This window comes from Eretmochelys imbricata, chromosome 11 (assembly GCF_965152235.1).
Source record: "Eretmochelys imbricata isolate rEreImb1 chromosome 11, rEreImb1.hap1, whole genome shotgun sequence".
In the NCBI taxonomy this organism is placed as follows: domain Eukaryota; kingdom Metazoa; phylum Chordata; order Testudines; family Cheloniidae; genus Eretmochelys; species Eretmochelys imbricata.
This window is the reverse complement of record NC_135582.1, coordinates 43,520,372-43,592,460: the sequence shown is the minus strand read 5'-3', so window position 1 is coordinate 43,592,460 and position 72,089 is coordinate 43,520,372. Positions and strand designations below refer to the sequence as shown.

Sequence of the window (72,089 nt, the reverse complement as noted above, 5' to 3'; positions counted from 1 at the left end):
AAAAAGAAAGGACAGATCTTATAAACATTGTGGAGGAAAGAGTGGCAAGGTTTGGACAGTCTGGAAGTGCAGGGTGAGAGACTGAGGAAACAGAGATAAATCATTTTGTTAAGGGCTTGAGTGTCAGGAATAATGGTGTTGCTGTCAACAGTGATGGGGAGCAAGGGGGAATGACCAGAGATGGTTTAAAAGGAAAGATTGGTGCTCTTTCTTGGCAGGAGAGGTTGAAGTTGGCAGCGAGACATCCATGAGGAGATGTCAGACAGCTTGAGAAGCAGGATTAGATAGAGGGGGACTGGTCAGAATGCTGATCATGTGTCATTGGTGTAAGAAGGGGTAGTTGAATTGTACAATTAGATGAAGTCGCATAGAGAGAGGATGTGAAGTCAGCAGAGGAAGGGCCATAGAAACAGGCAGCTCTGGAGACCAGGCCATGTCAGAATTTGGTTGGATTACCTGGATTCGGGACAGTTATTTTCCAGTACCTGTTGGAAGCTGAGTAATGAGGAGATTATACCACTGCCTCCCCCCATATTGTCTGCAGCAAGGCAAGCTCATCCACTTTGCCCACCTTCCTCACAACCAGTTCTGATGACAGCCCATTTAGGTAGATGGATGCTCCTTTCACTTGCAATGGCATTGGCTGTTTCTTCTCCTTGACCAGTTCATTGTAAATCCTCTCGTTTCTGCTTCTCCACTCCCATCTCTCCAAAATAGCATGTAACTGCACTCATGATTTCAAGTCAACCTCCATACATAGTAGATTGGAAGATACACTAATCTTAATGCTGGCTAGAAGTAGTTAGCAGTTATTGTGCGTGAACAGTAGGCACTTTTCCAGCATTAATAGCTTGTCTATTACAATGTGCTAAATTTGCAGCAATAGATAAGAGTACTTGACATTCTATATACAAAGAGCCTGCAACATGACATGTTATAAGCCAATGAATTTGAGTTATTGGAAGCCAGGGAGAGCCTCTAAAAACACTGTAAGTTCTATTTTTCCTCTTCCCAACCTATAACGGACAAAGAATTCAACCTGAATTTAGCCCTCAGACACCCCTCTCCTTGGGTCAGACCCTGTTGAATCAAAATTTCAGCTTGGTGTCAGTTTTTACATTTGATTGATAAATCCCTTGACAATAGAGTTTACAGGGAAAGTGCTGACTGACCAACCCCTCAAATTGGCCTCGTTCAGGCAGGTCCAGTTACTGAGACAGGTTGTGTTATGCCACCATGGCATGTGGGTTTAGAATTACTGGAGTAGATACAGATACTATTCTAACATCAGAACCAAATGGCTGGTCTACACTTCAGATTTACTGGTATAATTGTCTGTCAGTGGTGCCTTTTTTTTTTTTTTTTTTTTTTTTTTTTTAAGATAAACCAACTTAGTTATATTGGTAAAAGCCCTAATGTGGTTGCAGTTATACCATTATAAAGGTGCCTTATACCAGTATAACTTATTCTGTTCCCGAACCTTGTAAGCATTTTTATATTAGTATAACTGTATCCATGACCATGACAGGCAAGCCTGGCATTCTGCTATGAAGGAAGCAGAACATCCTTGTGCCACCTTGGACGACAGAGGAAACGTAGACACCAACTTGCCCTGGCACGTCTCCTGAACCCTACATGTGGAAATTGATTTCCAGACAAAGTCATACTGAAATACGAGTTGACAGTCTGTCAAAAACAAAAACTGTATCCTCATTAGGGGGGGGTTGCTGCTTTAACCATACATGTATATTTCAAGTGTCAAACTTTCTGCTACAGGCAAACCCAAATAGTTAAGTAAACATTTCTTTCAAGGTATGCCAATTATTGCATGATCACCCCCAAAACTTTTACTTTTAAAAAACATAAGGTGCTGTTGGGGTGCAAGTCCAATATTATGCACTTATTATGAGACTCAAAGATTACATGTTTACAAAATGGGAAGAGACAGAAGAGTGAGTAGCAAAGCATGATCTACATAGCGAAGTAAGACTAAGCACGCTAGTATTCTTCACTTCCAACTCCTGCATTTATTGTAAGACCAGATAATGAGCAGCACTTTTTTTTTTTTTTTTTTTTTGGTAACAATTCATTAATCAGAGAAATGATCCTTGCTAGTGTTTAGATGTTTTACTTAATTTGGTACTTCTGGCCCACTGCCCCACAAGTGCCAAAATTATTATTTCTCACCCAGCAGGTGATAAATAACAACTTCAGTCATGATTAATACCATGAATTTCTCAACCTGACTAATGCAAAAAACTTGAAACCTGCAGAACAAGTGGGTGATAATTGTTGCGAGAGCCATTGGAGCTCTGCTCTGCTCCTAAAGAAAGCAAGCCACAGGAAATGAAGTGTTTGCTAGCAGCCCAGCTGATCCTAAGAGGCTTCATTAAGCACAGCTCAGCAGCATTCTCCATGTTTAGATTTGTGATACTTTTTTCCCCCACAACACCAAGCTTTAATTATCTTTGAGAAACAGAAGACTGCCACGGTAATTTTTTTCTGAAAAAGCCAGAGAACATAGCAGATAAATATCTCATTAACACAGTTCAATATTGTAGTATGTACCGGTTGCTAGATGTACAATATCTTCGCAACATGATAACTGAGAACTCCACTCTCAGGAGGAGGTTTTTAAATAATGCAGTGTTTCTGACAAAGCTGGCCATAACATCGCTTATAGAACACAGCCCCACAGAAAGCCAAACAAAGTGGAACTATTTTCAGAGGGTGAAAAACAAACCACTGGCCTGGTATTGGTGACCAGCTGAAATAAAGCTGCATTGCTAAAAGAGCTGTGGGTGAAATCCTGCCTCCATTGAACTCAAAGGGAGTTCTGCGATGGACTCCAACGGAGCCAGGACGTCATCCTGTATCCTCTTGGCTATTTAGTTTGGCACAGAATGGAATAACCCTTGCTGCCAGGGACAGTGTTGCATTCAGTCTGCTTAGTCTACCTCCTTAAAATTCACCTCCTTGTTACTTTTTTTTTCTTGCTTGTTAAGACAGTATTGGAATCCAGTTTCATTTAATGGTCCATAAAACAACTCTACAGCTGAAGTAACAATATGCTTGGGGTAACATAAGAAATTGAGGCTTAGTCAAAAAAAGGCTTCTCTTCCCCTTGCACAAACAACTCCCAAACCATTTTGATTTATTGCTAAGATTGTAGACTTGGGTTCTTATAGCTTTCAGGGTGATAATCCCATTTTTATTGATTCTATGCAATAATGTAATTATTAGCTGCAGAGTGAAACAGTCCTTCATTGTAGAGAATTCTTTAATAAAACCTTTACCTACAGAATACTCTGGATGTCTGATTACAGTAGTGCCCAGTAGCATTACCATTTTATACATGGAGTCACAACAAAAATTGTATTGTGTGGGTTGCATTTCTTTTCTCTCTGGCTTCCAGATCAAATGTTAGTTTGTAGGAAAAATGAAGCTTTGCCCAAATACCAGTGTTTGTCTTTGACCCACCATAAATTCAGGCACACTAAAGGGTACTCCAAATCAGTGTAACTTTGTTTCATGCTAGGTACTTCTCCTTGTTTTGGGGCCTCAATTCTGGCCTGTTCCCTTTTGTGATTAAAGTGAATGATGTAGTGCTGGCCGCTCTGAAAGAGGCCTTAATAGTGTCTGGAACCAGTCAGGTTGGTAAGCCACCAGGACCAACCAGGGGGTGTTGGTAAGCCACCAGGACCAATGAGGGGGTGCACCAAAGATAGCTCAACTTGCTCTAAGGGTATGTCTACACAGCAAAAAGCTGTGCAAAGGCTAGTTTACGTGAGCTAGCTTGAATCCAGCTAGCACAGGTAACCACAGCACAGCCTCAGAGCCAAGTATGTACGCTGGGTCCGTGCTGGGATTGTATTACCCAGGCTAAAGTCTGCGCTGCATTGTCTTTCATTACTATTGCTACCCACACTGGCTGGATTCCGGCTAGCTCGGGTAGCCTGTGCACAGCTTTTGCAGTGTAGACATACCCTTCATATCATCATGGCTCCATGACTTGGACAGTTAGTGAGACCAGTCCAACCATAATCCTATCAGCACTTATCGGGAAGCAGGACTTCTATTTTCACTAAAGCTTTTTGATTCATTTGAGTCACATCAAGGTGGGGAAAGAATTCACTATTTTTAAAACGTTTAGTACAGACTTACCATCGAAGAATCAAACTGTTAATTCTCAGGAGAAAAAGGCATTAAGAGTAAAACAATGTAAGCAAATATTCTATACACAATTTAAAATCAAGAATGTACACTCAGTTGTACAACACACATCTTTTTACATATTTGAGTCTCATTTTCACCTTACCACTCAGTTTCTAGTGGAATTAATCTTTGGAATGTTCAAAGATACCAAGTCATGGCATGAAAGCTACTGGCATTACTGTGTTAGAAGTCTTATTCAATTTCACATTTCTCTAAATTAAGTATATTTGTGATCGTTCCAAGCCTTTGTGTTTTGTGTACACAAGGTAACCTTTGGGAGTTTATTTCATAAATATTAAGGCCAGAAGGGACCATTGAGATCATCTAATCTGATTTCCTGCATAAAACTTCCCTGAATTAATCCCCACTTCAAATCCAATAGCTGAACTATAGCATTTCTTTTCTTTCTTTTCTTTTCTTTTTTTTTTAAGAAAGACAGCCAATCTTTATTTAAAAAGAGTCCAGAGATGGAGAATCTGCCATAAGCTCTGGTAAACTGTTCCAATGGTTCAATTACCCTATTAAAAATTTGCACTTTATTTCTAGTCTGAATGTGTTTAATTTCAACTTTCAGGCATTGGATCTTGTTATGCCTTTATCTGATAGAGTGAAATACCTTCTATTTTCAAATTTCTGAAATTTACAGACTAATCAAATCACTCCTATGTCTCTTTGTTAAACTAAACAGATTGAGCTCTTTTGGGCCTGATCTACACTACAAAGTTAAGTCGACATATATTCATGGAGGATAGGTCCATCAATGGCTATTAGCCAGGATGGGCAGGGATGGTGTCCCTAGCCTCTGTTTGCCAGAAGCTGGGAATGAGTGACAGGGGATGAATCACTTGACGATTACCTGTTCTGTTCATTCCCTCTGGAGCACCTGGCATTGGCCACTGCTGAAAGACAGGATACTGAGCTAGCTGGACCTTTGGTTTGACTTAGTAGGGCCATTCTTATGTTCTTATGACATATGCTGCCTTAGGTCGAGTTAATAATTTGTGTGTCTACACTACCAAGTCGCTTCCGCTGACCTAAAGAGCTTGTAAAGTCAACTTCTGTACTCCGCCTCCGCAAGAGGCGGAGCGCTTCAGTCGACATCCATGCATTGACATGGGGATAGTGTAGACACTGCACTACGTAATTCGAATGAATTGGCCTCCAGGTGGTGTCCCACAGTGCTCTGGAGAGCACTTTCAAATCCATTGCACTTCAGCCAGGTACACAGAACACAGCCGCCCACCTGTTAAAGTCCTGGGAACTTTGGAATTTTCATTTCCTGTTTGATCGGCATGGAGAGCTCATCAGCACAGCTGACCATGGATGCTCAAGGCCGCAAATGCACTCCAGCATGGAGCGCACAGGAGGTGGTGGATCTTATTGCTGTGTGGGGAGAAGAGTCTGTGCAGGCAGAGCTCCGAACCAGCAGGAAAAACGCTAACATCTATGCCAAAATCGCACAGGGGAGAAGGGCTACATTAGGGCTACCCACAGTGCTGAGTGAAAATAAAGGAGCTTTGGCAAGCATACCACAAGACAAGGGAGGTAAACAGTTGCTCTGGTTCTGAGCCACAGACATGCTGCTTCTATGAGGAGCTGCATGCGATTCTAGGTAGCATGCAGGACATGCAAGATGAGATGGTGCAGATTATGAGGGAGCAATCAGACATGCTGAGGCATCTGGTTGAGGCTCAAGAAAGGCAGCTGGATGCTAGAGTTCTGCTTCAGCCTATGCTTAACCTGCTGCCATCGTCCCCAAGTTCCACATCCTCCTCTCCCAGACATCCTAGGATGCGAGGGGGTGCGGGAAGGCCAGTATCTCTTGCACTCAACTCCAGTGGAGGGTACAAAGACCAGAAGGCGCCCATGCCCACACTTTGATTGTTATTGAAGTGCAATCGTAAGCAAGCTGTCCTTGTTTGTCCCCTCCCCCCCGCCAGTGTTATCAGCCCCTTAGCCCTAGGTTATCTCACTTTTCTTTGCTGTCTCTCAGTGTTTGTGAGATTAATACAAATAAATGGATTGAGGAGAAAAGGCTCTTTATTCATTCAGTACACTGTGATTGGGGGGGTGTAGTTTACAGGGGAATACATACAATGAAGGGGACAGCTTGGTAAGGAACAACACACAAGTGTCACATTACTGTGGCAGGTTTCAGAGTAGCAGCCGTGTTACTCTGTATCTGCAAAAAGAAAAGGAGGACTTGTGGCACCTTAGATACTAACAAATTTATTTGAGCATAAGCTTTCGTGAGCTACAGCTCACTTCATCAGATGCATTCAATGGAAAAATACAGTGAGCTGTAGCTCATGAAAGCTTATGCTCAAATAAATTTGTTAGTCTCTAAGGTGCCACAAGTACTCCTTTTCTTTTTACATTACTGTGGGTCATTGATAAAACTAGTTTTCAAAGCCTCACGGAGATGCAGTGCACCTCGATGTGCTCTTCTTATTGCCCTGGTGTCTGGCTGCTCAAAATTGGCTGCCAGGTGATCTGCCTCAACCCCCCCACCCCGTCAGAAACTTTTCTCCCTTGTTTCACAGATATTATGGAGCACACAGCCACAACAATGGGGATATTGCTTTCACTGAGGTCTAACCTAGTAAGCAAACTATGTCAGCAGTCTTTTAAACGTACAAAGGCACTGTCAAGGTTCCTCCCTCACTCTGAACTCTAGGGTACAGATGTGGGGACCTGCATGAAAACCTCCTAAGCTTACTTTCACCAGCTTAGGTTAAAACTTCCTAAGGTACAAATTAATTTTATCCTTTGACCCTGGATTTCCACTGCTACCACCAAACTTTAACTGGGTTTACTGGGAAACATAGTTTCGACACGTCTTTCCCCCCAAAATCCTCCCAACCCTTGCACCCCACTTCCTGGGGAAGGTTTGGTAAAAATCCTCACCAATTTGCATAGGTGACCACAGACTCAAAAACCCTCGGATCTGAGAACAAAGAAAAAGCATTCAGTTTTCTTACAAGAAGACTTTTAATAGAAGTAAAGGAATCACCTCTGTAAAATCAGGATGGTAGATACCTTACAGGGTAATTAGATTCAAAACATAGAGAATCCCTCTAGGCAAAACCTTAAGTTACAAAAAAGGTACACAGGCAGGAATAGTCATTCTATTCAGCACAGTTCTTTTCCCAGCCATTTAAAGAAATCATAATCTAACACATACCTAGCTAGATTACTTACTAAAAGTTCTAAGAAAGAAAAGGAGTACTTGTGGCACCTTAGAGACTAACGAATTTATTTGAGCATGAGCTTTCGTGAGCTACAGCTCACTTCATCAGATGCATACCGTGGAAACTGCAGCAGACTCTATATATACACAGAGAATATGAAACAATACCTCCTCCCACCCCACTGTCCTGCTGGTAATAGCTTATCTAAAAGCCATTTCCAGCACAAATCCAGGTTTTCTCACCCTCCACCCCCCCACACAAATTCACTCTCCTGCTGGTGATAGCCCATCCAAAGTGACAACTCTTTACACAATGTGCATGATAATGAAGTTAGGCCATTTCCTGCACAAATCCAGGTTCTCTCACTCCCTCACCCCCCTCCAAAAACCCACCCCCATACACACACAAACTCACTCTCCTGCTGGTAATAGCTCATCCAAACTGGCCACTCTCCAAGTTTAAATCCAAGTTAAACCAGAACATCGGGGGGGGGGTAGGAAAAAACAAGAGGAAATAGGCTACCTTGCATAATGACTTAGCCACTCCCAGTCTCTATTTAAGCCTAAATTAATAGTATCCAATTTGCAAATGAATTCCAATTCAGCAGTTTCTCGCTGGAGTCTGGATTTGAAGTTTTTTTGTTTTAAGATAGCGACCTTCATGTCTGTGATTGCGTGACCAGAGAGATTGAAGTGTTCTCCGACTGGTTTATGAATGTTATAATTCTTGACATCTGATTTGTGTCCATTTATTCTTTTACGTAGAGACTGTCCAGTTTGACCAATGTACATGGCAGAGGGGCATTGCTGGCACATGATGGCATAAATCACATTGGTGGATGTGCAGGTGAACGAGCCTCTGATAGTGTGGCTGATGTTATTAGGCCCTGTGATGGTGTCCCCTGAATAGATATGTGGGCACAATTGGCAACGGGCTTTGTTGCAAGGATAAGTTCCTGGGTTAGTGGTTCTGTTGTGTGGTATGTGGTTGTTGGTGAGTATTTGCTTCAGGTTGCGGGGCTGTCTGTAGGCAAGGACTGGCCTGTCTCCCAAGATTTGTGAGAGTGTTGGGTCATCCTTTAGGATAGGTTGTAGATCCTTAATAATGCGTTGGAGGGGTTTTAGTTGGGGGCTGAAGGTGACGGCTAGTGGCGTTCTGTTATTTTCTTTGTTAGGCCTGTCCTGTAGTAGGTAACTTCTGGGAACTCTTCTGGCTCTATCAATCTGTTTCTTTACTTCCGCAGGTGGGTATTGTAGTTGTAAGAAAGCTTGACAGAGATCTTGTAGGTGTAGATATTCTATCTACTACCCAAGATCCATAAACCTGGAACTCCTGGGCGCCCCATCATCTCAGGCATTGGCACCCTGACAGCAGGATTGTCTGGCTATGTAGACTCCCTCCTCAGGCCCTACGCTACCAGCACTCCCAGCTACCTTCGAGACACCACTGACTTCCTGAGGAAACTTCAATCCATCGGTGATCTTCCTGATAACACCATCCTGGCCACTATGGATGTAGAAGCCCTCTACACCAACATTCCACACAAAGATGGACTACAAGCCGTCAGGAACACTATCCCCGATAATGTCACGGCTAACCTGGTGGCTGAACTTTGTGACTTTGTCCTTACCCATAACTATTTCACATTTGGGGACAATGTATACCTTCAGATCAGCGGCACTGCTATGGGTACCCGCATGGCCCCACAGTATGCCAACATTTTTATGGCTGATTTAGAACAACGCTTCCTCAGCTCTCGTCCCCTAAAGCCCCTACTCTACTTGCGCTATATTGATGACATCTTCATCATCTGGACCCATGGAAAAGAAGCCCTTGAGGAATTCCACCATGATTTCAACAATTTCCATCCCACCACCAACCTCAGCCTGGTCCAGTCCACACAAGAGATACACTTCCTGGACACTACAGTGCTAATAAACAATGGTCACATAAACACCACCCTATACCGGAAACCTACTGACCGCTATTCCTACCTGCATGCCTCCAGCTTTCACCCTGACCACACCACACGATCCATCGTCTACAGCCAAGCTCTGCGATACAACCGCATTTGCTCCAACCCCTCAGACAGAGACAAACACCTACAAGATCTCTGTCAAGCTTTCTTACAACTACAATACCCACCTGCGGAAGTAAAGAAACAGATTGATAGAGCCAGAAGAGTTCCCAGAAGTTACCTACTACAGGACAGGCCTAACAAAGAAAATAACAGAACGCCACTAGCCGTCACCTTCAGCCCCCAACTAAAACCCCTCCAACGCATTATTAAGGATCTACAACCTATCCTAAAGGATGACCCAACACTCTCACAAATCTTGGGAGACAGGCCAGTCCTTGCCTACAGACAGCCCCGCAACCTGAAGCAAATACTCACCAACAACCACATACCACACAACAGAACCACTAACCCAGGAACTTATCCTTGCAACAAAGCCCGTTGCCAATTGTGCCCACATATCTATTCAGGGGACACCATCACAGGGCCTAATAACATCAGCCACACTATCAGAGGCTCGTTCACCTGCACATCCACCAATGTGATTTATGCCATCATGTGCCAGCAATGCCCCTCTGCCATGTACATTGGTCAAACTGGACAGTCTCTACGTAAAAGAATAAATGGACACAAATCAGATGTCAAGAATTATAACATTCATAAACCAGTCGGAGAACACTTCAATCTCTCTGGTCACGCAATCACAGACATGAAGGTCGCTATCTTAAAACAAAAAAACTTCAAATCCAGACTCCAGCGAGAAACTGCTGAATTGGAATTCATTTGCAAATTGGATACTATTAATTTAGGCTTAAATAGAGACTGGGAGTGGCTAAGTCATTATGCAAGGTAGCCTATTTCCTCTTGTTTTTTCCTACCCCCCCCCCGATGTTCTGGTTTAACTTGGATTTAAACTTGGAGAGTGGCCAGTTTGGATGAGCTATTACCAGCAGGAGAGTGAGTTTGTGTGTGTATGGGGGTGGGTTTTTGGAGGGGGGTGAGGGAGTGAGAGAACCTGGATTTGTGCAGGAAATGGCCTAACTTCATTATCATGCACATTGTGTAAAGAGTTGTCACTTTGGATGGGCTATCACCAGCAGGAGAGTGAATTTGTGTGGGGGGGTGGAGGGTGAGAAAACCTGGATTTGTGCTGGAAATGGCTTTTAGATAAGCTATTACCAGCAGGACAGTGGGGTGGGAGGAGGTATTGTTTCATATTCTCTGTGTATATATAGAGTCTGCTGCAGTTTCCACGGTATGCATCTGATGAAGTGAGCTGTAGCTCACGAAAGCTCATGCTCAAATAAATTCGTTAGTCTCTAAGGTGCCACAAGTACTCCTTTTCTTTCTGCGAATACAGACTAACACGGCTGTTACTCTAAAAGTTCTAAGACTCCATTCCTGTTCTATCCACAGCAAAAGCAGCATACAGACAGACACAGACCCTTTGGTTCTCTCCCTCCTCCCAGCTTTTGAAAAGTATCTTGTCTCCTCATTGGTCATTTTGGTCAGGTGCCAGCGAGGTTACCTTTAGCTTCTTAACCCTTTACAGGTGAGAGGATTTTTCCTCTGGCCAGGAGGGATTTTAAAGGGGTTTACCCTTTCCTTTATATTTATGATAGGCACATTCCACCACCATTCTGCACTTGCTTAGCTTATTGTTGAACTGGTCCTTACTGCTGTCCAGGCTGCCTGTGTACGGCTTCATGAGCCATGGGAGCAAGGGGTAGGCTGGGTTTCCCAGGGTCACAACTGGCATTTCAACATCACCAACAGTTATTTTGAAGCCTGGAAAGAAAGTCCCTGCTTGCAGCTTTCTGAACAGACTGGAGTTCCTAAAGATAGGCGCATCATGCACCTTTCCTGACCATGCCACGTTGATGTCAGTGAAACGACCCCCATGATCCACTAACACTTGCAACACTATTGAGAAGTACGCCTTTCGGTTTATGTACTGGGTGGCAAAGTGGTCTGGTGCCAAGATAGGGATATGCATTCCATCTATCACCCAATCGCAGTTAGGGAACCCCATTGTGGCAAAGCCATGCACTATGTCCTGCACGTTTCCCAGCCACTACCCTTCTTAGCAGAAGTCTATTGAGTGCCCTGGCTACTTGGATCACGGCAGATCTCACAGTAGATTTACCAACTCTGAACTGATTCCCTACTGATTCCTTCCACAGAGCTATTGCCAATTACTTCTCCACTGTCACAGCAGCTCTCATTTTAGTATTGCTGCACTAAGGGGCTGGGGAAAGCTCTTTGCACAGTTCCATGAAAGTGGCCTTGAGTATTCAGAAGTTCTGCAGCCACTGCTTATTATCCCATATCTGCATAACTATGCGACCCCAGTCAGTGCTTGTTTCCTGGGCCCAGAAGTGGCACTCCATCGAGTTAAGGTGATGCGTGACTGTCACTAGCATCTGTGAATTGCTCTGCTCCATGGCTTCCAGCAGGGCTCCTTGTGTGGCATCACATTGTTCTGCGTGGTGACTCCTGCTTCAGCTGAGCGAATACTGCAGGATAAGGCGTGAGGTGTTTGTAATGCTCACAACAGTGTACAGCTGAGCAGGGTCCATGCTTGCTATGCTATGGCGTCTGTGCGGGTAACCCTTAGGAAAAAAGGCATGAAAAAGGCTTGGTTTGTTTGCCATTGATTTCAGGGAGGGAGGGAGGGGTGTAAGTGCATCGTTGGAGGCTAATGCCATGTTCCTATAACCACCTGCACAAATGTTTTGGTCCCATGAGGCATTGCAAGCCCAACTCAACATTCTACTCGACTCCATGCACTGTGGGAGAGCGACCCACAGTGCAGCGCTCGATGAGTCAATGCAAGCCCTGCTAGTGAGGATGCACTCCACCGACACAATGAGCATAGCGGGGACATGCAAAATCGACTTGTTTAAATCAGAGGCTCATGTCGACTTAAATAAAATTGACCTAATTTTGTAGTGTAGACATACTCTGAGTATCTCACTATTAAGGCATATTTTCTATCCTTTAATCATTCTTGTGGCTCTTCTCTGAACCCTCTCCAATTGTTAACACACTTCTTGAAGTGTCGACAGTAGGGATAGGTGTACACTTGGTGCTGGAAATGTGGTTTCCAGCTCGAGGAGATGTCCACCTTAGCTCATTATTTTTAGTGCACTAGCTCCATCAGAGCTAGTGTGAGTACATTTCCTCAAGCTGGGAGTCACCTCCCCAGCTCCAAGTGTAGCTATACCATAGAACTGGATGCAATATTCCAGCAGTAATCACACCAACACCAAATAGAGGCAACAACTTTCCTATCCTTACATGATATTTCCCCCATTTAGAGAGACAAGGTGGGTGAAGTAATATATTTTATTGGACTAACTTCTGTTGGTGAGAGAGACAAGCTTTCCAACTACACAGCTTTCAAGCTTCCTCAGGTCTGGGGACACAGACCCACCTTGTCTCTCTAATATCCTGGGACCAAAATGGCTACAAAAGCACTGCATAGAATATATTCCTGTTTATCCATCTAAGGATCACATTAGCCCTTTTGGCCAGAGCATCGCACTAGACACTCATGTATTGCTGATTATTCATCAGGATCCCCAAGATCTTTTTCAGAGTCACTGCTTCCCAGGATAGAGCCTCCATCCTGTAATTATGACCTACATTCCTTTGTTCCTAGGTGTATGGCTTTACATTTGGCCGTACTGAAATGCATAATGCTTGTTTGAACCCAGTTTACCAAACAACTTGGGTTGGGCTCTCTGTCTCAGCAACCTGTCCTCTTCACTATTTATCACTCTCCCAATCACTGTGTCATATCAGTGTATCAGTGATAAAAAAATATGCTTTTCTTCCAAGTCACTCATAATATAATAAGCAAAGGACCAAAAAGACCCCCTGCAGGACTCCACATCAGCTCAGTGACAATTCCTCATTTAGAATTACAGTTTGAGTCCCAGCAGCTAGCCAGTCTTTAATCCATTTAATGTAGGCCATCTTGATTTTGTATTAAATCAAACTGTTGTGCTACACCAAATTAAATGCCTTACATCAACACTATTAAGCTTTACTGGTATCTTTTTTAATAAAATACAAATCTGGTTGATAATCTCATTAAAGAGTGACAAATCTGTTACATTAGTGAGCACACAGAATTTCACAGGGTTAATGTAAAAAATATGACGTATTAAAAACTAATCGTGCAGTCAGATTTTACATTGCAGTTTGGTTAAGTTTAATAATTGTAATATATCAACATAATGGACCCCAAAGCACTTAAAATACTTTATAAATATGTGCCATATAGTAATCACTCCATCTACCACTGAAATGCAGCTACCTCTGAGGTCAACACAGCAACTGTCCCAGTGCTCAAGAACACCACACAACACTTTAGGCTAGGAAGCAGAGAATACTTTTTTTCCAATTGAAACTACATTGGGAATTTTGAAAACTCAATTACTCAAACAATAGAAAGGGTAGAGGAGATGGTGATTAAGGGTACAGAAACTATTTAATTTAGCTGCAAAGTCTTATAGTCTTGCATCTCATCTTACTTTAATACTGAGTTTTCAATCTAATTCACTATTCTCTGCATCCTTAAGTGCACTCTGAGTGGCTCAAATAGATTTACAAAAGCTTTATTTGTTTATAATAGATCCGTATCTTTTGCCAACCATTTTCATAGGGTTTGAATTTATATTCTGGAACAGACATTCACAGAGAGTTAATGCATATGGCTATCTCAGACTTTAAGGGGGAAAAAAGGTTGATTTGATGTTACCGAACAAGATTTGCAATCATTTCTGTTTCAAATTAGTAATGAGCGGATCGTACAAAACCAAGTTTGTATAGTAACCGTCATACAAAAGGTTATCAGAGTGCTGTACAAAAAAGAAATTCAAGGCTGGCTGGCATCAATCCAGAAAGAGCTATTCTAAAAAGCCATCCATTCACATATTAGAAAAGACTAAATCACATTGCTAGGATTAATTCCCTTCAGAAGAAAGAGTTCCACATCCAAAGTGCTGCATTACTAATGCTCTTCCTCTCTCCTGAAACATGTTATTGCTAAGATATAAGAGGTTACTGAGCTCACCACTGTGTTTTCAAAGCACTCTAAATTTTTGCTACAAATCTGGTGTTTCACTAGCAACCACTGCAGAGTCTTAAGAGTAAGTGGTCTATGTGCTCAGGGTTTTGTACCTGTGAGTATTCCTGCAGCTGGGTTCCATACAAGCTACTGTTCAGACACAAAGGACAGAAGGGACCATCATGATCATCTAGTCCAGTGGTTCTCAACCTTTCCAGATGACTGTACCCCTTTCAGGAGTCTGATTTGTCTTCCATACCCCAAGTTTCACCTCAATTGAAGGACTACTGGCTTACAAAAATCAGACATAAAAATACAAAAGTGTCACAGCACACTATTACTGAACAATTGCTTACTTTCTCATTTTTACCATGTAATTAAAAAATAAATTGATTGGAGCCTGTTTTTCCACTTGCTGAGCCTTGTCTGAAGCTGGAATCCTGGATAGCAAGGCTGGAGCCCGAGCCCCACAGCCCGAGGCTGGAGCATGTAACTTAGCTTCGCGGAGCCCCTGTGGCATGAGGCCCCAAGCAACTGCCCAGCTTGCCATCCCTTAACACCAGCCCTGCACTTGCAACCCCCTAAACCCATCACGCAACCCCTCTGGGAGTCGCAACCCCCAGGTTCAGAAACACTGATTTAGATGAGTTGAGTACCCCTCGAAAACTTCTGTGTACGCCTGGTTGAGAACCACTGATCTAGTCTGACCTGCATATTGCAGGCCACAGAACTTGCTCACCCAGCCCTGTAATAGACCCATAACCTCTGGCTGAGTTACTGGAGTCCTCAAATTATGATTTAAAAGTCTTCAAGTTACAGAGAATCCACCATTTACACTAGTTTCAAGCTGAAAGTGACCCATGCTGCAGAGAAAGGCAAAAAATCCCTGGAGTCTCTGCCAATATGACCCAGGGAAAAATTCCTTCCTGACCCCAAATATGGTGATCACTGCTTGAATATGATACTCAAGATTTTACACAGGATCTAGTCAAATCTGAAATTTCTTTCATCAGAGACAAATTAGTTTTTATCTCAAGAAAAGGAAAAGAGTATTGCAGTTAGGTGTTAATCAATACTTCATTCTCCTCTGACTTAAAAAACCCTCACATCCATGATTTTTGGTTTTTGCATTCATGTGACCTATGAAAAGCAGGTACTCAAAACGGGTATCTGAATCTTCAGTGTAAAAGTTATAATTAATATTTTGATAATAGAACATCTCACCACATAGTACTTAAAGAGTTTAGTTTTTTATTTTTTTTTAAATGGTAATGGGCCAACATGCAGACTTGGGAAATTTCTAAAAGACCAGAAGCAGGAATGGAGCTACATCTTCCAGTTTTAATAAGCCTGAACTGCTATGTTACAAACAAATGCTAGACCTGCATAACACTCACGTTTGTGTACTCCTCTGGAAGAAACCCGGTGTTCTAGTACAGGATTGAAGAATTCAGTAACCACATTTCAACTGTGCAAGTAATAATGGCAACTTGTAACATTAATAATAGTAAGATTTCAGTTAATAATTAGGTTAATAGTTATCCTGCTGATGAAGCTGTGAAATGTGACAGGCTTTCCAGCAATTGGTCTTTGCTACCTTTATGAGACCCCAGGGAACATAAGTCAAAACCTCATGATTAATGTGTAAATAATCAAAACCATAATTATTTTGATGTTGACTACGGCAAACCAATGTAGCCAGAGGAGTGTAATTTCATAATGCAGTGGACCTCACCTTCTACATCACTGAAACACAACAGTTCCAACAATCAGGCTATTGAGCTAGTGCCTCACTGTGCCTAGGTTTATTGAACCTAGAGTTTTTTGGCAGAAAGTTGACGTTTCTTGTTTTTGGACAGTATTTCTGAGCAACATCTCAACTTAAGTTTTGGCAAAATACCATGCACAATTTAATTTATAAAAGTAGCACAGAATGCTGCTATTAGATGTGCCTGGAGATACTACTTAAGCACCCGCAAGACAAGCGGGAGCCCTAAATCGCATGCTAAGTAACTTCATAAGTAGCCTCACTGAAATTAACAGGACTACACGTGAAGTAAGATACTACATGAAATAAAGGTGGCAAAACCTGGATTTGCGCAAATAGTGTGGGAGAAAATTTGTCACCAGATTACTTTTTGGGAATTTTGAAGTCCAAAGATTAATCTGCTTTCTAATATATTAGCCACTAACAAACAAGAAACAAAACTGATTTTTTAAGTCTAATTTGATTTTGTATTAAAAACCAAAGAGCAAGGCTTCTGGCATACCATAATGGGTTATTTAACTTCAAGTGCTTTACTATCATACTAATGCACCTAAACATACCATAGAAGAGCATAAAAAAACCTTAAGGAGCCGAGGGAGCCGAGGGGTGTGGGGAGAAAGAAAAAATATGCCCAGAGAAAAGACAGCCACGTCCTTCTACTTGAGAGAGGAAGAAGAAAAAAGCCCACACTGTGGGCTTCAGTTTGGGAGCAATATTGTCAGGCTGGAAACTGAAACAGCTGGACACAGACATTTAAGTGTGCTGGAGGAGGAACAAGACAAGATGAAAAATAGGAAAGACTGAAGAAACAAATATAAAAAACTCAGAAACAAATGTGAAGAGATCAAGAAAAAGCAAAGCCAATAAGAAGCACTGAAAGACAAAAAATGAGAAGTGACAAAATTAAAGACTGATGCAGTAAAAATGACTGATGCCTGAAAAATTTGATTTGACTACTAGTTTTTAATCAGTTGGTTGCCAGAAAACTAGAAGTCTGTTTTGCCATCTGGTCCCAGATAGAGAAGCTTTTGTTGAGGTGAAATAATTAAGATACTGTAAATAGTTCTTTCACTTTTAGCTCGGTAATTCAAAACTAGAACAGATTGGCGTGAGAGAATCAACACCCCAAAATGGCCTATCAGATTCCCTATCAAAAATGAGCTAATAATCTCAATGCCTTTTCCATATCCACATCACAAAAAAACAACAACTTTGGACACCTTTCATTGCTATCTGAGCAGAGGTCAAGGACTCATGTCCTTTCTTTCCCAGAAGTTGTCATTCTGAGACACCTTTTTGGGACAGCGCATGGAAACTTGCATGGCTGATGCCCATGCTGCACTGTTCTGTGCATTGATAGGAGGTCTCCACTCTCCGAGGCTGTTTACTTTCCACCTTTCACAAGCACTACAGTCACCTCAATTTCTTTTCTTTCTTTTTTTTAATTTCTCAAAACAATACAAACAAATCTTAAAAGGTGCTTTAACTTTATTGCATTGTTACCATTTCGTTTAAAGTTAGTGGTACCCTACATTTGATAAAGCTCTTCATTTATGAAGATATACTCTTCATTTATCCATTTGGTTTAGAATGCTAATCTCTTAAAAGGACCTAATCACCTTGTAAACACACTGACTTTCAAAGTGGAAACTTGTTGAAGCCTGAATAGAGTAAATTTTCCTATTACTTGCCTACCTTCTAGTCAACAAGTTAATCCTACAGGGTGTAATGCAAATTACTTTTCAGATCCTCCTAGCAGAAGGGCAAAAGGAAACACTGTTTCTAACATACGACTAAAGCTTATTAAAAGGTTTTAGGAAAGATTGAACAGTCACTTTTAAAAATAGTAGTTTTTCATTTCTTTTTATTTTTAATACAGATACAATATTGTTCCAAGGTCACTTTAGTTTAATATTTAATAGCCTATATGGCATTTAAATGGCAATACCTTAAAAATCATTTCATGTTAAATGTATACAGTGAATTCTATAACACACAAAATGCAGTTTGAACTTCCTGTGCTCCAGAATGTTTTAGCAGCTTCCAAGAGGTTTTATTACACACTTTTGCATTTTCAAAGCCATCATCATCATCTGTTAAACAATGAAATCAAAATTTGTTTCAGAAACTGGGCCTCCCCACCACAAAATGAAGCATTTAACTCGGTAGATAACCCTTTGAGGATTTGGATGCAGCACTTGCAGAGCTGTCTTTATCATGATCCTCAAAATAGTGTTGCTCTATTCTCCTGCAAAAGGCCACGAGGTTGCTGTAGTTTTTCACTTTTTCAGAGAGTTCATCACTGGTCAGCTGAGTAGTAAGAATTGTGAACAGATGTCCAAATACCAATGCATCTAACTCAGTTGGCCTATAAAAGAGACAGGGGAAAAAGTGGGCCTCTGGGAGTCAGAAAACACTGAAAACCTTATAAGGAAAATCCTACTGTACTCTGGTTTTTTTTAAATATTAAAAAAACTCCAAGTATTTTCTCAAAGTAATCAAACTGGTCATATTTAACCAAATAAAGCTCAAGATTTAACAAATGCATAAAACCTTAAATACAGTAGAACCTCAGAATTATGAACACCAGAGTTACAAACTGACCAGTCAGCCATACACCTTGTTTGGAAGCAAATACAGTACAGCACTGTGTTAAATGTAAACTACTAAAAAAATAAAGGGAAATTAAAAAAAAAAAAAGATTTGACAAGGTAAGGAAACTGTTTCTGTGCTTGTTTCATTAAATTAAGGTGGTTAAAAGCAGCATTTTTCTTCTGCATAGTAAAGTTTCAAAGCTGTATTAAGTCAATGTTCCATTGTAAACTTTTGAAAGAACAACCATAATGTTTTGTTCAGAGTTACAAACATTTCAGAGTTATGAACAACCTCCATTCCTGAGGTGTTCATAACTCTGAGGTTCTACCATATTTTATATGTATACTAACAAATTTTGGCCTGAATTCTCAATTGCTGCTCAGTGCTCCCATTAACAAATGAGCGGTTTGGGGGGTTGTTTTTTTTCCCAAACAGTGAAGAAGTTACAAAATACCTTTTCATAAAATGCATGCAAAGCCTACCCACTGACTCCTCTGTCCAGCACCAACTGTTTCTCACTTTTGATTTTGTGGGAAGGGAATCTATATTCCCAGTCTCCTCTGCAGATACTGTGCATAACAAAACTACCCCTTCGAACAGAATGGTGCTCTTCAAAACAGCAAAAACGCCACATCTCTCCTGGGCTTTTCAGCCACCAAAAATTTCTTGACTAGTGCGAAAAAATAACTACATGGTAGTAGCATTTATGGCCATCTCTTTTGTGTTAAAGAGACTAAACAAATGGAAATAAAACACTGTAACCAAAACCACCATAACCCAAAGGAGAACAGTGGTTTCTTGAATAAGTCTGCAGTCATACTCATGGCTATTTCAGAGTAACAGCCATGTTAGTCTGTATTCGCAAAAACAAAAGGAGTACTTGTGGCTAAATTGGTTAGTCTCTAAGGTGCCACAAGTACTCCTTTTCCTTTTACTCATGGCTATGTGTACAAGCCTTCCATAGCTTGACCTTAGTGAACTTTTTGCAGCTCTGGTCTATCTGCAAACAAAACAAAAAAAAACCCCAAAAAACATTTTCCTTAAGTATATTTTAACAATTTAGAGCTTTTCTTCACTAATGTCCAAGAACTACATACTAAGTATTAATGAGCTAGAAGAATATTTTATGAGACTAATTATTGAGAAACTCTACTACTATTTACAGACAAAAAACATTAAAAAAATTAAAGGTTGAAAGCGTGTGTTATGGAATCCACCTAACACCCCCAAACAATAGCATATCCTTTACAAAACAAATACCACCTTTATAAAAGACTGTTCAGAATGCCTCAAAATGAATAGTTGGAATAACTGTTCTCTACTACTATGTAATCCTACAGCACTCACTCTCATCCAACTACACTGCCCACCTAACCTTAACTTTGCAAAATCTTTGGGGGAAAAGAGGCAAGAAACAAAATATTACAGCCTGCTAATTGAGGCATTTTTCCATCCCCACCTAATGTACTGGGGATCATAAACTGAGCTTTCTTCGGTCTGGTCCAAACTAACAAGTAACAGTCAGTTGAAGTAAACTTAACCTATGGGAAAAACCAAACAATCCAATATAGTTACTCAGTTTCCCAGTTCCTCCTTGCTTTCTGATTCTGTGACATAGCTGGACAAGAAAATTGCTTCCTCCCACACTCAGATGCCTCCCCTCTGAATCCCAGTGGCTCCTTCATATATCCTTGCTTTAATAAGCCGTCAGTTAACCCCTTCCCTGTCTCTATTAGTGTGTAATGTCACAAGCTAATTTTATTTAAGTGTCTTTGTAATTTCCCCATTGTCACCCCACCAAAAATACCTAAAACTGGCCCCCAGATACTGCCATAATCAGGGGAATGCAAAGGCAGCTTTAAAAAAAAAAATCACATACATCGCACTTGGAATGTATATTCTTTATGTAACTTCATGGTTCACATGCCATGGTGATGGGTGCAGTACATGAATATATTCAACATTATTTTAAATTCACAGTAATTACAAGAATATTTTTGGGAGAGTACACATTTGCAACTGGACCTGACTGACAATAGCAAAGGACATCTGGTATATGTCAGATCTGGGTCTGCGGTGGCTTTTCTGCAAAGGCCCAGAACAGTACTTACACAAATCATAGCTGCTACTTTGTAATCAATCCTTTGTGAGGAGAAGACCAGTGTTTCCCCACAGTCATATGACTTCACAGGCATCTTCATGTGAACCCAACTCTTTAAAGTATGTCTACGCTGCAATCCAAAGTATGAATCCTTTACCTGCAGTAGCACAGCTAAAAACAGCAGCGTCGATGTGGAGACACAGGCTTCAGCACAAGCTAGCAACATGAGTATTTACCCAGGGTCCCCAGTGTGCTTGTTCAGGCCGTGCTGCTATTTTCATCTGTGCTAGCGCCCTTAAAGCTAGTGTGGTATGTCTACACGGGCTGCAATCACACCTTGGGATGCAGTGTAGACATAGCCTTCCCCGCCACTGTGTCACTTGAATTAACCTATGCAGGAAGCGCGGTTGGATCAAAATACGTCTCATTCATTCTGCTTATCATGCATTAGCGCACTTACACTGATAGGTATCTAAGAAATGCCAACATATGCTAATGTAATTAAGAGGATTATTGCTTAGTTACCTATTAAAACTACAGGTTTCTGTTTTTACATTATATGTTTTTAACTGACAAACTATTGTGTATTCTGTATCATGTCAGTAGAAAATAGGATTAAGTCTAAAAAACACTAGAGAAAATATATGAAATATTTTATGGAAACTTAGTATCTTTTATAATTTCAGAAATTCTTATATATGCAATTTATGGATTCATTCCCACATGTTCCTTGCTGCTCATAAGGTATTAAAATAAGGCAAAAATAGTCCCCATCCAGCTATGTTCTGGAGAGTAATATACCTACAGTACATTACATTTCCATATAAAATAACTTACTGCTTATTGAAGAAATATGATTGTGTTCCCAGTCTTTGAGAGAGAGCTTGACAACACTGATCTACATCTTCCAACACCTAAACAAACAAAAGATTAGTACAGTACCTAAATAGTCAGATGAGAACACAATTCTCTACAAAATAGATCCCTTATTGCATACATAGGAGCAGTAGGCATTTGTAATAAATGACTAAATTAACTATGTAGATCATAGATGTTACACAGATTCCAATTACAAATCTTATTTCCAGACCTTCAATGACAAGTATATTGTTGACATAAGGAAAGTTGCTAATATTCCTATTGTCAGTAATTGGGTTAAAATTAATATATCAAATGTTTACCTCTAAACTTCCTTGTATTTTTCTTGGAGCTCCAAGAACAAAATTGCCACAATCCTGCAAAGGGACCCCATTATCTTCACATGGGAATCAGAGTCCTTGTCTGCTAATCCCTTTCCAGGATCATGGTCTAAACTCACATAAACAGACATTCAGCACAGAGATACATATTCATGAGAAAACATCTTTCATTTTTCTCAGACTGTGTGTGTGATTTAAAAGTTTATTGCTGTTGAAGCCAGAGACATGGATTCCATAGACAATTGTTTTAAATGTATGGAGTTTCACAATACATATATTTTATGAAACATAGGAAATAAAATATTGCTTCTCTGGAATTTTGACACTTTTGATATTTTATTTATATGTATTTCATTGCTGAGAGGTTATTTAAAAAAGAAAAAACAGAATGAAGAATTCAACTCTGGCTATTATCTGACTGACCTGTTCAAGTGACTTGCCAGCCCATCCAATAGCTTTCATCTTACGTCTGATCTCCCATTGTTTCTGATAGGCCAAAATGCGATTGAGAGGCCAAGGATAAGGGGATCCATACCTTGGATGAGTAATCTTTGTTTAAAAAAAACCCACAAACACAAAATCACTTTTTTTTAAAAAAAAAAGCAGGTAAGACAGTATGCTGTTATTTACAAAACAGCTATGGCTGTCATGGGTCAAAAGGCATTCACATTGGCTTTTGTAAAATATTAAGAAGTTACTCTGCACAGAAATTCATAGTTTGCAGCCTAAAGAAAAAGAAACCATTTACTCTATTACTCTAGCTGAAAAATATATAAAAACATATCTACTTTGCAGCCAGCTACCTTCAGTAATGACACACAGCTTCCCTAAAACGTATATGCAAGCAAAATTAAAGTGAAAAACTATATCATTAATGGTATAAACCTCAATGTTTCATTTATGAGTAGGGACTTGCATTTGCGAGCAAAAGTGTTTTCTCATTAAATTTTAATTAAGATAAATGCTGCAGAACCACTCACCTCCTGTACTGTAGTATCATCACACCACTGAAGATACAACTAGGGGAAAAAAATCACTTCTTTATTCTGAAATTTCAGTTAGACTGCACAGAGAGTTATTTCTAAATATTGATGTTTTCTTTTAAGTTAAATTAACAGCATATCCCACAAATATTTTAAGTCTAACAGTGCCTTCCATGAACACAAAAGAGAAGTTAATGGTGATGCTTACAAGACAAAAGCCTGGTTGCTAGTTCTCTTTCAGAACAGCCACCAGATCAGATTTGAAATTAAGATGGAGTTCAGAATACACTATATAAATTATGTGTCAACTTTCTTTACAGCTACATGTTAGTCTTTATAAACTCACCGCTGTTTTGTACAACAAAAATCAACCTCAATTCATGAAATTTTCATGACATTTGTAAAGAGACCACAGAGAATGTGGAGTTCTTTTCTTGTAAGGACACTAGCTTATGAGTTGATGAACTATTTCCCAATCTAAGAATTTGAAAATAAAATACATTTTCCACATAGAAAAAAAAACCCCTCCATTTTTGCCCACTTATCACCTACAAAATCAACAAATTATTATGGTTTGCTGTACCTCTGCTGTCAATAGCATATTATTGACTAATTCCATGTAGGCTTTCATCTCAGCTTTTTGGACTTCATCCAACCCATCACTGAGTGAATGGCCCTAAGGGGGTAAAAGAATATACAACCCTGTAAGAAAGGATATTACAATATTCAGCTAGGGCTTGAGCCAAAGTCAACAGAAGTCAATGTGCTTTAGATCAGGTCTTGATCTCTCTATATAGGTCTCTAAATCATAAAATAGATGGGTAAATATTATAAAGTACCTTCCATACTAAAATTACCTTCAGTATTAAACAGAAAATGTTCTATTGCAATATAATCAAACTCAAAAGACAAATGTAGATTTATTTTCAGCGACAGAACTACTGTGCATTTCTTTTTTAGCTGAGTACAACTTGATTTCATGGCTTCACTATTACTATGATTTCTTCTGTGTGAAGAAGTAAGTTGATGATATAAACAGTTTATCAAAATAAACTACTTAATAAGCAGACCCTGCTTTACAAGGATAGAACAAAGTAAAAGCAAATATAAACATATATTAGCTGAAATTTCAAGCCTTAAGCAAACACTGTATGTCTTTCTAAGAATACTATACTTGGGAGCCAAAAAAGAAGTGCTATTGCAAGGTCTAGGTTATTTTTCAGCTCCTTGTTAACATGATGAAATCCTGTACTTACAGCTGATTTCTATCATTTGAATAAATGCCAGAGGAAAATACCCCCATCATACCATCACAAACCCCCATTACACCATATTTTCCTTAAGCAAAAGGTTACTGCCTGCATTGGGGTTAATATATTTGCCACATTGTAAAAATGCAGTTACCTTTACATTCATATGAGGTTTTTCTACCTTACTCTCTTAAAAACTAATTATGTCACATTTCATACTAGTAAGCTAAATGAGTGCAAATGCTAAAAAGAGTGACTACCGTATTTAGCAGTTACTGATCAAGTATATTTAATATCCTTACCTTGGCTTTTACAAACTGGACTATGGGGCCAAGTTCAGATACTACTTGATTTCCTACACGAATAAAGGGTACTTTGCCTGCAGTGAGAGACGGTATATTTTTAGTAAATTAAACCTTTCAATACATACTGAGAATAATTTTTGAAATCATGGCTTTGAAGTGTTTCAGCACAAAGTCTATCAGATTGTACATGAGAGTGAACATTCAAAATTTCATTTGAGAGACACTTACAAATAGAGCCTCCCCACGCCTATCGCTTTAGTTCACACTTTTATGCTACGACTTGTCCTATTGATTGGCTTTCATGCTAACGTAGTGGTCCCCAAACTTTTCACCGTCGTGCCCCCCCTTACTCCTGTCCACCCCTCCACCCCCTAGGAACTAGGCCAGGAGCAGGGACATAGCTCAGGGGGTAGGGCGGTGGTCAGGAGTAAGGGGGCCAAGGCCGAGGCTGCAGCTGGGAACGGAGCCAAGGCCGGGGCGGAGGCTGGGACTGGGAGCTTAGCTGCAGCCAGGGCGGCGGAGGCTTTAAGTGGGGCTAAGGCAGGGTGAGGAACCATGGTGGAGGCTGGTAGCCAGGGCTGCGGCTGGGTTCAGAGCTGTGGCCAGGCTGTGGTGGGGGCCGGCAGCTGTGGCTGGAGGCAGTGCTGGAGCAGAGCTGGGATGGAGCAGGGCTGCATGGTTGCTCCCTCCCTGCCCTCTGTAGGGGCTGGCTCAGGCCACACCATACCCTGCCCCCCCACCCCTAGGTGGACATGCCCCACAGTTTGGGGACTACTGCTCTAACAAATATTTGCAAGTTATTGTACAAATCGATAGGTCTCAATCCAATCATGAATTAATCTTGCTTTGCTGGGAAGACTATTAGTTCAATGTTCCCCAAAGCATAACTGTGGAAATCCCAGGAAAGTAGATAGAGCACTTGGCCGTCTTTATGAAACACCTACTTGACAGATACCATCTTTAAACACCAGTACATACACAGTGCTATGTAATTTTAAGAAATTTAGATTATATATATGTATTTTACATATTGTTATTTAATCACCTCAACATGATGGAGGAGATGTTGGACATTTTTTGTTTTATGTTAGTAAACATAGTTCACTGAATATGACGTAAGACAATAATGGAGTTAGCCAATAAACGAAACAGGTCACAATACACAAAAGGCTCTCAAGGAGAGACAAGGAAAATGAGGACAGAAAAGTGTGTCTTCACAGAATATTTTAAAAGAACAAACCAAAGTCAAATATTATTTACAGGGTTTTTAAAAGTAATATAATTTGAAAGATATTAATGAAAATATTAAGAAGTCCAACCATATGCCAAACGCACAGAACCTACTACTAGACCTAGTTCAAACAGAGATCATAACAACATCTGGTTCAGTCATGGTCTTTATCATGAGATTCACTCCTCTCTGATTCACAGTCAGCCTAAGGGTAACAGATGAGGTGCACTGCACCAACAAAAACCTCATCTGCAGCCATATGATGACATATTACAATAGAAATGCAAAGTTTTCTGAATTGCAAAAACTATGGTTTATGTTGCTAGCATATAAAGATGATCCTTTGGTATTCCTATATCCACAGTCAGCATTTGACTCCCTCAAAAGGATCTTCTAGTTGTGAAAAGTAAGTATCATTGCAAAGTATCCTGCACAAGTGTGGAGATGCACGTCTGAGAACTACTGCAATCAGTTTGAGATTTTTTTCAGGAATGAAAACCTTTTATGAATAGCCTGTTTTGGTTGGAATTAATTTTAAATGTTATTAAAACGATATTGAAGTAAATAGAAAAACAAGGACAACAGTGCGCAAAAATAGTAGGGGCACTTAGGACGATGAATAAATCACCACATTTCTACTCCTAGCTGTATTTAAAATGGAACCAGTATGACAAATAGAATATCCTAGATGTGATCCGTACAGCACAACTCTCATCAGCCCCTGTCAGTCATGCTCCTTTCTGCATTATTTAGCCAGTGGTATAGAAAAAAAGCTGCAGACACAAGTAATGGTGTATTAGATAATAGCCATGTGGCTGGGAGGAAGGGAGTGCAAGAGGTGGAGAATGCAAGTATCACCGCTCCTATTCCCATGCATGTAAGATACTGGCTTGTTTCTACAAAGAGTCAGCCCATTGCGTTTATTTTGAAAGACTGATTTAAAAAAAAAATCCTGGTTTTGCTACAAGAACTGTACTGTTTTCAGTGCTACCAATCATTGAGATTTTTTTAAAAGCATTAATTAAAGACAGGATTCCAGCTTATTTTCCACTAATACCAAGAAGGAGGACCAGAGCTAACCATGCAGTATGCAAATACAAAGACCCATGTAGGCAAGCATTTTTACTACTCCATACTCGAATTAAAAATTATAGAAGTAGCTTAATTTAACTCACACAAACGGATCCTAATGCAATGAAGAATTTTAGGATATCAGAACTGTGTTGTGCATTCAGCAATTTTTTTCTAGTAACCTTTTAGATGAGAGCGTATAGAAATTTCCAACATAATTTGGGATAGCATACACATCAAATACTGAATCTGCGTTTTTTGCAATCAGAAGAGGACTGAAGTACAACACTGTTCTTGGTACTGATAGTTTATCCATGATCTGTCCACAATTATTAACATGCTGACAATCACCTTCCACCTAAGATTACAAAATGCATTTCTTCCCACCCTTACAACAGTGGAAAATGGAACACCATTGATTGGCCAACAGAGTATTGCCAGGGGTATCTCCCTGGAGATCAGAAGAGATACTTCTGCGTACAGAAATCTTTGGGGTTGAGAAGGCCAAGAGTCCCTAGGCTTTTTCTGAGAGTGTTACCACCAGACTTCTGAGTACCAAGTACATGAATCCACTGTATGTCCACTGCATTTAAAATTGCAATGCAGCACATTTAAAAAATTTGTATTTGATTTATCTCATTCTCTATAGAGAACAATCGCAGTAGACTAAGGAAAAAAATAAAGAGGCAACCCACATACACAAGCACTGACTGGCTGTTATCTGCAAGATGAGGTGCTGTTGCCATGGTATCAAAACATAGGTACTAACACAGTAATTTAAATGAACACCACACTTACCAGATGGGGACATATATTCTGCATTTGCTCTACAAACCACCTGGACTGGCAGATTGCACATTTGCAAAAAGGCCTGGAAACAAAGAGGAGCATAGAAATAGGAAAACACGTATTAGCTGATAGCAAAACATGGATTTGTTTTAAATATATTAAACTAATACTTAGCACAATGTTTATAAAGTACAGATATCTGTATTCTGTTTTAGGGAAAATAGAAAAGGAAAGAAAAAAAAATATAAAACTTCATTGGACAATAGTGTATACGGATATTGTCCAAAATCATTAGGAAGAATTCTTCTGTTTAACAAAGTTGCATCTGTTTTTCCCATTTTATGGTGGCATTTGACTGCCAAAGTTACTGTTGTTTATAAAAAGAAAAGGAGGACTTGTGGCACCTTAGAGACTAACCAATTTATTTGAGCATGAGCTTTCGTGAGCTACAGCTCACTTCATCTGATGTGCTGGAAATGGCCCAACTTGATTATCATACACATTGTAAGGAGAGCGATCACTTTAGATAAGCTATTACTAGCAGGAGAGTGGGGTGGGGGGAGGTATTGTTTCATGCTTTGTGTGTATATAAAAAGATCTTCTACACTTTCCACAGTATGCATCTGATGAAGTGAGCTGTAGCTCACGAAAGCTTATGCTCAAATAAATTGGTTAGTCTCCAAGGTGCCACAAGTCCTCCTTTTCTTTTTGTGGACACAGACTAACCCGGCTGCTACTCTGAAACCTGTTGTTTATAAGTCACCAATAATCATTCTAAGTGACATTTTGTCAACCTGAACATTGGGGCACAAATCTTCTGTGGTTATTATTGACTAATATGCTTCGAGAACAAGCCCCAGCATGTGCTACAACCCTAACATATTTAAAAAAAAAAAACAAAAAAAACCCCACATACTACAGGTCCCTCTGCTGCCATATTTTCACTAGCCAACATTTTCACGATTTTTGCTTTGCAATTCTGCTAGATTAAAAGGCAGGGTTTATTACCAATAAAGTTTAATTGAATTAAGGATATAGTTGACTAATGTCATGGTTTTTTATATCTATCTATAACCCCAGACAAAGCCATTTCCACAGGATACTAATTTTTATCAGCGGCAGTCATCATCACAAAATACTTACAGTGTTTCTGTGTAAGAATAAAAACTTTCACTAGGTAACTCACACTTTTGATAGTGAGAGCATGGCAAGTATAAATAACCTTTCAAGCTCAGTGGTGAGGAACACAATGTTAAATCCTATTGGGTATTTGGCATTCGCCTTTGCCAGCCAAAAGGCCAAAATCTCAAATTCCAAATCTGAAAGCTATTAATCCAGACTTGAGCCCTTCACTACTTTCTGAACAAAGGCAGGTACAACTAAATTATTTGTAAAGAGAATCTACTGCACATAAAAAGAAGTTTCATTATGATTTTAAGGATGGTATATGGACTTAACATGCATGCACGACAGCTTTGTTAACATAGCAGACCAGTAGGGTCTATCTGTTATATTGTGTGACACTGGCAGACCAGGTTTCAGCTCATGCCAGGGTCCCCATGTCTCAACTGAACACTGACAAACAAACAACTGGAATCAGTCTGGCTCACCTGTGTATTATCATTAGGACTAGGATTATATAAGAATATGTTTAGTGTTTACACTTTATTGAATGCTTGTAAATTGCTGCATGCATTAATCTCACTTATAGTATCTATATCCTATATTGTAAGGTAATATTTAAGAATTTGGATTGTAAACCTCTATGGGGTAAATCACCAGACAGGAGAAAGACATTAACTAGTGTAAAGTACTGGTCTCCAACAGAAGGTGCAACATCCTGGCCAACAAGGAAGTCCCATCAACACCAGACAGACTATTGTGGAACATTAAAGAGAACAATAGATTGTGATGCTCTGCACTCCTCCCCTCCCCATGAAGAGGAGTCATGCAAGTAAATTCATCTCATCAGCTGAGTTTGCAGCTCAGCGCGGGCGGGGGGGGGGGAGGAGGAGGAGGGAGGGGGGGAATAAAAAACCCTAACAAGAAGGAACGGTATCTCTATGCTGCTTGGACTCTAGGGGGCAAGGTTTTCTAAGCACAAGCAAGGAATCCCCAGCTGCTTAGCTCGGGTTAGCCCTAAAGGACATATACAGCTTGCTTATTATAGAAGCTTCTATTACCTTTTGAAACTTAAGATTGTAACTCATTTGTGTATAATGTTTACCTGCTTTAATCTTGTAAATAAACTCATTTTCTTTTCGTATTAATAAATCTGTCGATAGTTTATTTCAGTCTGCCCGGTACTTGAACCACTGCAGAAGAGCTTGACTTATTGATCAAGGTGAAAAGGGCTATTTCTGGTTCAAAGTACACAACCTCCCAGGAAAGAAAAACAGTCTTTTTCTACCTTTATTTTGGAAACAATCCCAGCCTGAGGAATGTATATTTTTTGCAGTTGTTTCAGTTCTACTGAATACAATTTTACTTGTATTAAAAAGACAAACTAATGTATGAAAATAAACTTTAACTAAAGGTAAGATTGTCACATAAACCAAGAAAAATTCAAATCTTAAATTGACACTTGCCTGTTGCCCACTATGCACAAGGGTGCCATCACTGTGTGATTTAATGTACCAAATACATTACATCTACAATAGTCAGGCACTAGGGGGCAAGTTTAATACATGGCTTTATATTTTTGGCCAAACAACTCTTCTTTCTTTATTATAATTTCAGTTTAGTAAAAATATTGAAATTAGGATTAATTTAAGAACACACTTCAAAGCCCTGGTTTCCTTCTCCTGATTTAAGTCAGAGGCTGAGGAAATCTTGCTCTCATGTTTTGTGGCTAGAATGATGCCAGAGAGCTTAGAAGAGTATGTCTCAAATCAGTCTCAATCAGTAGAGACTATACTAAAATACCATCTAAACTAACAGCATTTCCTTCCCTCCACTTCATTTAACCTCCTCCAAGAGTTTAGTTTGGGAAATAAGAATAAATTTAGATCACTGATCTTTGGTAGGACTTGGGAAGAGTGAAGTTAAGGAAGATAACCAGCAACCCACTGAATAGTTAGGAAAAGCACAGAAACTGAATGAGACACACAGAAAGGAGGTCCCCTCACAGACTGCTGGATGACGGCTTCTCCAGCCACACACTGAGTAGGCAGTAGGAAGAAGAGCCTTTTACCCCCAGCCGGAGGACAGCCAGGAGCTGGGACAGTTGCCAGGAACCAGCTTCTTCCTTGGCCACTGTGCGAAGAGACTCAATCAGCATTCTTAAACTCACCTGGTTCCCTTCTGCTGTGCAGAGATATGAGGAGATTGCTGCTTCTAGGGAGCCCAGCTCTTATATGGCAACAGTCCTACCTCAGGGATAAAAATATCTTCACACATTTGTTCACATCATTGCAAAAAAACAAAAAACAGCTACTCAGCTGCCTGTCAACAGCAGTCCTCCTTTCCTGTTTTCCTCTGCTCCGTTCAGCTCCATTCCCCACAAAACAGCACCAGGACAGTTGTCTCATCCCCATCTAGGGTGACCAGACAACAAGTGTAAAAAATTGGGACGGGGGGTAATAGGTGCCTATATAAGAAAAAGCCCCCAAAATAGGGACTGTCCCTATAAAATCGGGACATCTGCCTAAACATCCTGGTTCTGCTCTATCCTGCCCTAATTCCTGTGTTCAACCAGGAAGCATAAGCAATGGCTGGGAAATAAGATTTTTTTTAAAAACCCAAAAAACTGATTGAAACCTTCAGCATAAGCCTCCCAATACCAAATAAGCTATTAGAAGTCATAAAAGCCTTTAATGTATAGGGCATTTGTCTTAACTTTGAATTTCCTTTCTTTGTTATTCTGGGACTGTATGTATTTTTTTAAGTACCTTTGCATACAAATAGGCCCATTCTCTCTCCATAAGTTCATCTAAAAAGACTGGTGTACAACATACTTTATAAAACCCAATATGCAAGGTCCACTAGAGAAGGGCCTAAATGTAACCCCAAATACAAACACTCCTGAACTTCGGGACAGTGTTGGCTCCATATGTACTAGCTATCTTATGAACTAATTAAAAAACAGGAATTTGATTTTATATTCTATGTACTGGTAGAGTAGGAGTATGTACAGAATTTTAGACACAATATGCAGGTGTCATATACATAGGTTACTAAGTTTGCATGGCTTTCAAAGCTGTATCTGGGCATGCAGAAATATAAATAGCATTCAATCAGCAATACAGCATTATAGTGCTAACAGTGTACATCTCAAATGACAGCTTCGAGAAATACAACCTTTCAGGAGCAAAACATTCTTAAATTAATTTATCACACCTCAAATCCATGCTCTTATTCCCTAGCTGTTTATTTCCTTCTTGAAAAGTAGCTGAAGTTTAATTTTGTCCAGGCTTGCCACAGTAATTCCCTTTGCAATAGGGCACTAAATTAACTTCAGGATTCTACATCTAGCTGGAGGTGAATTTTTATAGCTGCCATGTGCTGTTCTCAATGCTGGTTCTAAAGAAAGTGTGCCTGAATTATCCCGGAGTCAGTGCAGCAAGCAAGTCATCTCAGAGCTTTTAAATGTAGTGGTAGATGGAAGGATAGGATTGTATGCCAAAGAACTATCACTGACCTTTTCAGGTCTGAACAGTGTAGCTATACAGACATAAATTCATAGTGTAGATCAAGCCATAGTCTTTTCCTTCCAGAGATAGACCTCACAAATGCAAGCCAATAATTAGGGAGGCTTTTCAATGAAAAAAAAAAAAAAATCTACAAAATTAAAGCTGATCACACAAGCAGCAATGGCCATCAGAATTAGAAAGTTCTTCTAATTCTTATTTTGCCAGATCTTAGCTGGAGAAATTGACGTGGGAATCACTTCAGATAAAGTTAACTGGATTCATTCATCCATCCATCCTCCCTCCTGCAGTGCCCCACCCGACAAGCCTTAGGTTCATTATGGTTTCCTCTTTCCCTAAGCTTTAGTAGGCTCCCCCTGTGATGTTATAGACATGAACTGTGATCAGTGTTGCAACCAGGGTCCTATGGTTGCACCAGGTCTTGTACAGAGGAGGTCAAGTGGGGTGTCTATTGAAAGGTTGTATGTAGTTTGCTAGTCATGATTATGCTGTCTGTATGTGTGTATCGTTTTTGTATTTGAAGTTATGAATATTGGCTATGTACTTGTATCTCAATGTGTTTGAGTCTAAGTAGCCTCAGTGAACTACTTGGTCAGCTTCTTGAGAAAGGACTATTGTCAGTAAGTGCCAAATCAAGAAACACTTAACTGACAATAGACTTTGACAGACGCTAATTCACATCTGAGCTTTCCTGGGACCGTTCAAACTAAAATGTAAACAATGGCCTCAGCCTGCAAAAAGCTAAATCATTCATGAACATGTGACTTGCCCAGGTGGCTACAAACTCCATCTTGTTGCTTTGACTTTGCACAGAAGAACAAAGGGGTTTCCACCCACAAGAGAGAGAATATAAAAGGCCCCGGAAGCCTCTCCATTTTGTCTTCAGCTGGCTCAAGAGATGGCCCCTCAACCCCCAAGAGATGAAGGAAACTGGAACAAAGGACGGTAATTATGGGGGTGTGAGTGATTGCTGGACCCAGACTAGGAAGGAGTCCAGTCTGTGAAAGAAACTTACTGGAACATCTCTGGGGGTAAGATTTCATCTGTAATCAGTTTCTTAATGTATTAGGCTTAGACTTGTGTGTTTTGCTTTATTTTGTTTGGTAACTTACTTTGCTCTGTCTGTTATTACTTGGAACCACTTAAATCTTACTTTTTATACTTAATAAAATCACTTTTGGTTATTATTGAACCCAGAGTAAGTGATTAATACCTGAAGGAGCAAACAGCTGTGCATCTCCCTCTATCAGTGTTATAAAGGGGGGGACAATTTATGAGTTTACCCTGTATAAGCTTTATACAGACTAAAACGGATTTATTTGGGATTTGGATCCCATTGGGAGCTGGGTGTCTGGGTGCTAGAGACAGGAGCATTTGCTAAGCCATTTTCAGTTAAGTCTGCAGCTTTGGGGCACGTGGTTCAGACCCTGGGTCTGTGTTGGAGCAGACTGGCATGTCTGGCTCAACAAAGCAGGGTTCTGAAGTTCCAAGCTGGCAGGGAAAATGGGCTCAGAGGTAGTCTCAGCACATCAGGTGGCAGTTCCAAGGGGGTCTCTGTGACTGAACCCGTCACACCCTCATCCTCTACAATCGTGAGCAGGATCATCAGATCCCAACAAGCCTTGGGTCTTGCCTTCAATCATAGGCAGTGGGTGGCGAGGGCTACAGGAGGCTCCAAATCTCCCCAAATCTCTGTCCGGCTGTGCCAGGGCCATGAAGAGGATGGCAAAGGAGAGTCCTGAGGGAGGGGAGAGATCCTGAGGCCCCATGTTTAGCGCCACCGGAGCCAGGAAGGAGACAGGGCGTCGTGAGGGAAGGGCCCCACCTGCGTGTGGATGTGCACGTCAAGTGACGCTGTGGCAGGTTCCTCCGAATCTACATTGAGAGCCAACAGGCCAAAGTGGGGAACTGGGCCCAGCCCTGTGGGACTGGAGCCACCGCTTCAGAATGAGTGAGGGATGGGCTCAGAACATCCAAAGAATACTTTCACCAGCTGCCTATGCCTACACTTGGAATTATCTTTGAGTGGAACCATCAGAATTGCTTCACTGGTACAAACTCCAGGTAAGAAAAGTTGTGATTTACACAGGTAGAGTTTTCCTCCGCTTCAAACTGCAGTAAGTTCACTCATTGTGAATTGCTGCTTTCTTTGCCTGTGCTAGAGATTTGCAATGGTTCAACCTCTGGTTGAACTGGGCTAACAGACAAGATAGAACTAAGCGAGAAAGCAAGCAGGCAGGAGATTTGGAGGCCAATAGACCAAGGGAGGTTATTTCTCCATTCCCCACATGCAGAAGTCCTTCTAAGATTTACTACATTAAGATTCTTCTATTATTTATTTGTATTACCACAGTGCCTAGGAGGTCTAGTCACAAACCAGAACTCTACTTTGCTAGGTGCTGTACAAACAGAGAACAAAGGCAATATCTGCCCCCAAGAGCTCGCAATCCACTGTGGGCTTCCTCAAGTCTCAGGGGAACACACTCTTCCCCAGCAGACCTTTGACCATTTAAAAAAATAAAATAAAATAAGAAAATTCCCAGACAAACTTTGTTAAAAATAATTAAGGTTCCAGACACTTAACATACACTCAAAACACTAACTTACCAGAACATGAGAGTTGGAAGAACCCCGAAGTGTTAAAGACCTAGGAAATTCAGAGGTAATTACTTATATATTTTCAACTGCTTAGGGTTTTAAGTTCACAATTAAGGTATCCAAATGAACTTAAAGAAATGGAACTCAAAGTGCCTTATTACCCATCCACATCAGTAATTACAAAAACTAGAATGTTTTAATCAATCACATGGCAGCTGTGCCAACTCTGGCTTTCTTTATGGAATCATAGAACTGGAAGGGACCTTGAGAGGCCATCTAGTCCAGTCCTCTGCACTCTTGGCAGACTAAGTATTATCTAGACCATCCCTCACAGGTGTTTGTCTAACCTGAGCTTAAAAACCTCCAATGATGGAGATTCCACAACCTCCCTAGGCAATTTATTCCAGTGCATAACCACCCTGACAGCTAGAAAGTTTTTCCTAATGCCCAACCTAAACTTCCCTTGCTGTGATTTAAGCCTTGTTCTTTCCCTATTTTATCCTCTTCTGTTCCTACCTCATTTTCACGGGTATTCACTATGTTAGATGTCCAATCCCATCAACCTTCTTGGTGAAAACTGAAACAAAGAAGTCATTAAGCACCTCTGCCATCTCCACATTTTCTGTTATTGTTTCCCCCCATTGAGTAATGGTCCTACCCGTCCTCTTGCTTCTAATGTATTTGTAGAATGTTTCTTGTTACCCTTTATGTCTCTAGCTAGTTTCATCTTGTTTTGTGCCTTGGCCTTTCTAATTTTGTCCCTACCTACTTGTGTAGTTTGTTTATATTCATCCGTTGTAATTTAACCTACTTTCCACTTTTTGTAGGACTCTTTTTTGATTTTTAGACCATTGAAGATCTCCTGGTTAAGCCAGGGTGGTCTCTTGCCATATTTCCTCTCTCTCCTACGCAGTGGGGTTGTTTGCTCTTGTGCCCTTAATATGGTCATTCACCATTCACAGCGGGGAGAGGAGGTGACTGACACTTTTTCACAATCTGTGTAATATCTTCCTAATCGGGAATTTATAAACATTCTTCCTCATAGAGGCATTATCCTGTAAGGTGCTGAGAACTCTTAATGTATGTGTGGGCGGAGAGAGGGCGGAGGTCAGGGGTGCGATTATACAATTTCCCAGATTTCACCACCCATTCATAAATATTGGGGCTGGTCTATGATGAAAACTTACATCAGCATAGCTATGTCTCTCAAGTGTGAAAAAATCTACACCCCTGAAAGACGTAGCTATGCTGACCTCACCCCCTATGTAGACAGTGCTAGGTTGATGGAAGAATTCATCTGTTGACCTGGCTACTGCCTCTCAGGGAGGTTGATTAACTACAGAGACAGGAAAACCCCTCCCGTCACTGTCATGAGTGTATACACTGAAGTGCTGCAGTTGTGCCAGACTATAGCGTTTTAAGTGTAGGCATAGCCTTAGACAATTTATTTCACTATTATAACTGTCACATTCTCCTGTATTAAAGTGATTGACAGAGTTGGTAAATTATGAGCATTAAAAACTTAACTGAATACCACAATTAAAAACATGGTAAGCACAGTTAATGCTTTTCATGCAAATGACAATTATGTTATCCCCTAGATCATTTGAGGGTAAGGGAATCACAAGCAACATATGCTTATAGGTATGTATTGCCAGATAATTTTGACTGCTTTTTTGATACAGTAAACATTATTATATGAAGAGAAAGCAGTGGATTAATATATTTGGATTCTAGTAAGCATTTGATAAAGTGTCAGGGAAATTACTCAAAATTAGTTTAAATTGTCTGGATTTGAATAATCATGAGGAGAGAAAACAGACAAAGACCACAAACAAAAAGGCACAAAAAGTGACAATGGACTGAGTTGGGGATATTTGGGAGGAAGGGTCTAGTGAACAATGCATAGATCTTTGTTAGGCTTGATCTTATTTAAGATCTTCTTTAGTGACTAAAAAGGAGTGAGCAGCACAAAGTGTATAAATGATACTAAACTGGAGTGCATTGCAATACCAGCAGGAATAAAAAAATAATAATAGAATATTGATGACTTTGCAGCCCCAAGTATCTCATTTTCTCACCATAGTACCTTCCATATATGAAGAGTGGAGGGGTGACAAGTTGGAGTTCTACTTCACCTTCTATAGAAGAGCCCTTGTGACAGTAGGGGATTACCCAACATTCTCTTGGACTTTTCAAAGAGAAGAGATTGGAATCACTCCAACTCAATTCTGCTAAGGTCCACAAACACATCAGTTCTACTTCACAGTCAATGGTAGCGAAGGCAGACATATCTATTGGTTCAATATTCATCAACAGAGATCAGTCAACCAAACCTATGCAGTCTCTGTCCCATATTCAGGCCTAAAATCAGAATACAAAGGGCCAAGGAAATTTGATTCTAGATGACACAAGAAGTTGCTATGCCAAATCCTTCTTTAAAAAGGAAAAAAACCCGCCCCAAAAGGTTAGGAACTGGGCAATAACTGGGAAGATGACTAATATCAAAAGATAGTTCATTGAGAGTGGGCACAACAATCACTTGTTGAAAAGATGCCAACACCTCTAATGGGAAGCATTAATCTCTATCAAGAGTGCATCCAACTCCCCCCATAAATTATTTTACAAGCCAGCAGGGGTTCAGTTTGCAGGCCAAAACCTAACGTTCCCCCAAGACCTTCAGAACCTCATATAGGAAAAATGTAGCATTTGCACACATCCACTGACCTCAGCCTGGATCTATTACCCAAGCAGCAGCCAAATCTTAGTAATCTTGCCAATGAGCTCTTTCAGGGAGATATTCTACTCTGAGTGAACACAGTGCAGATTCACCCCTTGCAACACATCTGCCACTCATAACTTCAGATGGAAAAGTTTTCACAGCTATTTTAGTCAGGAAAAATGTTCATAGCTTTCCAGGTCCCCCTCTAGGGAAGTCTTAGCCCTCTCAGCCAAAAATACTCAAATACCAATAGAAAAAGGAGAACAGCTTCAAAATGCAAACTGAACTCCTATTTGGTAGCTTAGAAAGAGAAAATGTCTTTTTCTGACTTATTAGCATCTGGCCATAAGAGCTGGGGTAGATTAACAGAAATATTTAAAATCAAGAAGAATAAAGTGAAAACTGATCAGTCTTCTTCTTATTTCCCTAGCCTGTATTATAACAATAAGGGATGGTAGCAACAATACTAGTAGTGTCCAGCACACTTATAAAAGTAAAGGAAACTTCCTACAAGAGTCAATGTGGAATTCATTGTCACAGGAAGATATCAAGCCAAATATTCAGGCTGGATTTTAAAAAGACTCGATTTTATGGCCTGTATTTGTAGTTCAGCATGCTATGATAACAGTAATCAAATCTCATATTTCTGGGTATAAGATTACTGCCACTGGCATCAAGAATTCCTTCCCTATCCACCCATCCCATGGGATCTCATGGAGGGGTTTGCGCTCTTCTGAAGCAATGATATTGGCCACTGCCAGAAGCAGAACATCAAACAAGCTGGACCTGCAGTTCAATCCAGTATGGCAAGTCCTATATGACCAATATAGCCTTTGAGGGTTATATTCTATTAAAAATTGTTCTTAAAACTGAAGGTATGTTGTCCTCTCAGTGACTGAGGTTATTAAGCTTGTGGCAGACAAACAATCCATCTCCTAAAGCACAATGTATTCCCGTAAAGGACCTTAGTTTGCTGATTTCATGTGCATTTTTGGTTCCACTTAGTAATAGCAGCAGCATCTATTTTATTTTGAATGTCAGTATGGAACAAAAAAGTGCATTTTAACTGCAGGAGAATGAACTAACAGCAGATATGCAGAAAGGGCTCATGTCAAACTTTAACATGCCACGTGTTATGAAACTAATAAACCTCTTTCACAGGTCTTTCATTTTAATCAAGGGAGATTGCACATCCTATCAAAATAGCATTGTTACCCATGTCAGCCAGTTCTAAGATGCTCCTATATATTGCCTTACAAAGTCAAGTTACTGAGCACATGGTGTCTTTTAATATTAATAATCAGAAAAAAAATAAGTTTTCAGCCTCTGTATGAGCTTTTGAAAATGGATTTCACCTGTAAATTTAGTTTGATTTTAGGTGAAAGAACTGTTAACTAAGAAAGCATGTGAGTCTATATTAATTGAGAGAATTTGAATGGGACACAGTGTGATTCAATTAAAAGAACAAGAAACAACAACAACATTGCTTAAAATAAGACCATCAACTTGTTTTATTTCCCCAATGTCAGAAAATCCAATTTTCTGATAGAGCACCCTTTAAATAGCATGTGTTGAATTTTGGTTAGCATTAAAAATAAAGAGAATACTCTTCCTGAACACATTGCTAAGGTTCAGAAGGGATCTGGGGCAGGCCAAGAGGACACAGCAGGGTTTGCTCAGTGTCCCTCTCCTTTCTCTGTATGCTCACACATGCCTGCCATTTTCACCTTTGCTGCTGCTTTTGAAAGTTCCCCTCAGAACTATGCAATAGACTGATGTCATCATACTAGGGCATAAAATGGGAAATAAAAATGACTATACACAGTGCTATTAGAGAGCGAAGGTGAGTGAGGTAATATCTTTTATTGGACCAACTTCTGCTGGTGAGAGAGACAAGCTTTGAAGCTTACACAGAATTCATCTTCACTCCTGTTAAATGTACAAAGTAAAATAAACAAAATAGAAGATTTATTCTCTTTAACCTTTCAGTTAGTCATCCGAGGTGTTACTTGAACACTAGTAGGTACAAAAAAAAAAAAATTTTCAAACAGAAATGTTATTTTTCAAGTTGACAATGCGTCTACTACTCCAAAGTATCTCTTAGTGAATCATCCACTAGGTTTTTCCATCTCAAACCAGAAAATACACATCCACTAAAAACAATACTCTAAGCATAAATTCCAATTGGATGTAAATAATATCAAGATTTCAGTATTTAAGGTCAGAATCACTACCTCCCGCCCTCTTATTCCAGAGTTCGGACAGTTCGCATTCTATATCCCTGTATGAGAAACCCTACTTTCAGATGACAAGCTCCAGGCTTCTTTCAGAGGAGACACACATTATCAGTTTCATAATTAAGTCCAAACCATTGTAAGTAATATCTCATTGACTAGTATTTTAAAAGTACTCACAGAATGCTACTGTGAAGAAAGAGATTTGTGTTTTCATTCTTATTCTGTTTCATCAAGACACAAAGGAGAATCTGTGATGACAACTGAAGAATTATTCTTCCCCTTATTGAAGGGACGTGTTTTAAAATGAAAAACCACGAACAAATCTACAAAATAATTCAGTTTTTATATCAAACAGCTACAGACATTGTAATTGAAATAGTGTGTCTAAGACTACAAATGAAAACTGTTCAGTATCATTCTTTGAGTGACAGATTAAATTCCTAATCCAGTTGTGGTAATGGCCATATTTGTAGTTTAACATAAATTAAGAGCTTAACTATATTTGCGACTATTTTAAACAAAATAACAAATTTCTTTGTACCTGTGAATGTAATTTATAGCAAAGCCAGGTTCATTTTCCAAAACAATCTATTTTACACTGCAGCAGAACACTGCTATAATGGTATAATGTAATTCTCGTTGTAGAATGTGGAAAGAGTAGATTCACTGGTAGTACAGAGGAGGTTTTGAAGATAAATGAAGATGCTATTCATTCAGGGGTAATTTCATCTCAGAACTATATGAAAGATGTTTCACTCACATGCTGTAGTCGTATGGCTAGGGATATAAGTGTATTTTCAGCTACGAAGTAATGCTACTAGATCGATTATGTTGATACTGTATTTCTCATCATGAAGAATTTTAGCTTTTATTCTGTTTCAGAATGGATTGTCAGATTTTCATTTCACTACTGAATCTTTGTTTTGTGTAGGGCAACAACTTAAAATTCAGCTTACTGTTTAGCTTCAAAAACAAAATTACCCAATTCATATGCTAAAATCACAAGCCTGCAAAAAACTATCAATCATGGGTGATATACCTCAACAAGTTATCAAATAATTGTGTAAATAAGCAGTTAACCTGGGCAATTTAAACTTCTGTTGCATAATCATCCCTCTTTGATGCAATACTACTAGCCAATTCTAGCCCCCTTCTTGCAGCAACACAGACCAAATGCATGGTTTCTGCAACTGATACTGGACTTTAATATCACTCACTATGTGTTCTGATACCACAAGGTAGTACCACACACTATATGGTAACCTGCCTGAAGGTTTTAAAGTATCAACATGTTTAGGCTTGTGTAAATACCATTTTGAGAGAGAGAGGTTACGAAAATGGTTTATAATGTAAAATATTAGGAAACCTAAATATAGGGTCATTGTTATACAATATACATAGTATTTAAAGCAATACATATATACTTAGCCTCACATTTTATATAAGAATGTAACAGAACATTCACTTCTGGAATTTAGAATTGAATACTAAAGAAGTCTTAATTCCCCACTCATCTTGAGCAAAATTCACACTCTCCCTTTCCTTCCAGCATAATGTCTGAGTAATTGACTTTTGTGTGGGAAACACCATGGAGATTGTGGGGACAGAATCTACTTCCAGTCCACAGGCAGACTGCAAAGCAGCCTGTCTGTTATTCCGTCCCACAAGCTAGAATACTATCTGCAGACCCGCCATGCCCTCTTATTTGAGGCCCATAGATTCATAAAACGCACAAATCCAATTGCCCCACTTCTGGTTTCTCCTTGACTGTTAAACGTTACAGAGGTCTCAATAAATTTGGCTTCCAGACTTTCTTAAGGTCACTGAAATAACCCTTATTCAGTCAGGTTTTAATTTCTGTAATTTCTCTTCTTTTATGTGTTTCAGTCATTATATGGATTACATACGTGATTCACAAATAAAATGCCTTATTGACTTGAGAGCATAGAGGTTGTTACAAGGAAATAAAATATGGTGTTTTCCAGTTCCTATCTTTTGCTTTTTGTATTGCAGTAATGTCAATAAGGACTGGGGCCCAAATGTGGTAGGTGCTGTGTGAACTTGGAGGAAGACCATCCTGAAGAGTTTACAGTTAAAAATAAGAGAGTTATTTAAATAGTATTATGTAAGTTATTAAAATTGAGTGTTAGTAATTTCCATTTTGTTTCTCTCTCTCACAAACATAGTAAAATGGTACCATAGAGAATCAACACAAAATCTTTTTGTCAAATTCTCAAGGTTCTTCTTTCAAAATTAGAGTGTGTGTTTAAGGTACAACAGAATACAGCAGGCAGAAACTGTAAAATTTGAGGCATTTAAATAAGAGTTTCATATCTGGGGAAGGATTTGGGGGACAAAAATTATATCTTTATTTTTATTGCTAGGTGTCTGTCGAGTCCTTTCTACTTGTCCATAGGATTAAATAAATGGCTGGGCAAGGGAGACCAGGAGAGTATTTTGCATGTATACACTGGTCTACAAAATAAAATAAAAATATATTAGAAAACCACTGCTTTAAAATCAACAAATTTGCAGTTTGCCAGAGGGAGTTATCTTGGGAGTATAAAATGTTCTTCTTTGCAATAATACAGTAGTGTGTGTGTGTATATATATACATACACACACAAACCACACTATATGTATTTAGGATGTCACTGATTAATATTCTCGTAATGGTTTTCATTGTTAACTACATCCACTCCTTTTTGGATATACGGAGGTTTTGCTATTGAGATACTGTTTTTATAGTAAGCAGAAAGGAAAAACAGGAATACTGAGTAACGGAAAATACCATCATAAATAAGGTGTAGGAAATTATTTTTGGGGAGGAAGATGATAAGAACAAAGTTATATCACTTATCTTGATTTTTGCATGTAGTTTTTCATTAACTTTAATGGGAGCAAGGCTGCACATATCATGGGAAGAAAAGAGACTTATTCTATGTATGGCATTCTCTACCCTGTAGCAGGATAATCATCACTGAAATTACACCATTTTCCTTTTACATGAATTTCTTTGCTGTGAAAGTAAATTGACATTTTGTATCAAGATTTGCAGCATAAAATCGAATCATCTTCATTTCCAGTAGGACTGTATAATATACTGCTTTAGTTTAATGGACAAGCAGTGTACACCAAACACCATGAAAGATTGATGGATTCACAATTAAATCTACTTTCAGGAATTGCAGGTTACTCAAATATATATATCTCCAAGCAGGATCAGCACAGGAGTTCCACAATGGGAATTATTAATTAAAAGAAGGCATTAATATTCAGTATAATTACTATATCATACCCCTTTCTAAAAAGATTACCCCCAGTCACATATACCCAGTCTTAAGTTTGCACTGCGATGAGCAAAGAATAGGCCATGTAACTCCATTCAATATTTAAAAAATGTACATAATTAATTCCTTATACTGAATCTTTAGCCGTTATAAGAAAATGTCTGCAATAAATCACTCACTTACACACAGAGAGAGAACTTATTTTGCTTTCCACAGTATCTGTTCCATAGCTAAGCAGAAACAGACATGCTAGATCAGGGGTGGGCAAACTACGGCCTGCGGGCAGGATCCGGCCCATGAGGGCTTTGGATCTGGCCTGCGGGATTGCCACCCCCTTGGCGCCATAGGGCTAAGGCAGGCTGCCTGCCTGCCCTAGCCCTGTGCCACTCCCGGAAGTGGCCAGCACCACGTCCCTGCAGCCTCAGGGGGAGGAGCGGGGGCAGAGGGTTCTGCACACTGCCCTCGCCTGCGCCCCCCCCCCCCCCCCCCGCAGCTCCCATTGGCCAAGAATGGGGAACCGCAGCCAATGGAACCTTCAGGGGAGGTACCCGCAGGCAAGGGCAGCGTGCGGAGCCCTCTGCCCCCCCGTCCCCCAAGGGTCGCAGGGACGTGGTGCCGGCCGCTTCTGGGAGTGGCGTGGGGCCAGGGCAAGCAGGGAGCCTGCCTTAGCCCTGCTGCATGCTACTGCCACCCCGGAACCGCTCACGGAGTGGCACCAGGCCAGAGCCTGCACCCCGAACCCCTCCTGCAGCCCACACCCCAACCCTCTGCCCTGAGCCCCCTGCCACACCCTGCATCCTTCCTGCACTCCAACCCCTTGCCCTAAGCCCCCTACTGCACTCCACACCCATCCCTGCACCCCAACCCCCCTGCCGAGCCCCCTTGTACACCCTGCATCCCTCCTGCACCCCAACCCCTTGCCCTAAGCCACTTCCTGCACACGACACCCCCTCCCACACCCCACACCCCACACCCCCTCCCGCATCCCAACCCCCACCCCAGCCCTACATTCATGGCCCTGCATGCAATTTTCCCACCCAGATGTGGTCCTCGGGCCAAAAAGTTTGCCCATCCATGTGCTAGATGCATGGTAGCGTTACCACTTGTAAAGACTGTGGTCAGCTTTTATTTTAACTAATTGCTTAGTAAGTCATTAGTTATGCCCTTTTATAGATATATATATATTTATTCGTCTATTCTTTGGGAGCCAGCCAAGACAGACATCATAAAGAGGTGCTATGATGGAAAGGAGATTTCTAGAAGGATTTGGTGTAAGTGACAGCCCAATTATGGCAAGTTTAGGGTTTTATCTAAACCATCTTTCCTGAAGGATCTCCTAGCAGCCTCCTCACCAAACCCCATTTAATCAGAGGAACACAGAACTCCGAGGCATCTACACCATGCGGAAGCTCAAAGAAGCAATGAACAACCTGTGTGCTACGTCTAAGGGAAATCCACGTACCATAGGTCAGTGGCTGAGAGATACTGGAGAGAAAAAGAAAGGCAGTTTGTATAAGAATATATTGAGGAAAGAAGTCCCAGGTATTGGCTTCCTCTCTTCCTACCCCAACACATGCCTATCCACCTCTCCTTAAAAAACACAGACACAATTCATCAGAAAAAGATACAACTGTTCCTGTTTTTGATATTGCCTAATGCAATGTATGCCAAGTGAGCTAATTTTAAAACTGCATGATCATTAAGCTATTTTTTTTTTAAATTACACATCCTAATATTTATATTTTGTGGACAGCTACTTTTTTTTTTTTTTTTTTGAGATCACAACTGTGTTCCTAATACAGATTCTTCTAAACTGATACCATTCCCCCATACAGAATAAAATTGTTCCATAAAGTTTAAATCAGATATCTGCCAAAGTCATATTTATAGTCATGGCTACTATCAGCTGTCAAGCCAAAGAATATTGAAGAAAAACAGGCATTTTTAATATATTATGGTTAATATATCATCTAAGTGACATGTACAGGATAACAATAGAATTGGAATGGTCAAGCAAAATCCTACATTAGAAAAGGAAACTTCTGTTTTGTTTGGAAAGAAACCAAAACCACACCTGTAACCCTGATGGATGGATAGAAGATTCATGAGAACTACATAAGCAAGGGTTTCTGGAGCTAAAGCTAACATTGAGATCAAATGCTCAACAAAACTCCTTATTTCTTTCCACTGTAAGAAATTATTTAAAACATACTACACCACAGAGAGAGAAAGGTAAAACACTAGCATCTGTTTTTCAAAATAAATGGAAAACTTGTCCACCTATCAACAAAACAAGATACTTTGGAGGTGGTGGGGGGGAGGGGCTATCAAAGGAACACTGGTATTTTCCAGACTCTCGGCAAAAAATATATTATATATCTTGGACCGAATAAGGTCCATAGAGGATTGCTAGAGTGACCAAAGAATCCTGAACTTTTGATTGGCATTTTTACAAAATACAGGTTAGTGGACCTTTTACATGATGTCTCTATTGGTCCCACTCTGACCAAAAGAGATGCAGCCTTCTGGGATACATAAGCCCCCAAAGGGTTATATTAACTAGACCACATGGGGGAACAAGTGGAAGTGAGGGAATAAATCAACCCTTTTCCACAGCCAATACTAGAGTTGCTTTGGAGGATGAGGAACTTTTCTTGCCAGCCAGTCCCTCTCTACTACTGGGAGCAAGTATCCCATCAGAATAAAGAGAAGCCTCTGGGGTCACTGAACTTAAAAGGTTAATGGAGTTTACATGGACTTTCCAGCCACAAAGGCACTTTTAAGCAAATTAGAGCCTTTACCTCTAACACATACTGGAGTGTACAAATATACAGTGGATTCTAATTCTTTACATACAGCGGACCTGGATTCCTTGTGTTTTGGGGATATTGGCTTTGAGGGTAATGTAACCAACAAGCATATGAGTGGTCTTTGGGAGGACACCTTACCCTAAAAAACCCAGAAGGTGGACGACAGCTGGAAAGACAACAACAAAGGTCAAATATGAGCTGCCAGTAGTGTGTCCAATTCAGATTATAAATAGGTAGACAGATGTAAATATTAACAGATGCATAGGCACTAATATTAGGAATCTTAAAAACAAAATCAGTAACACCTCAATGATAAAGACTAAAAAGGAATAATTTCAACTTGAAAAATTATGTTGTGTCCAGGAACATAAAATGTTAAATCTACAAAGTACTTAGAAAATTTCTAAATATGTCATTTGAATACTTTTTATGTAATTTACTTAGGATTTAATCCTTCCAAGAAATATTTTAATTTAACATCTCTCTATTTTAAAAAAGATGATGCTTTACCTGAACAGCAAGAGAAGATGCATTGTCAGAAAGCAAAATTTGCTCCTCTGTAGAAAGAAAATGAAAGAATATAATTACAAGAAATAGTTCTTCTTTAGTTATTCATGTGTAACTGCATAACATCCTGTGTTAAATCTCTTGTATATAAATTAAAAGGGCAAATACTTCAACAGAGAATATATGCACCATTAGATTAATTTTATGCTATGCTATTGGACAACCAAACATGAGGTATGAATACAAAAATATACCAGGAATATTTCTTCTAGAAATGCCCTCCCCTTTATCTTATTTTACCAGAGATATACAATTAGAAACCTCAACTAAAAAAAAAAAGAAAAGTGTCTCAATTTTAAGCCAATTATTTCTCTACTAATCAAAGTTAAATAAAATAGCATCTTCATAATTCCTCTAGCTAAGAAGTAAAAGCTTTCAGAATCCTCAAAAAAACAGCTTGCAGTTAATATTGCACACTGTGTCTAGGTCTGTCACACAAAAGAAAGATGACAAGTTCGCTGCAATAAAAATTCCATGCTTAGAAGACTAGGGCTGCTACCTATTAGTCTTCATTACTTTGCAGTCTTCTGACAACTGTAGCAGGCTGCTGAGCCCCAAATGGGGGCCATAATGTGATCTGATGATATATGAAGAGCTGCTAAAGGGAGCCTGAACCATCCTAGCCTATACATTTTAACAGTTCCTTTTTACTGAGAGCCCACTTTACCATAAGACTTCAAAAATCTGCTGCCTCAGCTATTGGTGCAGTAAATCTGCCAACGGTGCCTGCAACCACATCATTTTACACTGCCTACAGCAGCCAATATAATGAGTCAATAATAAACCAAGGACCTTATAGGCCATGAATAGCTGGTTTATATTGGCAGATGCAAGCTTAGCTAAAACCTCTGACCAGACAAACACAAAAGAATCTCTTCTTAACAGTTTCTATTTTCCCTGAAGTTAATTATATTACTGTATATTTAATGTTTTTAAAAATAAAATCATTAATTGTAGAAAATGATGTACCCACCCTTCAGTTGCTGATACAATGCAGCATTTTCAGGCCAAGGTTCTGCAGCTGTGGAAAGAAAAGAAATTCATAATTAAGCCAGCCAACCAACAATATGCTAGCGGACGTGAACTGATCATGAACGTTACCTAGAGCAGAAACAGAATTTTAGAGCCACTAATGCAAAATTTGACCTACCTTAAAAATGGCCCACTGTTATTCACACTGCTCTCCTTTTCCCAGGGAATGGAAAGGGATGGGAGAAAAGAGAAATCTGATTCCTCCCAAAAACAAAGGCTGCAATATTCCTTAAATTCAAGCTATGCCAAAGGGTGACCTTACTGCTCTAAAACCATAGTAGCAGATTTCTTCCTAACTGTAAGAGTTCTTGTACACTTTCCCAACAAAACATACCATGCTCCATTCTGCCCACTCACAAGACATGTAATTTAAAAGCTGTAAGATAAAGAATTCTGATAAGAACAGAACAGACACGCAGAGGAGAGATGGCACAACCGGCAGTTACAAAACTAAGTTTAAGAGTTTGCTTTGGGACAAAAAGTTTTCTGCTGTTTTAATGTTGGTTCTTGATTCAGCACCCCCTATAACAGAACACTCAGCTAAGTGTTTGGGCACTTCAGAAGGCAACACACCAAGTAGATAGTAGTACTAAAGGTTTATTTTGCCACACACAATATGTGACAGCACCGAAGTTGATATTTGTCAGTATTCTTTTGAAAGACTATCATCATTTGTTCAAAAAGGCAAGATAGTCCAACTAAGAATCTGTGTGTTTAATCAATCATGTACCAAGTGAATTTCTGGCATAGCATAAATAATCATCCATACTGATTTACTATTGCTAACAGTGGTTAGATAACAGACAAAATGACATTACAATGAACTATTACATTTCTTTGTTAAATACATCTTAGATGTCCGTTTTAAGGTGTTAATTCAAGTTTTTTTGTTTCAATCAAATTGACTAGTTGTGATTAAAATTCATTCTACTCACAAACATTTTTTAAAAGCATTCAAGTCTACAAATGACTATATGTAGAGCAAAGCGGAAGCCTGCCACTGGCTAAGAAAAGGTGTATCAGTTGGCCTTCAGAACTCTAAAGAAAAATACTGCATGATTTCATAATTAAAATATTCTTTTCTACTACTCCTGCACTGTTAAACTTTATTTTTTATGACAGTTAGACAAGATTGTAAAACTTGTAATGTATACACAATCTTGCAAAAGGTCACTACCCTAACATCAAGCACAAAAAGCCTACCAGTATGGGCATGAGACGGTAACTAACCACATCCAAGTGTCACATGACAAAGTGTTTTATGTTTTCTTATAGCATTTATTGCTTTTAAACCCATCCATTAAAGTTTGTTTCCTGAAATAATAATTCTTGAGATGAAATACACTCTTATTTATTTAAAGAAAAAAAGACAACACCACAGCGTACCTGGCACCAATTGTTAAAATAACGTATCTAAATTGCATTTCTTTAATTCAGTAGAAGTCCAGGCCCATAGAAATGTTGAAATTTAGTGACACGACCTCCATATGTGAATGGACCAACTACTATTTGCATGGAAGAGGCGGAAGTACTGCCAATATCAAATGATCTGTGTGGTTTCCACCATTTGGGGATGAAGTCTAGTGAGATTTCAGCACCAAATTGACCTCAAAATGAAGCCTAATCTCAATACAGATCTGGATGTAGACACCATATTTCCATTAGGAGTCGTGCGAAGAAGCCAAAGAAGCTCCTTCACTGAAGATACAGATGCACACAATATAGGACAAATGTGAAGATACCTATTTTTTGCTGTGACAACCTGGATGTCCTGTTCAAAAATTTCAGTCATATCCCATATGTTAAAAAGGACTGCCATCTTCAACCTGCTATGTATATTCAGCTGTGGACTTCACATTAATTTTGTTAACTATTACATATAGCCCTAGCTCCCAACCTCAGGTGTATGGACGAGCACAGTATAACTTCAGGAAGAAAGATGCAATAGTTGTTTTAAGCCACAAATGTGCTCACGTAAACCTAAACAGACTGTGCACCAGTCCAGTCTCTGGAGGCAGAAAACCTCCATCTGTTCTGTGAATAAATACAGCACAGATAGTAATGCAAACTTCCCCATGCTGCATTGCCCATGTATCTCAAATCCTGATCTACAGTAACTACTTCAAGGAAGTAAGAGTGTAGTACTGTCTGCGTTCAGTCCAGGGCAACAACAATCACCGTGCTTATCTCTCTGCTAGGTGTGATGGTGCTTGGGTGATGTGGACGTTTGTCTGAAAGAACTGGACTGAGTATCAATTTAGTTCTCACAGACTACTCATCAGATGGTAACAGCTTTTGGTCACTGAAATCTGGCCTAGGATAGCAAACAACAAACTTGGAAGAAGAGGCTTCATATTCTGTTACTCATATCCCAAAAGAACCACCTTATAAGATTTTCTTTAGATTCTTGCACACTGGGCCAAGTGTCCTGGAAGAGTAGCCAAACTACAATACAAAGGGTACACTCTCAAAGGTCTGCACAATTCTCATTGACTTGACTGAGAATTATGTTATTAAACACCTACACACTACTTTATTACTCACCCTGTATCTTGTGGGCACCCTATATGCAGTCATTTCATATATTGCTTTGGACAGAGGTTTAATACCACAATATAAATCTGACAAATGACAAGCCATGAAAGATGGAAATTTAATTCAGAATAGTATCATTAGAGTCCCAAAGACTACTTAAAACTCATCATAACTCCAAAATCTACTGCTCAGGAAGACTAGAGCCCCTATTTTATGACAGCAAGGAAAAATTTTAAAAGAGATGCCATGTGTCTCCGTAACAGGAGAAAAAGAGTATAGTATTTTTAATGTTCAGCACGACTCCTGGCTTCTGTAGGTGAAGACATAATTTGTAGAATAATAGGCACTAATATTACATGCTGCTTCAGTTCTGTCATATTTCCAATCCATCAAGTTGATTAATGCTATAATAACTCTACACAAACTTATCATTGTGCACTAATGAAGTCAAATCCAGTTTATCCTTCAGCAACTAGATTATTTTGGTCTCCAGATGTTAGTTCTCCAGCTAACTAAGGCCAGCCTGGCAGTGATGGGGCAGAGGAAAAGCAACAAATGTGACATATACCCAATTTTGAAAGTTTTCTGCAGGGGATCAACTTCATAGTGTCTCAGCAGCATCAGATCCAATAGAACAGACAACCATCTTCATTGCTAGCTTACAGTATGAAATAATTGACTGGTTATATGCCTTATGGACTGCAAGTTATTGTTGAACCTCAGGAATATGGACATGACAGAGGAGCTAAAACTGATGGTTCAGCAGATGGAGCATTGCAGTGATCAAAGAAGCTAAACGGTAGTTAAACCTGGCATGTAAAAGCTTCTATAGTTTTTAAAAAGAATTAAATATAAAATTTAGTTATTGAAAACTTTACTAAACGTCATGTGCGTTTGATTAGCCATATCAGTTGTTTACTCATCACTGGTGGGTTTGGAGAACAGCAGCATATAGAACTAACAGACATTGGCAGGGTTCATTGATACCAAATTAAATTCTCTAGAAAAAAATCCTGAAAATTAAGAGTCATCATATGACCCAAGAAGCTTTAACTACCAAGGACAGTGGCTATATAATAAGTTGATTCCCAGCTCCTCTTCTGTCATATACTGTCCTAACCATTCCTTGATATCATTTTTTCCTGATAGAAACAAGGTTCCATATAAATCAATCTGACATGAAAGTCCTGTCAAATTCTTTGTTGCTGGGAAAATATTGCATAAGGTGCACTTTTCAGATTTAGTAATGGAATATTTTACTCCTGAAGCATTAAGGACTGGTTCAGCTAACCAATTTGTCTTTAGATTTAAAATGATCATTTCTAGTCACTTCTGATTTTTAGTTCAGTTTATCTGTCTAGGCACTTATATGCCCTGTCCCATCATCGGAGCAGGAGCATCTCACAAGCACTTGTGTAAATATATTCAAGACTCTCCTGTCAGATAGGGAAGTATTATCCCCATTGTATAGATAGGGAATTCAGGCACAAGAAAATGAAATTCACCTCTGTGCAGGGAGCCCACACAAAGCCTATGCACCCGCTCAGTTCCCAATTAAGCTTTCAAAACAGAGCTGAAGTGGGCCGTCAGTGATATATAGGCCTTGTGGAGGCTCTCTGCACAAAAGTGAACTGCAGCTAAAGAGATCAGGTGAGGTGACTCAACCAAGTTCACCCAAAATGTCTGGAAAAGCAAAAGACTGAATTCAAACCCCCCAAGTTCCAGTCCAGTGCCTCAGCATCAAGAATTCCCCTTTCTAGACTGTTACTTCAAAAATTAAAACAATTGCATTAAAAATTATCTCATGACATTAGAGAAATAGCCACTGAATTTCCAGTCGGGCAATCATAAGCGAGTGTGAAAATTTCCAGCAGAATGGTATTGACACAGAATGGGGAAGGGAACAGAAATAATTCATCCGTGCAGCATTAGCAAGAATTCTCTTCCATAAACTATTTACAATTATTCATTTCCGTTTATTACTTTACAAAAAATAAGAAACTGACTCTTTAAGAAACTATAAGATATTAAATAGGCTTTCAAGACTTTAGTGAGGTATAGTATGTGCTAGGCCACCATTTTACAACTTTTCTTGCAAAATTCCACAGGGCATAACTAATGTAAGATAGCACAGTATATGGTGGTATGGCTTACCTGCTGCTCAGCCACCCATTCAGCAAATTTACTTCCAAACTGTAGCATTCTTTTATATTACAGATAGATAAATAAATAAATGTCTTAAACCCACTGGGAGACTTCCAGATCCATCCTTTAAGCCCTTCACCTCAGAAAAGGAGATAGAAGTAGTAAGAAGAGAAGGTATTTTGTTACCGAACACATCCAACTTGAAAATTACTTGTTCCCTGCTTCTAGGAACACCGCAGAACAACAAAATATAATTTAAAAAGTAATGTTTTTATTCAATATTTATGATAATGCCTACTTACACACTAGTTCAGCCCCATCTACAATCAAGGTAAAGAATTAACCACAGCACTGTCCTCTGGCACATTCATTATTTGTTAAGTGATGATGCTATATATACTCTGTGCCAAATAAGATGCAAATAAAGACAATCCCTGCCCCCAACGCCTACAAACTAACTCTCTGATATGTCCACTATGACACTAATTTACCTTGGTTTTCTTTCTTCCACTTCTAAAAATAACAGTTATTTAATGGGCTACCGAACTAGTTCATGTGATTCACTACATGCAATTATGTAATTGAGGATAGAATCTAGTCCTTGGTCATTTTGGTCCATTCACCCAGTATAGTTTTCTAAAATGCCACGTAATGTTCATAGATCTCAAATGAAGGAAGGATGTGCACAGAAAAGAAATGTTCCTTCTCTGTGAAGAAGTGGCTACATGAATTAGTTTCATTTCTCTATTTTTACCATGTTCTAATGGTATACTACAATATTTAATTTGCATAAAAAGTAGGAAAAAGAAAAGCATCTGTACGTTAACAATTAGACATAAGAATTTAGGTTCACATAATGGTAAAGCCCTGTCTTAAACTAGCTAAGAGATAGAATATTCTGAATTAAGACCAGAAATGTTGTCCTTAATTCACCTTGCTGTTTAGAGACTGCACCTGGTGAGATAAGTGAATTTATATACTATTCTCAAAGATTTCTCAAGAGTATTTCATCACAACAATGCAAACACTAAAAGCAATGGAATTGTAAATTTGGGCAATAGCCACACCTACCAATCTTAATATCCAAGTATTCGCTCACAAACCTCTCCACATTCAATCACACCGACACCTAACAGTAAAACAGACCATTTGTGATCCACCCAATTTCAGGCTGAGACTGGAGCCACAGGAAAAATCTGCTTTGCAGTCAGTATCTTCTACCTTTAGACATCCCAAAGAAAACCCCTTTGTCAGTCTCTTTCCTAGCTGAAATACAACAAAAGGAGGCAGATTACCAGTGTATTCTCCTTTCATAATGGAAAAGCAAACATTTTAAGTTTTGGGGGTGCCAATGGGTCTATTAAGTATAAATATGGAAATGCTGGTAATTAATATTTTTTTAATTTACCTGAAGATAAAAGTGTAGGAATAAACCTTGATTAATGCAATGATATTGCAGTCAAATTGGAACCAAAGCAGTTCAAAGACATCTTATCCATTAGTAGTGATCAATAAAGGAAGTATAACTAAGTTATGAATTAGCTGCCTGAACACCAGCCAATTCAACCCACCTATGTGAAGACACAGATCAATTTTAAAAAGGTACTCAAATCAATTTAATAAAATTGACCTAATGTTGTAGGCTAACAAGGGTCAAGAAAACCAGTTCATAGAGTCAGTAACTCCAAGGCTCTGCCAAAAATGAACACTAATTACTTGAAGGAAAAAATGTGTTATCCTAAGATTCATAGTTGTGCAAACACCCACCATTTGTTCTCAAATTGAAGTGCATGCATTAAATCATATACCAGTAATTACATTATTTGGTTAAATCCATTCCCATAACCCTTCCCCCCAAAGAAGTTACCGCAGAACTTCAGAGTTATGAACACCAGAATTACGAACAGACCAGTCAACCATACATCTCATTTGGAACCAGAAATATGCAATCAAGCAGCAGAAGAGACAAAAAAGGAAAACTACTAAAAAATAAAGGGAAAGTTTTAAAAAAAAAAGATCTGACCAAGTAAAGGAAACTGTTTCTGCACTTGTTTCATTTAAATTAAGACAATTAAAAGCAGAACTTTCCTCTGCATAGTAAAGTTTCAAAGCTGTATGAAGTCAATGTTCAGTTGTAAACTCGTGAAAGAACCACCATAAGGTTTTGTTCAGAGTTACGAACAACCTCCATTCCCGAGGCGAACACTGAGGTTCTACTGTACAATGCAGATAGATCATGTATGTTCAGTGAATATTGATCAGCAACCTGGTCAAAGGAAAAACCCAATTTCAGCAGCAACTCTGGAATTTAGCGGCCAGCAACTTGTAGAAAAGTGTCATATGCAGAATCTCTAGCAGCCATTTGACATGATGGAATTTGCTATTTTATCTTACAAAAAGACTGACTAAATAAGTATGACCTTTAGTTAGTTTATTTGAACTGGGTGTTCTAGCTGGCATTTACTGCAAGGGTAGGGCGTTGACCCTACAAAATACTGAAAACTTTTGACTAGAGCTGAGTACCCACATCTCTCACTTGAATTACTGGGTTTTGAGGATTGGGTATTGAGGATGCTCAGCACCACATAGGAGTATCTGACAGGATGAAGATTGAAGACCTAAGACCAGTCAGAATAAAACCAGGTCAAAATTAAAATAAAATAAAAATAAATAAATAAATGCAGCTCCTAAAACAAAATCTATATGTTTTCCTGGGAGTGAGGACAAAGGGTTAGGCAACTTAAGAGGACTTATAAAGAAAATCCTCAAGAAATGACATACTATTACTTGTTCTATTCATATGAAATCCTCCCTGTCAAAGAAATTCCATAACTCCTAGTTATACCTGTGACACTGTATGGAATCTGAGGGTCACTTTAAGATATCATGAATACCAATACTGTAAAATTGCAATGTGTGCGCCAGATATGCCACATAAGGTATCTGTGAAAATGTTATAATTTACCAAGTATGATAATCTTGTTTACATGTTTGCATCATCTTTGTATTGTAAGTTATAGATATGTGTGGTATATCTGTATTCCCAAACTTGTGCTGTGCATCTGGGTGACATCCCCAGACAGATTGGCATCAGCACTGTAGGAAATACTAGCTGCATGGCAAAAGACTATAAAGGGCAGCTGCATCTTCTCCATTTTGCCTTCAGTCCTGCTTCTTACCTCTGGAGTAACTTTTCTACAGACTGAAGCTCTGAACAAAGGACTGGATGACCAATGCAAGCTGTGGATGTGTTCCAGAGGGACTTTCAAACCAGCAAACTCACCAGTACTGCTAAGAACCTGATATATGGATTTTGATAGTCTCTGTATATATTTGAGTGCTTTATCATTTAACAACTCTCTTCTTGTTTTTTCTTTTTTCTATATAATAAACCTTTAGTTTTAGGCACTAAAGGATTGGCTGGCAGCATGGTAGTTTGGGTAAGATCCAACCTAATATTGACCTGGCAACATGGCTGACCCTTTGGGATCAGAAGAACATTTTGCACATGTGAGCAGAGTTTCTAGAATAACTTCTCACTATACGTCAGCTAGGTGCTGACTGGGAGCCAGAGAACTGGAATGCAATAAAGAGGGCTGTGTGATTTCTGTTTTAGCTTCTTGATAACCAGCATGGGGGATCAGAAGCACAGTTTGTGACCGGCTGGGGAGTTTAACTTCAGTGTTACCCACCAGTCTTGGGAGTATCGGCTTTCTCTTTTGCAGCCTGCCCTGACCTAGGCATTTCCAGTGAGGGATACACCCCAGGCACCCCCGGGTCACGATACCTTCCTTTGCCACTCTAAATACATCATCTTCCTGCCTTATGTGAACAGCCTTCAACTACTTTTAGGCTACATCTACACCTGCACTGCTACAGTGGCACAGCAGCAGAACTGCAGCTCACAGCGCTTCAGTGTAGACACTCACTACAGCGATGGCTGGGGTTCTGTAGGTAATCCACCTCCCCAAGAGGCTGTAGCTAGGTCAACAAAAGAATTCTTCTGTCAACCTAGCGCTGCGTACAAAGGTGGTTAGATTGGCTTAACTATGTTGCTCGGGGTGTGGATTTTTCATGCCCCTGAGTGACATAACTCGCTTGACTTAACTTTTTAGTGTAGACCTTGCCTTAGATTTAGGTCACCTGACCCATTTTGACTATCATAGAATATCAGGGTTGGAAGGGACCTCAAGAGGTCATCTAGTCCAACCCCCTGCTCAAAGCAGGACCAATCCCCAATTTTTTTTACCCCAGATCCCTAAATGGCCCCCTCAAGGATTGAACTCACAACCCCAGGTTTAGCAGGCCAATGCTAAAACCACCGAGCTATCCCTCCCTCCTTGAGCTACTAGGATTCAGCAAAGTACTTAGGCATGTGTGTAACTTTAACCATGTGAGGTGTCCCAATGAAATCAATGGGGCTACTCAAATGCTTAATTACCAACCTGAATTGGAACTTGGTCATCTATTATCCAAGTTATTTACATTCACCGTACTTTAAACTTTCCTCTTAAATCAGTGTCTTAAGCCTCCTGATCATTTTTTGAGGCGAGCAGGGGGCTCTTTTCTGAACACCTTCCAACTTGTCAATATCTTTCTAGTAATAAGGTGCCCAAAAACAAATACAATATTCTAGGTGCAGTAAAATCAGAGACCTTTGCAACACCCCTACAATGCCCCTCTGCCATGTACATTGGCCAAATCGGACAGTCTCTTCACAAAAGAATAAATGGACACAAATCTGACATCAGGAATCATAACATTCAAAAGCCAGTAGGAGAACACTTCAATCTCTCTGGTCACTCAATACAGAGCTCAAAGTGGCAATTCTTCAACAAAAAAACTTCAAAAACAGACTCCAATGTGAAGCTGCAGACTGGAATTAATTTGCAAACTAGATACCATCAGATTAGTCCTGAATAAAGACTGGGCGTGGTTGGGTCGTTACAAAAACTAAACTTAATTTCCCCAATACTAATTTCTCCCTACTGTTACTCACACCTTCTTGTCAACTGTCTGTAATGAGCCACTCTCTAACCACTTCAAAAGTTATTTCTCCTCCCTTGGTATCCTGCTGTTAATTGATTTATATGGTTAGACTGATCTAACACTTGGTAAAGCAACCCACATCCTTTCATGTATTTATACCTGCTTCTGTATCTTTTACTTCATACATCTGATTAAGTGGGTTCTAGCCCATGAAAGCTTATGCCCAAATAAATGTGTTAGTCTCTAAGGTGCCACAAGGACTCCTTGTTCTTTTTGCTGATACAGACTAACACAGCTACCACTGAAACCTATCCCTACCTATGGACTCCAGAAGGGATGCCAGTTTGCGATACAACAGCTAGAAAGGTATTCCTCGGTTTGACATATTAGCCTACCACCTCTTTCAGCATTTCTATCTATTAGGTTTCACCCTTCAATTCAATACCTGTGTTATGAATAATTTCCCCCCTCCCAAATAAGGCTTACATTTTCCCCTCTACATTATTTGCAATTTTGTTATTTTCTAATTTCTCTGATCTATTTTGCACTATTTGTCTTGACTGTTATAAGCACCTTCTTCCAGTTCATAGTAAAATTAAATGTGCAGATTAACAGGCTATTTATACCCCCTTCTAATAATTAAAGATGTTAAATAAGACTGGATTTAAAGATCAAACCCCATAGAATCCCAATGGACACCTTCTCTTCTCAGCTTCCTACACCTCCAATACACACACTGCAACTTTGCACACTACTGTATCTTTCATTATAATTTTAAAAAGCCGCTCTAAGGAATGTGCCAACAGTGTAGTGGTATGTGGTATCTGTTTAGTGCCCAGAGCACTGGAGCTTGGAATGGCAGCAATAGAGTCCCAGTTCTCCCACAAACACACCTATTTGTTTTAGTTTCAAAAGAGGAAAGGAAAGGAAAAAGAAAATGGGATTTTCATGGGGAAGTGCATGTATTTATCCCAAGGGGCAGAAAGAGGAAATTGGGGGGAGAGATGGGAAAAACCTGATGCTTTCCCAGAGCAATTACTGGACTCACTCTAAAAATACTTTGGACTTGTACTAACCTTTCTTGCAGTCTTTCGGTCAGTTTTCAATTCACCGGCCACTGTTCATATTCAAGCCATTTTAAAACTAAAACCTAACTTTGCAAGTAAGCTTTCATAAGATCATATCAAATAAGAGAGTATAAAATGTTACTAACATCCAGAAATATATCTACTGTCTTCCCTTCATCTGTTAAATTTATAATTATATTTTTAAAAGTAATCAAGTTTGTCTGTCAAGAGACAAGAGAAGCTGTTACTTTAACAGAAAACATGAGACAATAAATACCAATTAGAGAAAGATTGCTTAGTCTTAATGGATCCAGAAACAACTACGGAAGCATTTTACATTTATGAGCTGTAATTGTATTACTTCTTAAATCAGGAAATAAGACTCTCTCAAGTGAAATACACAGTGTATCAAAACAATGAAAGTAAATTATTTCTCCTCTGACCTAGAAGAGATTTGACAGGCAATCAGCTCAAACACAGCTATAAAACATATGGAAACTACACTAGCCTAAGGTGGTGTTAGAATTATAAAAGTTCTGTTTATTAAAAAAAAATAACATTTAACTTGACAGTGCCCCTTTAAAACAGCTTGCATTGATGTTGACTACAGCACAGACTGCTTAAAGCTAGTTTGAAGCAAGTACAACTACTTTTGCAACATACAAGCTTGAACTATTAACATGATATACATCCATATTTCTGTTATACACCAACTAAGAAGGCATTTTGTATTATTATTTAGACTTTGAACTTTTATCTGTAAGAACAATTTATGTGGCAAGTTTTGTTCTCTATATATTTATTATTAGCAAAATCATGGTTCATCTTAATACATAAAAGATGCAGACAGACAATTTATTTTTACACACACCTTTATTGCACTGGGGGTAGACTTTTTGGGAGTGTAAAATATATATAGGCAGATGGAGCATGTTTTTCAAACTGTATTAAATTTCCCCCAGTACTACAATTAGACTAAGGACTTGGCTACACTTGCGAGTTACAGCGCAATAAAGGCACCCCGGGCACACTAGCTCGCTACCCGTCTACACTGGCAAGGCACGTAGAGCGCTCTGATTCCGCGGCTACACTGCTGCTGGTACTCCACCTCGGCGAGCAGAATAACGTTTGCTGCACCCCTGCTGGAGCACCGCGGCGCCAGTGTGAATGAGGAGTTGCATTACTGTGCTCTGATCAGCCTCTGGAAACGTCCCATAATCCCCTTAAGTCAAATGGCCACTCTTGTCATTGTTTTTGAATCACTGTAGGAATGCAGATATGTACTTTGAAAGCTCCATTTCTGACATCTGGCATGCTTATCTGCTCCGAGACAAAGCAACCATTAGTGTGGAATGCCGTGTGTGAGAGAGAAAGGTGGGGGGGTAGAGGAGGGTCTGCTGCTGTCTGAACTTACAAGACAGCATGCTCACATGCTCTCAGCCCCCAAAAAACCCACTCTCTCCCCCCACATACACACAACACACTCCCTGTCACACTCCACCCCACCCCACCCCATTTGAAAAGCAAGTTGCAGTCACTTGCCTGCTGGGATAGCTGCCCATAATGCACCGTGCCCAACGCTGCTGCAAGTGCCGCAATGTGGCCACACCAGTGCTCTTGAAGCGGTCAGTGTGGACAGACTGCAGCACTTTCCCTACTGAGCTCTCCGAAGGCTGGTTTAACTCAAAGCACTCTACATCTGCAAGTGTAGCCGTACCCTAAGAAGCTGGGTACAGCACACGAGCAATTAGCAATCCTTGGTCTAGAACCAGTGCTTGGGAAAGGTTCTTTTTCTCCCTACTCTTTGTCCATCTTTGCAATAGTCTTTCTAGATGATTTCAGTATCTGATATCTCACAAAAACAGATTGAGTTAAGAGATTAATATTTTATACCATTTCAGAGCTGGGCTCCTAAAAAACTTACCAATGCTATAAGAACTCATTACTATCCTTGTAGCTATTTTGTGATTTATTCAGGATTAGTCTGCATGTGGTCTCTTTCATATCTATGGGAGAATATATTGTTGGATGTATTTCAGAGATAGTGCATATGTAAACAGATTATAGTAATGCAAACCTATCTGCCATGCATGAAACATTTATACTTACAGTTCATAAAGCTACAGAAAAATGTTATTTTTCCTCTAGCTTACAGCAGCAATATCTTGTATATTCAAAAGAGAAAAGTGTAAGTGAATGGTTTTAGCATTACCCAGCCAACATTACCATAAAAAGCTTCTTACTCCACATAAATGATTTGTTCATCTTTTTATATTTAATCATTAGTGCATTAGAGCAGCAGACTATACTCAGCATGTTCAAATGAACAAAAGTACCCGTGGCACCTTAGAGACTAACAAATTTATCTGAGCATAAGCTTTCATGGGCTACAGCCCACTTCATCAGATGCATAGAATGGAACATATAGTAAGAAGATATATATACACATACAGAGAACATGAAAAGGTGGAGGTTGCCATACCAACTCTAAGAGGCTAATTAATTAAAATGAGCTATTATCAGCAGGAGAAAAAAAACTTTTGTAGTGATAATCAAGATGGCCCATTTCAGACAGTTGACAAGAAGGTGTGAGGATACTTAACATGATTCAATTTGTGTAATGACCCAGCCACTCCCAGTCTCTATTCAATCCCAAGTTAATGGTATCTAGTTTGCAAATAATTTGAGTTTGGCAGTTTCTCATTGGAGTCTGTTCTTGAAGCTTTTCTGTTGCAAAACTGCCACCTTTAAGTCTGTTACTGAGTGACGAGAGATTGAAGTGTTCTCCTACTGGTTTTTTAATGTTATGATTCCTGATATTAGATTTGTGTCCATTTATTCTTTTGCATAGAGACTGCCCAGTTTGGCCAATGTACATAGCAGAAGGGCAGAGCTGGCACATGATGGCATATATCACATTGGTAGATGTGCAAGTGAATGAGCCTCTGATGTGTGGCTGATGTGATTACGTCCTATGATGGTGTCCCCTGAATAGATACGTGGACACAATTGGCATCGGGCTTTGATAGGTTCCTGGGTTAGTGTTTTTGTTGTGTGGTGAGTATTTGCTTCAGGTTGGGGCGCTGTCTGTAAGCGAGGACTGGTCTGTCTCCCAAGATCTGTGAGAGTGGGGGATCGTCTTTCAGGATAGGTTGTAGATCTTTGATGATGAGCTGGAGAGGTTTTAGTTGGGGGCTGAAGCTGATGGCTAGTGGCGTTCTGTTATTTTCTTTGTTGGGCCTGTCCTGTAGAAGGTGATTTCTCGGTACTCTTCTGGCTCTGTCAATCTGTTTTTTCACTTCAGCAGGTGGGTACTGTAGTTTTAAGAATGCTTGATAGAGATCTTGTAGGTGTTTGTCTCTGTCTGAGGGGTTGGAACAAATGTGGTTGTATCGTAGAGCTTGGCTGTAGACAATGGATCGTATGGTGTGTCCTGGATGGAAGCTGGAGGCATGTAGGTAAGTATAGTGGTCAGTAGGTTTCCGGTATAGGGTGGTGTTTATGTGACCATCGCTTATTAGCACTGTAGTGTCCAGGAAATGGACCGCTTGTGTGGATTGGTCCAGGCTAAGGTTGACGGTGGGATGGAAATTGTTGAAATCATGGTGGAATTCCTCAAGGGCTTCTTTCCCATGGGTCCAGATGATGAAGATGTCATCAATGTAGTGCAAGCAGAGTAGGGGCGTTAGGGGACAAGAGCTAAGGAAGCATTGTTCTAAGTCAGCCATAAAAATGTTGGCATACTGTGGGGCCATGCGGGTACCCATAGCAGTGCTGCTGACTTGAAGGTATACATTGTCCCCAAATGTGAAATAGTTGTGGGTGAACACAAAGTCACAAAGTTCAGCCACCAGGTTTGCCAGGACATCATCATGGATACTGTTCCTGATAGCTTGTAGTCAATCTTTGTGTGGAATGTCTGCGTAGAGGGCTTCTGCATTCATAGCGGCCAGGATGGTGTTTTCTGGAAGATCATCGATGGATTGTAGTTTCCTCAGGAAGTTAGTGGTGTCTCGCAGATAACTGGGAGTGCTGGTAGAGTAGGGCCTGAGGAGAGAGTCCACATAGTCACACAATCCTGCTGTTAGGGTGCCAATGCCCGAGATGATGGAGCATCCAGGATTTCCAGGTTTATGGATCTTGGGTAGCAAAAAGAATACTCCTGGTTGGGGTTCTAGGCGTGTGTCCGTACAGACCTGTTCCTGTGCTTTTTTGGGGAGTTTCTTGAGCAGATGATATAGTTTCTTTTGGTATTCCTCAGTGGGATCAGAGGATAATGGCCTGTAGAATGTGGAGTTAGAGGGCCGTCTAGCAGCCTCTTGTTCATATTCCAACTTATTCATGATGACAACAGCACCTCCTTTGTCAGCCTTTTTGATTATGATGTCAGAGTTGTTCCTGAGGCTGTTGATGGCATTGTGTTTAGCACGGCTGAGGTTATGGGGCAAGTGATGCTGCTTTTCCACAATTTCAGCCCGTGCATGTTCAAATGGACACAACTCACACAGAGCCCTTAAGAAATTACCATTCACCAGTCTGCTGAAATATTGCAGGTATTCAAGCACGTGGTCAAGTGATTAAGTATGAGATGCTGTACCCACTGTCTTGATGGGAATGCATGAAGTATGGTAAAGCGGAGGATAGGCAGTACTTTAAAAAAGTCGACATCCTCTGAGAAGTTATGACACATTCCTTGACAGAAAAAAATCCTCTGCTTCTAATACATTTCTAGAAAATAAACTATGCTGGGCTGATTCTATTTAAGTGCACATGTGAAAAAGCCATGTTTTATAGCTGCTATTTTCGTAGGGCAGTTAGAGTTAATTGGAATTGCCATGACAAAATGATTGGCTAATAACAGAGGGTCCTGTTCATGAAAACAATCAAATTTCATTTTTATTACTAATGTAAAAAATTCTTAGTCATGATTACATTTCCATGAATGCATAATAGGAAACCAGTACTCACAAATGGAGACGTAGAAAATAAGGACATTTTAAAGCAATCATAATTTTAAAATGGTATTCTTTCTAATATAGCACTTTTTTCACCCTCAAAAACATATTCTTACGTGTGTGCACAACTGCTTGTCTTTGGCATAAGAATGAGAAACTGTACTTCATCTCTTCAGATTGCTCAGCACACAGTATGCACTGGAGCATATTTGACTATTTTTATTTTTTTTAAAAAAATCGCCTCTTCTAAAATACTGCATTACTAAAGTAATACCGTGGGGCCCTGTTTACTGAGTAACTTCTTGGGAAAGCTAAGAAATGTAATGTGTTATACCAATAAAATAAAAACCAGCAGGATCTTATTAAAGGGGAAAAGGCAAAATGCCACATTTATTGTGAATACAGAAAGAATCATAGTAAGCAGTTAGTTATAGCTATAACATTCCATTCAATCTCATATTTATTCACACATTCATTCATATATATATATATATATATATATACACACAGACACACACATATACACACACACACAGGTTCTGCAAGGTTGTTATCATAGTTACCAGCCTTAGAGTTGCTCATGCCAAGCCACTGGCCAGGTGGCCTGGACATGAGGGAGCAGGGCCTTGTCAGATGCTCATCTGATGCTCCTGGAAGTTGGTTTGCAGAATCAGACCCCAAAGTTCTCACTTTCTAGAGTCCATTTTTATAGGAATTTCTTCCTATGCCAGGCTATGGGAATTGCTTCATCATGCTGTTGCTGAATCAATCAGCAGATGACACATTCCTGACGGCTCCGTGCTGCCAGATGTTATCTTGTTCTTTGGTTCACCCATCCTTGAGGCTGTTGGGTGGATTCCAGTCTGCCCCGCGGGGGTCCTCTGGTTATTTCCACTTGACGCCTTCTTCAGCAGATGGACGCTGGATTCTTAGGCTGGCACCTCCCTGATCATTCAGTTATTATCCACACCAAACATCCATCCACACACACCCTCTATCTCTATTTTAATCACAATTGTTAACAAAGCGAGATGAATACAACAAAAGGGCGGGGAGTCTCCGGGTGCTGTTTCTGTTGTTACAGAGTATTGCTTTGAGTCTCTCTCTGTGTGCGTAGTTGTTGTTACAAAGAATTGCTTTGAGAAGAGACTCTGTCTTAGAATGTACTAACACAATTAGCAGCTTGCAAGTTTCACACAAAGAGGGAGAGAAACAGTACCAAAAACCAAGAGACCTCTTAATTAGTAATACCCTGGAATTTAAACTATAGGGAATCAAACTCATTTGTGATTTTAATACAGAACTTCTTTAATATGATCCAACATAATCCCCCTTTTGACACTAAGATTTATAATCATCAGTGTCACTTTCTATGTAGCCTATTCAAGAGAAGGTACTGTGAGGCAATTTGAGTTTGTGATTCCAATTCATGTCATATACTTGATCCTAGTGATGTATCTTTACTACAAGGTTCTGGGGCAACAGGCAAGGTGAGGCACACCCACTTTTGAGGAGTCCATTCGGTACAACCTCTAGTGTCCAATAGCTTCCCTCCCTCCCCAGCCCACTGGCTCAAGATGAGTAACTTCTTGGGAAAGCTAAGAAATGTAATGGATATTGGCCAAGATACTGCATGAGTTAATCTCCAAAAATACTTATTTTGTTCATACTGGAAGATTTTCTGTTTTCATTTACTTTCAGTCTATAACTGTACGGTCTGTAATGTAGATCAGCTATGAAAACTAGAATCATAGAATATCAGGGTTGGAAGGGACCTCAAGAGGTCATCTAGTCCAACTCCCTGCTCAAAGCAGGACCAATCCCCAATTTTTGCCCCAGATCCCTAAATGGCCTCCTCAAGGATTGAACTCACAACCCTGAGTTTAGCGGACCAATGCTCAAACCACTGAGCTATCCCTCCCGCAACTGAACTATCTCTCCCCCTCCCACCCCCAAGCTATCCCTCCTTCAGTTTTTTATGGCTGAAACATCTATTATTTTAAGGCCAGATAAGTGCTTTGACACTGAGCATTTTCCGACAAAGCAGAGGTCAGGTCATAAGTTTGTTTTATAGAATAAGGTTCAATAGACTGTAGAGGGCTCTTTAGATCTTGTTACGCCTTTGCGAGCTAGATTAATGAGCTGGACAGAGAAGCTGGACAAATTCAGACTAGAAATAAGGTACACATTTTTAACAATAAGTGTAATTAACCATTAACTTACCTAGGTATGTGGTGGATTCTCCACCAGTTGAAGTCTTTAATCAAAGTTGATGTGTTTCCAACCAATGCACTGTAGATCTGCTAGAAGTTATGGGCTTGAAAAATTTCACTTGGTAAAATTCTATGTCCTGTGTTATGTTGGAGATCAGACTAGATCATCATAAGTCTTTTCTGGCCTTAAAAATCAATGAAGCTACAGAAGACAGCAGGAAGGTGGACATCTAAGGAATTCATTTGCTGAGTTTTATGCAACACCTTAGCTAAGAGGAGAGTTATTCAGCCATTTGCAGAGTCATATAACCATATTTTCCACAAATCCCTATCTAAAACTGAAGAACAACTTGCCTGACTAACTTCTAATTTGACCAAGACATTCTCATCTGGAAAAAGACTAAATATCATAGAATCATAGGACTGGAAGGGATCTTGAAAGGTCATCTAGTCCAGTCCCCTGCACTCATGGCAGGACTAAGTATTATCTAGACCATCCCTCACAGGTGTTTGTCTAACCTGCTCTTAAAAATCTCTAATGATGGAGATTCCACAACTCCCTAGGCAATTTATTCCAGTGCTTAACCACCCTGACAATTAGGAAGTTTTTCCTAATCTCCAACCTAAACCTCCCTTGCTGCAATTTAAGACCATTGCTTCTTGTTCTATCCTCACAGGTTAAGAAGAACAACTCTTCTGCCTCCTCCTTGTAACAACCTTTTAGGTACCTGAAAACTGTTATCATGTCCCCCTCTCAGTCTTCTCTTTACCAGACTAAACAAACCCAAGTTTTTCAATCTTTCCTCACAGGTCATGTTTTAAGACCTGTAATCATTTGTGTTGCTCTTCTCTGGACTTTCTCCAATTTGTCCACATCTTTCCTGAAATGTGGCACCCAGAACTGGACACAATACTCTAGTTGAGGCCTAAACAGCACGGAATAGAGCAAAAGAATTACTTCTCGTGTCTTGCTTACAACACTGCGGCTAATACATCCGAGAATGATGTTCGCTTTTTTTGAAATAGTGTTACACTGTTGACTCATATTAGCTTGTGGTCCACTATGACCTACAGATCCCTTTCTGCAGTACTCCTTCCCAGGCAGTCATTTCCCATTTTGTATGTGTGCAACTGACTGTTCCTTCCTAAGTGGAGTATTTTGCATTTGTCCTTATTGAATTTCATCCTATTTACTTCAGACCATTTCTCCAGTTTGTCCAGATCATTTTGAATTATAATTCTATCCTCCACAGCACTTGCAACTCCTCCCAACTTGGTATTATCCACAAACTTTATAAGTATACTCTCTATGCCATTATCTAAATCACTGATGAAGATATTGAACAGAACCAGACCCAGAATGGATCCCTGCAGCACCCCACTCGTTATGCCCTTCCAGCATGACTGTGAACCACTGGGAACAGTTTTCCAACCAGTTATACACCCACCTTATAGGAGCTCCATCTAGGTTGCATTTCCCTAGTTTGTTTATGAGAAGGTCATGTGATACAGTTTCAAAAGCTTTACTAAAGTCAAGATATACCACATCTACCTCTTCCCACCATCCACAAAGCTTGTTACCCTGTCAAAGAAAGCTACCAGGTTGGTTTGACACAATTTGTTCTTGACAAATCCATGCTGACTGTTACTTATCACCTTATTATCTTCTAAATTTTTGCAAACTGATTGCTTAATTGTTTGCTCCATTATCTTTCCAGATACTGAAGTTAAGCTGACTAGTCTGTAATTCCCTGGGTTGTCCTTATTTCCCTTTTTATAGATTGGCACTATATTTGCCCTTTTCCACTCTTCTGGAATCTCTCCTGTCTTCCATGACTTTTCAAAGATAATTGCTAATGGCTCAGATATCTCCTCGGTCAGCTCCTTGAGTATTCTAGGATGCATTTCATCAGACCCTGGTGACTTGAAGACATCTAATTTGTCTCAGTAATATTTAACTTGCTCTTTCCCTATTTTAGCCTCTGATCCTACTTCATTTTCACTGGCATTCACTGTTAGACATCCAACCACCACCAACCTTCTTGGCGAAAACTGAAACAAAGAAGTAATTAAGCACCTCTGCCATTTCCACATTTTCTGTTATTGTTTTGCTCCCCTCATTGAGTAACAGGCCTACCCTATCCTTGGTCTTCCTCTTGCTTCTAATGTATTCTAGAATGTTTTCCTGTTACCCTTTATGTCTCTAGCTAGTTTGATCTCATTTTGTGCCTACGTACTTGTGTTATTTTTTTATATTCATCCTTTGTAATTTGACCTAGTTTCCACTTTTTGTAAGACTCCTTTTTGATTTTTAGATCATTGAAGATCTCCTGGTTAAGCCAGGGTGGTCTCTTGTCATACTTCCTATCTTTCCTACGCAGTGGGATAGTTTGCTCATAGTAATGTCTCTTTGAAAAGCTGCCAACTGTCTTCAATAGTTTTTCCCCTTAGACTTGCTTCCCATGGCATCTGCAAGATTTCAGGTCTCCCACTCCAAAAAAGTTATCTCCCCACCCAAAACGGGGGGAAAGGGGTGGTGGAGGAGAGAACAATATTGTCAGACATCTAGATGAACATAATTTGTTGAGTAAGAGTCAACATGGTTTTAGTAAAGAGAAATCATGCCTCACCAATCTACTAGAATTCTCTGGGGGCGTCAACAAGCATGTGGACCAAGGGGATCCAGTGGATATAGTGTACTTAGATTTTCAGAATGCCTTTGACAAAGTCCCTCACCAAAGGCTCTTACGTGAAGTAAGCTGCCATGGGATAAGGGGGAAGGTGCTCTCATGGATTGGTAACTGGTTAAAAGATAGGAAACAAAGGGTAGGTATAAATGGTCAGTTTTCAGAATGGAGAGAGGTAAATAGTGGTGTCCCCCAGGGGTCTGTTCTGGGACCAGTCCTATTCAACAATTCATAAACGATCTGGAAAAAGGGGTAAACAGTGAGGTGGCAAAATTTGCAGATGATACAAAATTACTAAAGATAGTTAAGACCCAGGCAGACTGAGAAGAGCTACAGAAGGATCTCTCAAAACTGGGTGACTGGGCAACAAAATGGCAGATTAAATTTAATGTTGATAAATGCAAAGTAATGCATACTGGAAAGCATAATCCCAACTATACATATAAAATGATGGGGTCTAAATTAGCTGTTACGACTCAAGAAAGAGATCTTGGAGTCATTGTGCGTAGTTCTCTGAAAACATCCTCTCAACATGCAGCGGCAGTCAAAAAAGCGAACAGAATGCTGAGAATAACTAAGAAAGGGATAGATAATAGAACAGAAAATATCATGTTGCCTCTATATAAATCCATGGTACGCCCACATCTTGAACACTCTGTGAAGATGGGGTCTCCCCATCTCAAAAAAGATATACTGGAATTGGAAAAGGTTCAGAAAAAGGGCAACAAAAATTATTAGGGATATGGAACGGCTTCCGTATGAGGAGAGATTAATAAACCTGGGACTTTTCAGCTTGGAAAAGAGACGGCAAAGGGGAGATATGATTGAGGTCTATAAAATCATGACTGGTGTAGAGAAAGTAGATAAGGAAGTGTTGTTTACTCCTTCTCATAACACAAGAACTAGGGGTCACCAAATGAAATTAGTAGGCGGCAGGTTTAAAACAAATAAATAGAAGTATTTCTTCACACAGCGGACAGTCAACCTGTGGAACTCCTTGCCAGAGGATGTTGTGAAGGTCAAGACCATAATAGGGTTCAAAAAAGAACTAGATAAATTCATGGATGATAGGTCCACCAATGGCTATTAGCCAGGATGGGCAGGAATGGGGTTCCTAGCCTCTCCTTGCCAGAAGCTGGGGATGAGCAGCAGGGGATGGATCACTTGATCATTACCTGTTCTGTTCATTCCCTTTGGGCACCTGGCATTGGCCACTGTTGGAAGACAGAATACTGGGCTAGCTGGACCTTTGCTCTGACCCAGTAGGGCCATTCCTATGTTATGTATGAGGAATCATTGAGGGGGGAAGGGGAATTTGTGGTAGGTATCTATAATTGCTGCAGTTAAATGTCAAGGGCAACTACAACGTATAGATGGCCACCATTTTAGCATTTCTAGAAATCAAAATAAAATGATTTTGGAACTTGAACTTAATATTTTGGTAACAAGTGTCAAATTGTATGTATCTTTAGAAAATGAAGAGGAAAAATAAGAAAGAGGAGAAAGTTGGCCTCTATAAGATACAAATAAACTTCAACTTCTGATGGAGGAAAATGGCCTAGCAAGTTAAAAAAAATATAACATAACACTTTTTGGGGTGGCAGGGCAACCAAGTCACACTAAGATATTCAAATAATATGTGATATGTGTTTACCATTGTAATCTGACACTGTAGGAAACACATGTTGTTGACATCAGGCTATTAAACACTCTGAGGTTTGCATGACAACATTTCCAAGGCATAACATATACAGTGGGACACCACACAATGCCACGTAGTATAGTTACTGCAATAAATAATCCAGCTCTTTAAACACCACAGCAAAACTACCTCAGACAGCATCATCAATAACATGGTCACCACGCACGTAACATTTACTGACACTGCTTACAAGGCGTGCCAATACTCGACAAGAGCCTGACGCCAGGATGGCTGGGCTCTCTGGGTATGGGGAGCTGGGCCGGGCCCACTGGCTTTTGCACCCCGCTCCCTCCCCCCTTGCTAGTCCCATGCCCCCCTCTGAACCCTGCCTGCCCCCGGCCCGCTCCAACCCCCACCCCACGCACCCATCCCCCCTCTGCCACCCCGTATCCCTCTACTCCGACTCTCTCCTACTCCCCCGCCCCGTCCACCACGCCGCCCTCTCCTGCCCGCCCATTACCTGCTATTTGAGTCACAAACGCTTCCGCCACCAGAGACATGATCCCCTCCGGGCCACGCGCGCTCCGCAGGTCCCGGCCGCGCCAGGAGGCACCAGTGGCAGCCCCGCAAGGTTAAGGGCACGCACAGGAACTGGGAGCCGGCCTCGCAGCGCCGGGGCAAGTGCATCCGGGGCCCGCTCCGCCTCCCGGCCCGCCCCTCCCGCAGCTCTCTCCCCGGGGCGGTGGAGGCCGCGCTGGGCCGGCCCCCACCCCCCGCCGCTCCGAGCAGGGCAGGCCGCTGCCGCCGGGAGCCCCGCAGCGAAGAACTCGGAGTCCCTGGGGGGCAGAGCCCCCTTCCCGCAATGGCACCGACGCGGCGCTATGAGCATGACCCTGGCGGCAGCCAGCACCTGTCCTACACTGGGGATCACCCCCCCCCCCCGCCACACACACTGTACAGCCCCGTGCTGGGCGGAGGATCCCATGGACTGGGGATCAACCCCACCCCATACACTACAGCCCCGTGCTGGGCGGAGGATCCCATGGCCTGGGGATCAACCCTACACACACACACACTGTACAGCCCCGTGCTGGGCGGAGGATCCCATGGACTGGGGATCAACCCTACACACACACACACACATACTGTACAGCCCCATGCTGGGCAGAGGATCCCATGGACTGGGGATCAACCCTATACACACACACACTGTACAGCCCCGTGCTGGGAGGAGGATCCCATGGACTGGGGATCAACCCTACACACACACACACACACTGTACAGCCCCGTGCTGGGCAGAGGATCCCATGGACTGGGGATCAACCCTACACACACACACACACTGTACAGCCCCCTGTTGGGCGGAGGATCCCATGGGCCAGAGATCAACACCCCCCATCTCCCCCCCACACACACACACCATACAGCCCCGTACATGGGAAGACGCTCCCATGGACTTGGGATCAAACCCCCACACATCATAGAGGCTCGGCAGAGGCTCCCATAGACTGGGGATCAAACCCCCCACACGGTACAGCCCTGTGCTGGGCAGAGGCTCCCATGGACTGGGAATCAAAACTCAAACACACTGTGCACCCGCAGTCTTGTAGTTCTTGGATGTATCTGGATCAAATACCACATTAGGCCCCATCCTACGCAGTGGCTCCATATACCTGGGGATCAGTCACTAACTGCATTGTGAGCCTTATTTTGTATGCAATGTTGTTGTACCCATGTTGGTCCCAGGGTATTAGAGAGACAAGATGGGTGAGGTAATATCTTTCATTGGATCAAAGTGACAAGCTTTTGACCTTACACAGAGCTCTTCTTCAGGTCTGGGGAAATGTAACCCTTGTTTCAGATGGCATTGGCAGCAACAAAGGCCAGGTTCAATATCTAGGGTATCGTCTTAATAGAAAACTGAACTGGCTTCAGCCTCCACCCAGTAATCTGGGAAAACTAAACACTACCCAATACCTCTAAGAAGCAGTACTTCTCCACTTACAAACACTGAGTATGTTGCATTGAAACGAAGATTTTTATTAAATGGGAAAGGGAACCCAGCATTAATTTGGGAAAACACCACCACCATGATTCAAAAGCATGTAGCCATGGCAAACACCTGCCCACAGTACACTGGGCACTGTACTTTGCCTCA

At 40.3% G+C, this 72,089-nt stretch overlaps 1 protein-coding gene across 4 annotated transcripts; it reads right to left on the bottom strand.

The window, feature by feature from the left end:
- Positions 1–18,115: 18,115 nt before the first annotated feature.
- On the bottom strand, positions 18,116–70,595 carry MTX2 (metaxin 2). 4 transcript variants are annotated; one of them, XM_077830182.1, is made up of 11 exons: positions 70,451–70,559; positions 47,639–47,686; positions 46,609–46,655; positions 35,049–35,088; positions 27,802–27,874; positions 24,699–24,775; positions 23,730–23,822; positions 23,144–23,182; positions 22,587–22,712; positions 21,802–21,878; positions 18,116–18,636 (listed from the first exon to the last, which is right to left on the bottom strand). In XM_077830182.1, the coding sequence occupies exons 3-11, from the start codon at positions 46,629–46,631 to the stop codon at positions 18,426–18,428; spliced, it is 759 nt and encodes a 252-aa protein (XP_077686308.1). In that variant the 5' UTR covers positions 46,632–46,655; positions 47,639–47,686; positions 70,451–70,559; the 3' UTR covers positions 18,116–18,425. The 4 variants fall into 4 exon arrangements, with proteins under 4 accessions (XP_077686308.1, XP_077686306.1, XP_077686309.1 ...); XM_077830180.1 differs by lacking the exon at positions 35,049–35,088 and having other exon boundaries at positions 70,451–70,595; XM_077830183.1 differs by lacking the exons at positions 46,609–46,655; positions 47,639–47,686; positions 70,451–70,559 and adding an exon at positions 35,556–35,651.
- Between the last annotated feature and the right edge of the window lie 1,494 nt (positions 70,596–72,089).

Bases quoted from the DNA above. Each gene is read 5' to 3' on its own strand.
- MTX2 (XM_077830180.1), bottom strand. From the start codon at position 70,490: ATGTCTCTGGTGGCGGAAGCGTTTGTGACTCAAATAGCAG. The intron at 47,687-70,450 runs GTAATGGGCGGG...TTCTTTCCACAG, and splicing joins GTTTGTGACTCAAATAGCAG to CTGCAGAACCTTGGCCTGAA. The intron at 21,879-22,586 runs GTCAGTCAGATA...TTGTTTGTTTAG, and splicing joins CTGGCAAGTCACTTGAACAG to GTGTTGGAAGATGTAGATCA.